Genomic DNA, 72,089 nt, shown 5'->3' on the forward strand with positions numbered 1-72,089 from the left:
GTAAATTTTCACCCAATTAGGAAGGATCGTTCAAGGTAGATGAAGTACTTAAAGGGAACATGTACATGTTAGCTAGCATCAATAAAATTCCACACAGACGGGCCATAAATGGAAAATATTTGAAGAAATATTGGCCGTCGTTATAATAGGAAAGCGATAAAGGACCCAAGGCTTAGAATGGCCTTTAGGCATACAAAACTCGCACAATGAGAAAAAATGTTTGTTCTTTATTATCATAATCACATCATGTTACAAGGAATAAAGAATAAACAAATAAAAAATGTGTGTATTTATACATAAGTACACTATTTACAAAGGCTACATATGAGCTTCCACGTTGACAAAGCCAAGTCCAGATCTGCAGAAAGGGTCTGGTGACATGTGAAGACTGTTTCAAACTCAAGCATAGCTTGAAGCTTAGCATTTAAAACGGTTCGCGCCTCATCCAGAACCTTGGTAGCAACCTCTAGCTTGGGTTCTGCTGGACCGTCTTTAACTTCAGCCTTCGCTAAGTCTTTTTCAGCCACTGTGAGTTGGCACCTCAAGTCCGCCACCATAACCCGTAATACCCGAAGGTGATCAATGCGGGGGGTAATCTCCTGGACCCGATCAGTAGCAGTAGTCGTCTAGGTCTTGGCGGCTAAATATTCGTCCCCCACTACCCAGTTGTTCTTCAAATATTCAAATAGAAGGGGGAGTTCTTTGCGATACTAGCTGATAATGCCATAACATGCCAGGACTTGAGCTCGCAAGAGCACCAACTCAGACATGGAGATCGCCTTCGCCACAGCCTCAAGAGCCTAGTTCATTTCCTTAAAATTTTGTTCATGGATGGGGAAAGGATCGTGGCTGAGTTGGAACTGGACAACCCTCCAAGCATCAAATATAATGTCCATTTTAGGGACGCGAATGTGGGAGAAGAGGGCGTCTGTGGGTACCGCTTCCAGTACAGCCAGCTAAAGAAGATAAAATAACATTAGCAAAAGACCAAGACAAAACTAGTAGGAATGGAAAGAAAAAGAAAACAAGACTATACTTGAATTGGGTCCACGAGTGCTTTGTCTTTGTTCGTGAAAGAGGGAAGAGTGCGCGCAGACCACGCTGCCAAGCACAGAGCTTTCTCCACATGGTCCATCAGAGTGGAAAAACTAGCTTAACCCTATACTGAGCCACCTTGAGCAGAGACCAAAGCGGTCAAAGCATTACTCACAGACTTCGTCTGTAACCCCTCAGAGCTCCTACCCTCTTAGATATTTGATAAGTAGGAGGGAAGGATCAGACTAAATAGGGAGACCATCGGGGGGTACTACTACAGAAATGAGTATATATGACGGGCCTTATTGGACGGTTATAATTATAAGTGTCTAATAAATTAAAATATTAGACGATTCTAAAAATAACCGTCCAATATATTTGATATATTAGACAGTTATTTTTAAAACCGTCCAATATATGTTTGAATTTTTCAGTTCCCTCTTTTTTTAAGACTTTATTGGACGGTTATTATGAACAACCGTCCAATAAAGTGTGCTAAATATAGACGGTTAGCATTTTAACTAGCCAATATGATGAATATTGGACGGTTAAAATGTTAACTGTCTAATATGTTTCTTATATCAGTCCGCCTGGTCCTCTCTTCTGCATAATATCAGATCTGGTTCTCTTGTTCCGTCTCGGCTCTCTCCCTTTTTGTCTCCTCTCCTCTCATTTCAGCCATTAATCTCTTCCAAGCTCTCTCTTGCTCTTTCACTACTCTCTTCTCCTGCTCTACCACTGAAGACTTGTCTCCCACCACTGAAGATCTTATCTCTCCTCGTGCTCTGCTCTGTCATGCGTAAGTGGTCTCATTTTCTCCTCTCATTTCTTCTAAATCTCTTGCTCTCTAAAATGATTTAACTTGATTTTTGTATTTTATTATTGCATGGATTACTGATTCTTGATTAGGCTTTTGTTTTGTTAGATTAGATTATATTGATTTTGGATGTTATTGGTGTCGCACGCAAGTTGTTTGGTAAAATGCTTCATAGAAAAAAATGAGCTTTGGCAAGAACCCACATAAAATTTAAGTTATGGATCACTTGAAAATGCATGTTAGACTAATAATATATGATTAGAAGAGAGTAATATTTAGTTTTTATTTTTATCCAAATTTATTGTCTATTTTTTATGTATTTTTTGTTTGAACAATATTTAACTAGTTTGAGTGAAAAAATTTTATCGTTTAGTTCTTTGATTGATGATTGAGTAGTATATGAAATTTCATAGTGATTGGAATTATATATGAGTACTTTTAGCTTACTCGAAATTGTTACTTATGTGTAATTTGTAGTTTTAAATGACATGTGATATTGTTGTTTTTGATGATGATGATAATGTGATTAGAATGAGGGCAAAATGCCTAGGAAAATTATTTTTATGCCGTTATGCTACCGAATTTTTGTTTGAAATTAATAATTTGGTATTTTAAGGGCCTTTTTGTTTAAACTTTCAAAAAAAATTAAAAGGCAATTTTTTATACAAGAAAATTTTTTTAATTATTTGTTTTGAATAGGGGTAGAAAATTTCAATTAAATCAGTTTTTATAAATTAATGAAATATAATTTTTATAATAGTTGGGCCTATATATTAATGTTAATATTGAAATATATACATATATATATTACTTATTATTATAAGTAAAAATGATTTTTTATTATAACTAACATAAAATAATTCTTAATTTTTTATAAATTATAAATAAAAGAATTCACTTGTTGGCAAGTTTTCACATATGATAAAATACTTATAATTAATTTAATATAATTGTAAGTATTATCTTAAATTTAATTATCTTAGAGAGGATGATGTGTGTGTGTGTGTGTGTGTGTGTGTGTGTGTGAAAGCATGTGGCTCATGATTGATAGAGTTAGTAATTAATATATTTATTAAACTAACTCTTTCAATATGATTGAGTCACTAATATGATTTTTCTCAACAATTCTTATTAGATTGAGAGAGATTATGGACAAGAAATGGATGTCTGTGAATAGAGTCACAAAAGAATATGTCGTTGGGGTGAAGGAGTTTATTAAATTCGCACTAGAGCATGAGGTAGACCATAATAGTATTGTATGCCCTTGTGTGAAATGTGGGCTCTTGAAGCGGGTTAGTGTGAGCGAGTTTGAAGATCATTTAGTGTGTTTTGGATTAGATCATACTTATACATGTTAGCATAAGCATGGTGAATCGAGGGATACGACTGATAGAAGCCGTGAGTGTAGCAATACGTACATGTCACATCATTTCAAAACAAGTATAGATGAGGATGATCGTGTTAAAGAGATGACTAATGCTATTGAAAAGGAATTCTGTGATTGTCCAGAAATACTAGAGAGGTTGAGAAATGATACAGGGACACCTTTATACACCAATTGTATAGAATTCTCAAAATTGATCGCTGTGCTGAGATTGTTCAATTTGAAAGCAAGAGGCGAGTTGACTGATACAATCTTCATAGAATTTGTTTTACTTATTCATGAAATGTTACCGAAGGGCAACAAGCTTCCAACCCGAACATAAGATGTAAAACAAGTATTGCGATCTGTGGGCATGAGTTATGTGAAGACACATGCTTGCCCTAATGATTGCGCTTTGTTTCGAAATGAATATGCATCATTAATTGAGTGTCCTAAATGTAATGCATCACGTTATAAGGATAATGGAAAGAGTCCAGAGAAGGTGGTATGGTACTTTTCTATTGTGCCTAGGTTTAAACGCTTGTATAGCAGTGTAGTAGATTCAAAAAATTTGACATGGCATGCAAACGAGAGAATTAAGGATGGTATGCTAAGGCATCCTGCTGACTCTACATAATGGGAAAAGGTTGATCAAGATTACCCAGACTTTACAAAAGATTCTAGAAACCTATGCCTCGCACTAACTATCGATGGAATGAATCCACATGGCATGCAAAGCAGTACCCATAGTACATGGCCAGTGATGTTAATCATTTATAATCTACCTCCATAGCTATGCATGAAGTGCAAGTATTTGATGATGTCCTTGTTAATTTCTGGGCCAAAACAACCAGGAAATGATATAGACATATACTTGGCTCCTTTAATTGAAGATTTGAAGCTATTGTGGGGGACAGGGGTTGACGTGTATGATGCATACAGGAAGAAAACATTTAATTTGAAAGTCATGTTGTTTGGCACAATCAATGACTTTCCAGCATACGGTAATTTGTCTGGGTATAGTATCAAAGGAAAACTTGAATGTCCTATTTGTGAAGATAGCACATAGTCGATGAGATTAGAACATGGTATGAAAAATGTTTACATGGGACATCGTAGATGGTTGCCTTAACAGTATTATTATCAAAGATTAAAAAAATCTTTTAATGTAATCCAGAAGAAGGTGGGCCTCCTCCATTTTTATCCAGTGATCATTTGTTTAAAAAGGTTAAGGATTTGGAGGTTGAATTTGGAAAACTTTTTGCAAGGCATATTAGCACAAGTGGGTGAAAGAAAAGATCTGTTTTCTTATATTTACTGTATTGGATGACCTTGGATGTGCGGCATTTTCTTGAAATAATGCACATTGAAAAAAATGTGTGTGAAAGTATTATTGGTACGTTACTACAAATTCCAGGAAAGACTAAAGATGGCATAAAAGCGAGGCTAGACATGGTTTCTATGGGTATAAGGGAAGACTTGGCACCGGAGGATAATGGAAGTCATACATATCTTCATCCAGCAGCTCACACATCATCCAAAAAAGAAAAAAGGTCATTATGTGAGTTTCTTGGTGCAATTAAAGTTCCAGAGGATTACTCTTCCAATGTGAAGAATCTTGTGTCCATGAAAGACTTGAAGTTGACAGGTTTAAATTTCATGACTGTCATGTCTTGATGGAAAATTTTCTTCTAATGGCCATACATTCTATTTTACCTAATCGGGTGCGTAATGAGATAATGAAATTGTGTCTCTTTTTCAAGTCAATTTGTTGCAAAGTGATCAACCCTCACAAATTGCCAAGGTTACAAGGCCGAATTATAAGGACATTATGTGAACTTGAAATGTATTTCCCGCCTTCATTTTTTAACTTAATGGTTTACCTTACTATTCACTTAGTTAAGGAGGTAGAAATGTGTGGCCTGGCTTATTTGACATGGATGTATCCGATTGAACATAACATAAAGGTACTAAAAGGGTATGTAAAAAATTGAAGTAGACCTGAAGGTTGCATTGTTGAAAGGTACATTAGTGAAGAGGCTGTTGAATTTTGTCAAGAGTATTTGAGAGATGGCAAATATGTTGGGATCCCAGTAGATAGACACATGGGAAGAGAAGATGGGGAAGGAATGAAGGGAGTCAAATTAGTCACTATCTCAGAAACACATTAGGAGTAAGCACACCTATATGTGTTACACAACTCTAAAGATGTTGACGAGTACACAGATAAGCACAAGTCCGACATTAGGAAGGATAATCCTGGAAGAACTGAAACTTGGTATGAGAAGGAACATAATAAGCACTTCACAGGTTAGTTAAAAAAGCATGTTTCTGACAAGTACAATTTCAATCATAATTCTGTTTCTAAAAGAGTAAAATGGTTGACTAGAGGTCCAAATATATAAGTTGTCTCTTATAACAGCTATGTAATCAATGGATACACATTCTACATCAAAGAGATGGATGATCAGAGCACAATGCAGAACAGTGGTGTAACTCTTATAGCTAAAGCGATGCATATTTTCAGTGTAAAAGACAAAAATCCTATATATGCATCAATGTCATATTTCAGAGTGATTGAAAACATATGGGAGTTGGACTATGTTAAGTTTAAAGTTCTAATCTTTGGTTGTAATTGGGTTGATTATAAAAGTGGCCTTCAAATTGATGCGTCATTTGGGTTCATACAGGTGAATCTTACAAGGCATGGAAATAAAGATGAGCCTTTTATTTTGGCATCGCAGGCTAAATAAGTGTTCTATATTCCTGATCCTACAAAAAAAATTGGTCCATTGTTTTATTATCAAACAAAACAATTGGAGAAATGATTGATGTTGTTGAGGATGATCCATTTGAGGGGACTGTACTTAAAAGCAATCTCATCGAAGATTGTGCCAACTATATAAGACATGATCACAATGAAGGTATTTGGATCTCAAAAAGGGGTAAAAGAATGAAAGAGAAGATTACAAAATTAAATCGAGCTATCAAGGTAGAAAAAGTTCAAAAGAAAATGAGGAAAAGAAAAAGATTAACTTAATCTTGTGGTGATCAATTTTTTAAATTACTATTTATGTTTTATTTGTGCCTTGTGTATTTTAATTTACTTAATTACTATTTGTGTTTTATTTGTGCCTTGTGCATTTTAATTTTCTTAATTATTATTTCTATTTTATCTTTTAACTATTTCATTACAAGTAAATGGCTCCCAAAATACCACCTAGGAGACCTGGTGATCCCACTCCGACCAATAACCTATTCGATAATCCTCCCAGTGCCACTAGTTCACCCCCTGACTCGCCAACTGACCCACTTCTTGACCTGCAAACAAGTGATCATCCCTCTACATCCACTAGTCAGCCCATGGCTAAAAATGCTCAAGAAACTGTGGCTACATTAATTAGAAAAGGCTTGGTATTGATGGGTGAGGTTAATCAAAGACGGTTGGCTGGACAGAAATATTCTCTTCAATGGAATTCGAAGGGTCAACCAATTAGGACTAACAAGCATAAATTCTCCAACTACATTAGGGTTGTGATCAGAGGGCATTTAGGATTATCAATTAATAGTTGGCATGATGTCGATTCAGCTTCCATGGATTTCATATAGGAACAATTTGAGGTAATATATCTTAAATTTGTAATATTAATTGATTTATTATATTATCATGTCAATTTTCTAACGTATATCTTATATTTGCTAATTGAGTAGTCGGCCTTTGAGATTGACGCCAGTCGAAGGCATTTTGTCATGGAAGTAGCATGTAAGGCACATCGTGCCTTCCGATATTTTGTAGGATCAAAATATATTACTCATGTCGGTGGCCATATTAGTCCTACAGTCCCTGAGTTGATAAGACCCATTGTCAAATAAGAGCATTGGGATGCTTTTGTTGCTAGGCGCCTTGACAAATCATTCCTGGTAAGGATCATAATATTTTGTATAATAATTTTATATGAATTAATCACTAAAATCATGGTACTTTTTATTTTGTTAGGAACTGAGCCAGAAGAATAAAGATTTAAGGGCAAAAAATCTTTTTCCCTTCCTAAAAAGACGCTTAGGGTATTCAGGGATCAAGCAACAAGTGGTATGTTTTGAATTTAGTAATTGATATGCAATATGTGATGTCACTAATGTATTTTAATGCATAGATTGATGAAGAGGGCACACCAGAGAGCTCTATATCACGGGCCAGACTCTTTATATTAGGTCAAACTGATAAAGATGGCAACTATGTGGGTGAACATGTTAGAGAACTTGTTGAAAAAGTTGTAAGTATTTTCATTCTCAACTTTGAATAACTTACTAATAATTGCTGTTTTAATAACTTGTGTTTTTCAAATTATGATGAATAGAGTGTCATCTCAGAAGAAGTTTCTAAAGGTGAACTTCCCCAGGATGAAGATGTTTTAGAAAAGGCATTAAAAAATCGTGATCACTCGAGTCGTGTTAGAGGTGTTGGCATGGGGGTCTCAAGGAAACAAATAGTGGGGAAAAAAAGACTCCAAAAGATGTGCCTTCTTCAGCTGAATTTAATGCTCTAAAATAACAAATAGAAGCGCAACAAAAAATGATTAAGGCACTGTTTAGAGCTAATGATTTTGGGACGTCGCCCTTTGAGCACATAAGTCCCAGCAAGATAGATAGTTGCACTGTGGCCTAGCCATATAGTCAAATTCCCAAGGTATATATTATTTTTATTCCTTAACTTTAGTTGACCATTATTTTATTAACTTATACTTATTTTTATTTATGGCAAGTATAATTGCTTTTTTATGGCAAATAGCCCTGGTAGACACAAAGTGGCAAGAGGCCGTGTGTTTAATATCCCTGAAAAAAATACCATACACAATGCGCCGATGCCTGCAGACTATTTGCGAGGGTTGATTCTTGAACCTATTGATGCCAACTACCTGTTACCCATTCCAACCTTAGATGCATTTACTGTTGGAAAAGCAAGTGGCAACTTTATTGCATGGCCCAAGGTTTGGTTCTATGTAGAAGATGAAGCACAAAATTGACAGGTATGCTAGTTACCTTTTTATCTATATGTCACATATTGGTCTCTAACTATATAATTGGTATGCAGTCTAAGGGGAAGGGCATCACTAGACAATCAGGCCAATTATCCAAGGTTGAGACAGCCGTGCCAAACCATTTGCCAAAAACCCACTAGAGTGTACTTGAGGCATATGCAAAGTTGTTTGCTGATTCTACAGTGCTTATCAGCTTTGACAAAGCATGTACGGTAGAGAACAACACGATGTGATTAGGGTTGAAATGGTTAATAAAGTCCTCAAGCGAGTTTCAATTAGCCAAAATGTGGTTCATTTTATATGAGGTACATATTGTTTATATGACTTTTTATTATATTTTAAACTTAATATAATATAATAATTTGTTTATCTTTTCGATTTAGGTACCTATATGAAAATTTTATCATCCCTGGTGATCTTGCATCAAAATTTGTCTTTGTCTATCCTCATGATATCTCTGCTCATCGCAACATCACTACTGAGGTACGATATAGCTAAGCTTAAACATTAGCAAAGTACTTTAAGGCAAAAAAACCTTACTGCGGGGACGTTATTTCTGGTACCTTATGTACAAGGGTGAGTTCAGTAGTATCTTGATTTATTTAATTCATCTTGTCATTTTAAGTTTCATAACATATGTTTTCAAATTGTTTTATGAGCCATTGGATGCTAATCGGCATTATGCCGACTGCTATTAAAACTATAAAGTTTTACTACTTGGATTCTGCTAGTGGGCAACCAGATAATAGGATGATGGAATTATTTAATTTGTAAGTTTATATTTTGATTAATATTTCTATATTTTTCATTTTAAATTTCTAGTTTTAACTTATTTTCTTTCTTATCAGGGCCGTGGTGCTTTATCGCACTAAAAAGAACTTGCCTGTACCATTAAGGTACAAGTCATATGATCTAGCCTACCCTAATTGGAAGATAATAAAGATATTTCTCACTACTAATTTTAACAATCAATTTTAGTTTTCTAATTAATTCAATAACATGTTTATTAGTTTTTCTATGTAGTGCCCACGACAAATAACATATAGTGAGGACTGTGGATATTGCATCATGAGATTTCTTAAAGACATCATCACTCATGGGATGACTCTAATCCCCCTTGTGGTATGTATGTTATTTACATTAAATTATATGTGATTATGAATTTTAATTTGTTGAAATAATTAACTTTCTTGTCATATTACATTATTGCAGTATTATCCTAATTCATATTGTGAAGAATTTGGGGATCGTCACTTTAACGAAGTTATTGAGAAATGGTGTGAGTACATTTTTCAGCTGCAAGGTAGAAATAAGTAAATTGTACTTTTTCATTTTAGTTTTTATAATTTAGAATAATTTTGGTTTAGTCTAGCAAACAACTTTATTTTACTTAGTGCTATGTTGAGCAATTGTATAGGTAACAAATTTTTTTATTTCAATAAAATTATTAGTTTACTAGTTTAGTTTAGTATAATTATGGATTGAATTGAATTGGATTGAACTGGTCTGTATTTGCATTATACTGTTGCAGGGGGCTGCAAGAAATGCAGCTAGCATATTAAAAAAATTGCAATATATTAGACAGTTATTTATGATAACTTCTAATATATGGACATATTGGATGGTTATTACTAGAACCATCCAATATATTAACATATTGGATGGTTCTGATAATAACCGTCCAATATGTCCATATATTGGATGGTTCTTAAAATAATCGTCCAATATATTTCTTTCCTTGACCTTAGATTGGACGAGTCTTTGAACCGTCCAATATTATATATTGGACAGTTCTAATAACCATTCAATATTTGTTTTATTAATATATGACGGTCTTATATTAGACGGTTCATAGCCGTCCAATATAGGCAAAAATAACCATCCAATATTTCCTTTTCTGTAGTAGTGGGGCCCGCAGTAGCAGCAGGGTCCTAGACCCCAAGCTCCAGCTTGTCACTTGAAGCGACAGCAGCAACTTCCCCTTGATCAAGGGCAGCCCCGACATCTTCTAAACCGCCTAGGGCTACAGCAAATAGGATAGCTCCTGAACCTTCATCACGTTTTGCCACCTCCTAAGCAACTTCAACTGGGTCTATGGGTGTAGGCTCAGGAGTGGCAGCGGCTTAGAAAGTGACTATTTAGAGATCAAGGCGCTAGGTCTCTTTCTCCCCCTGTTGAATCGGACTCACTCTGCCATTGTCGGAGTCTGCTGACAGGATCATCATCCGTTAGCGCTTATGTGTACGCCTCCCTTTTTGAGGTGTGGGGTCGATTTGGAGGGGGTAGAGGCAGGTTGGTCAAACGGCGGAGGCATCATCTTCTTTCTCCTCTTAGCCTTAAGAAAGGGAGATGAAGCCTACTTCCTCTTGTCTGGAATATCTCCTCAATCGGGACGACTAAAGGAGCTCTTCTTGGCCTCAAACTTTTTAGAGATCGGGGGAACAGAAATTTGAGAGGAAGCATCGTCTTACTCCATCCCCTGGACCATGGTCCCCACGAAAAGGGCCATTGGGGTCTCGAAAGCGGTGAGGGCATCAATGTTGCCCCTCAAAAAGGTCACCAACGTGTGGGATTGTATCCAATTATGGCCTACAAAAAACAAGACAAGTTTAGTCTAAGGAAACAAAATGAGAAGGATAAAACTAAGGTAGATGTGGAGGAAATAGTTACTGATGTGGCTCTTTATTATACGCCTAAAGCACTAGGGCCACCATTTATTGAAGTGGAGGTAGGCATCTCTATCTACAAGTTCCACCTTGCACTACCTCTGGGTGGTAAGTGGAACGGCTATCTGATCGATAGCCTCTCTGTCTAGCAGCTCCACGCTAATTTGGGGGGACAGGCCCCGAGGGATGCACTGGCTCAGTCCAAACTGACCCGCTATTAGTTAAGGATGATAAGACTCCAAGTATACTCTGAGAGACTTAGAGGAAGAGCTAGTTTACAGTAGCCACATCTTCTGAGGAGTGGTGGCTGAAAGGAAGACTTCATCCCTCAGAAGGTTGGGGGCTTGTTCTTCTTCTCCACCATATACTTGTACCAGGTAGGAAGGTGACAGTTGGGGATGTTAAAAGCTTTTAAGGTCCTCCCCAATGACCAACTTTATTAACAAAAGAACTTGAAGAAGTTCTTCAACTCCACTAGCGGATGACCACCCAAGAGACAAGTGAAGGGGTGGTTGGCACGGGAATCATCCGGGAAGAGCTCCCACAGAAGGTTGGGAAAGTAGGCCGTTGTTCACAACTTTAAAAACCAGACAGGCCCACTAAAGTTGCTGAAGGGCTTCTTGATCAGTGACTCCCTCATGCCGTCATAGAGACAGCATAGAAATATAGTCCCCAGGGCTATTTGGTTACCACAAAGTAAGGACTAGGCGATCCTTAAATTTAGCTGCACAAGCTTCCCTCCCCCCGAGGCCAAGATCCATTGGCTTAGTAGGATCCAGATGAAGACTAGGTGCTCTATAATAGTGATGGGCTTGGAGGCTAGCTTCTCAGAGAAGAGCTCCATAATCTTTGTATAGGAGTCCATGCCCCTGATCTTGTTCTCTAAATCAGTAGGAAGGGTAGTGTAGATGTCGTGCTTCTCGAGGATTGCGTAGAAGTTCTCTTCCTCGATAATGGGAAGCCCTAGGAACATGAAGACATCCCATAGTGTGAGGGACATCAGGTTGAGCTCGAAGATAAAGGCATTGCAGCCCAGAGCCCAGAAGCTAAGCAAGGCCGTGAAAAGGTCCACAATAACGTCAACATCAGCCAGAGATAACTAAATCAGGTCATATAGACCCATCTCTTTCCACTGAGGTATATGATCTGACTTCAAACGCCTCACCCAGTTGACCTAAGCATGAGAGGAACGGGGTCAGTTCCTGAGCTTTCTGCAGGGTGACTTGGGGAAGGGTGAGGTCATTTGGGCTAAGACCAGATTGCGAAGATAGGTCAGTGGCCATAGATTCAGTTGTGTGGGGGCATTGACATCATACAGGTTAGGAGAAATTGTCAGGTACACGACGTTGCTTTTGTTGGAGATTTGGAAATTCTAAGGTGAAGTGCTGGACAAAAAGGAAGCATAGTTAGAGCACTTTTTAATAAAATAAAAGGGCTAAAACACGAGGAGAGAGAAACTTACTAGAAAGCCACTGATTTGTGTAATGATGAACCCTCCTGAAAAGAAATGAATGATTATTAGAATAGGAAGCTAGTCTAAAGGAAAAAAGAGTTTTTCAAACCATGAAATACATACCATTATGAGCCCGCCTAGTTGGTTTACCGGGTTTTGGATAGTCGCTATAGAATCTGATAGACTACCAGTGAAAATAGAAGAGGGTGCTGTGATAGAAGAAACAGCAGAAGTAGACGAAGCCATTTGAGAGTTAGGGTGGGAGAAATTTTAGCAAATTAAAGACTTGAAGTTTAAGAAATGGCAAACAAAGCAAGAGAAGTGACCAGAACCTGGAAACAAGTTTATATAGGTAGAGGGAGCTCAGAAATAAAGCGACATTTTGATTTTTTCAAACGTGCCACGTGGCTTATGTTACCAGCCATTGGCACACAGGGGGCATTGTTTAGGCTAAATATGAAACGTCACTTAAATAGATCACGAGGCTAGTTGGGTTGAGTAATTGAAGTGTCAGACCCAATATAAACCAAAGAGGCCAGCCCCGAAGCTCAATAAAGTCCACAATAAATAAACATGCTGAAATCCCTTTAGCTTCAAATATCAGACTGTTGGCACGAGGACACGATCCTAAGTAATGCCAAAATATGTGCCCGAGTAGTTCAGTGAAATGAGCTAGTTATCAAAATAGAGAGACCGTGCCATAAGTTCCGTGGAATTCTTGATTCCTCGATAGAACGTGCTAAGTCTCAATGGAAAAGCTTCTGCTATTCGACACTATAAATAGAAAAAAGAAAAATAGAGAAAGCTAGTCAATACTCGATCAAGACTCGCATATTTTACATTCATTAGCCCTTTTTAATTTCTTAGTTTTAGTCTGTAATTTTTACACTTCAATCAAATTACACACTTGTTCTACCAAAGCCTTTTATCTTTTTACATTCGAGCGAACTGTAGTAAGGAAACTCGGGACCCTTTTCATTATCTATTGAGACTTAACATCTCTGACACGCCTAGTATTTGTTGTTCAACCACAAACAAATATTAAAATAACTCTCCCTTAATTCTAAACTTAATTGTGCGTTCATGAAGATCCAAAATAATGGTTCAGTATGTGGGCATAATTTATCTAGTGCATTATATGGGTAACTCATGTTGAAAGTGAATTATAATTACTACTAATACTAATGAATTATTCAATGCATTATATTACTTGGGGGCACTAAACTAACTATAAGAACATGGGAAGTACAGTGACTTACAATAGCACTAGCCATTGCTCTTGCAGGTAAACTCTTTAGATAGCTAAGCTTTATTTTAATAAAGATGCAACAATAATTCACCAAAAATTAAACAGAGATACATCAAAAAGCTTTTAGTCCCGGACATATGGATAAGAGTTTACTTCAAATATAAGGTATTGATTTCTCATATGCTTCTTCACCTTTTCTATTGATAAGAAAAGTTAAGTTAGACCATTTATTTTCCACTATTTCTTCCAACTCTACGAAATGGTTAGCCACATCTATACTTGTGTCAGAATTAGGAGAATGACAACTTTCACTATGCCATCGGCTATAATTTATCCCATCTTATGTCTTCTCATGTAGTATCCAATACTTATAATCCTAATCAATTTCAAATTCTACTAAGTGATCTTCAAGTTTTTGCAAAGAAGCATGCCTCACAAAATCACACTTCAAATAAGGAAAAATAATTCTTCCTAGATCTTTGTCATGCTCTCATGCCAACATAATAAATTCTTGAACCCCATCCCAATATTCTTAAGATATGCACCAAGAAGACATTCATCTCTTGTCCATAATATCAATCTAGTGTTAATCATTTAGAAAGAAAATGTGATCAATGACTCAATGCTAATTAGAATAGTTAAAGCAAGAAAAAATTAATGCTTGAGTCACTTGCTATCACATATTATCTTTGTCTAATTGTAAGTCAACACTAATACATTAAACATAATTTTAATCATGTCTCATTGCACTTGAAAAAATTTTAGCAGTATAATAACTTAAAATCATCATATCCTAAGTCTTATGGCTTCTCTTTATACTATTTGAGGGAAAAAAAACTCTAAGCCTATGCATAATCAATATTTAAAAACAAATTGACAACATAACAACATAAAAATGAATTTTCCAAAGCATAATAATGCATTATTTTCTATAACAAGTATATAGTAATATCACGGGACCATATTTAGAGAATAAAATCAAAAATAGCAACCCAATGTTGTAATAATTTGAGGCAAATAGAAAAAACATCATCTTAATTCAAAAACCAAAAACAAATTACTCAAAGGACAAACGAATATCCAAAAAAAATTAAAAAAACTCCATAATATAGAGCAGTTAGTTCTATCAAATATACCAACACTGTCAGAGCATATACAATGTGAACAGCAAGTAAATTCAACATATAAATAAAGAAAAATTAATAAAACCAAGGTTCAAATTATTAAATATATCATTTTTTAATAGAGAAACAAATAAGCACAACAATAGAGAAAGATAATCGCATAAACACTATATATATTAAATCAATAAAAATGATAATGGAGGGAGATTAGGGATAAAAATCACCAACCTAACACTCAAAAATTGAAGAGAAGACACAAACCAACGAACAATGAAATGCCACCAACGACAAAACCCAAGAAAAACCATGAAAATACCCATAACAGAGGACAATGATGGCAAAGGATGGCTCTTTGACGGCAGCTAATGACTGGGTTTGGCTAGGAATCAATTTCCAAGAGCAATGGGGGTTGTTTTGTGGGGATTGGGAGAGGTTCACAGGAGGACGAGAGAGTTTGATGTTTTTTGAAACGTAATTGATGGAAATCATATTTAATTCAATCTATAATTTATTTTATAAGATTTGATTTTGTATCTAGAGTTTAGTTAATTTGAGTTAGCATTTAGATATTATTTATTTAGAATAAAATAAGATATCTAAGTAAATCTAGATTGTCTTTATTATCTTTTAAACATTATCAAATGAAATAAGATATCTAAGTAAATCTAGATTTAGCATTTAGATATCTTATCATATTCTATTAATTTTAGGTAAATTTGCATTATTATTTTATTAATTTTAGAGCTCTATAAATAGAGCTAGGGTTCCCTTTGTAAATAGTTTTCGCATTTGAATAAGAATTATACATTTTTTCTTCCTCATCCCTTCTCCCTTCTCTCTCTTCCCCTCTCTCTTTCCTATTTCACATTAATTTGGTACAAAAGCTTGGTTCCACCTTTCTTCCTTATGTTGCTTTTCTAGTTGAGATCCATAAAGTAACCCAAACCTTCCCCAAAACCATAAATCATCATATAAAATATTTAAAAAGTAATTTTCAATCCATACATTCATAATTCTACGTGGGATATTATCATGAATGCCCATACAAGGAGTTTTGAAAGATTTTCTAAAAATTCCTAATAATCAATGTTGTCCTTCACATGATGTAGTCCATCGCTACCTTACTTATTGGAAAGGATTTCTAGATTGACACATTTGGATGAAATTTAATCCTGCCCATTCCTTCTGACCAATTTGTGCGTCAATTTTAACTCATTAGAAAAGGTGTTCTTCAATGTTGTACATGCCAAATTGCTAAGGCAAAAAAAATACAAAGTGGTATATACGCTTACCAATTTCTTAGGCACCTAAAAGGATATTAGTATGGACTTTGTATTAGGTTTGTCTAAGATAGTCTGAGGCCATGATTTGGTTCTAGTTGTCATCAACCGATTCACCAAAATGGCTCACTTTGTACCATGCAGCAAGAGCACCGATGCCTCCTGTGAACACCGTATTTTGTCCGGGCATTTTTTTTAAATTTAATAATAAATAATTAAAAAATATAAAAAATACAAAAGTGAAATTTAATCCCTTTTTAGGATTATATTTTCAAAAAAAAATCTTGTTAAATTTTTTAAAAAATTTCTCTCAAATTATCCCAACCATTCAAAGATTTGGGAATCAATTTTTTGAGACTCAACTATTTTTAAATTTCTCTCCTTAAATCTTTTGTTTTCCATTTAAAAATATATATTTTAAAATTAGACTTTTCTTTCTCTCCCTCAATCTAATTAAAAAAAAAGGGGGTATTAAAGAATGGCTAAAAAAAAGAAATAGATTCATGCAGCACCAAAACACACGTACACACACACTTTCGGCCATGCAGCAGAAAAAGAGACACGAAACAGCAGTAAAGAAACATGCATGACACACGCAGAAACACAGAAAGTAGAAGGAATACACACACACAAAAAAAGCAGAGACGACGTATGCAGAAAATGCACAGAAAGAAAGTAGGAACAGCACGCATGAAGCACAGACCATAGAGAAAAGCACAGAAACGCAGAAGAAAATTCAGACACATGCACAAGGCAGAGCAGAGCGAGAAAGCACGTAAACTCTCACCTTACACGCAAGCTCTTCCTAGTTTCTGCTTTAAAAGAGATGAAGGACTGAAAGAAGGGAGGATAGAGCAAAAGAGACGGAGACGAGAAGGAGAGAGAGCGGAGACGGAAATGAAGAGAGAGCGAGTCCGAGAGGAGACAGAAAAGGAAGCAAAAATAGAGCATCGGGATGGAAAAAACGCAGCAAAATAGAGACAAAGATTAGAAGCTGAAAGAGAGGCTAAGAGAGGAAGAGATTGAGACGAAGAGAGAGGAAAACTGAAGGAAGGAGAGAAAAGGAAGAGAAGAAAAAACAAAGAAGAGAGAGACCAGATTTTTGTTGGGAGGAGGAGAAAAAAATGGAAGAAAAAAATAGAGCACAAAAACGAGAGGAAGAAGAGGAAAAAAACTAGAGCTTAGAGAGACGAGAAACACAGCAAAAAAAGAGCACCGAGACAGACGAGAAAAGAAGAAACACCGACGGAGAGAGCACCAAGGAGGGAAGCTTGAATGGATTCGAGAGGGAGAGAAAAACAGAGCACCGAAAAAGAGCTCGAGACGAAGAGAAGAGGAGAAACCAAGAGAGGGAAGCCTGAACAGAGGAAGAAACACGAGAAGTAGAGACGGAGAAGGAGAGAGGAGGAGCAGCTGAAAAAGGAACAGACGCAAGAACGAACAAGAGAGAGAACTGAGAAGAGTTTGGAGCAAGATTCAAGGATAACGGTGCAGTCATAGAACTGATATTCTCTGGAGCGTTTACCGTAGGAAAGCTTAAAGGTATGGTTTTTCTCCCAGTGTAATGCTTGAACATAATTCTTAATAATGCCCGGTAAGCCAACTTGTATTGCTCTCCCTTCCTTTTGTTTGCTGAAAATTCAAGACTGAATGCCTCTTCATGTATCACCTTAAGATCTTATGTGAACGTGGGAAGTTTAGAAATGTGTTGATGTGCATTAATATCAAGTACTGTCTTGAGATTCTTCACTTCAGTTTTACTGCTGAAATACAGTTTGTTGATTTTTTTTTATCTACATTTGCATAGTACTTGATATTTTGCTCAGATATTCCTTTTCCTGTTTAGTTTAATCCCTAGAATTGTCATGATTTTGGAGCCCATTTACACGATTAAATATACTGGCTTTTAGTTTTTCTCTATTAGTTCGCTACAGCTTATAGCTTAATTGGTGAATTTTTTTCTTCCTATATAGAGGCATTCTTGAGCTAAATTTTTATATTCATATTTCTCTACATGTGCAATTTGATATATAAAACTTTAAATTATCATTCTTAAAATTCATTTATAAAGTGAAATACAATAATTTTTAGATGATAGATAGCAAAAGAGGGATATTTTTAAATAATCAATATCATAAGAGAAATTTAAAATCTCTATAGGCACTTAAAATGATCATACCGTGTAAATCAATAAGATTTCGCAGGTAGGAAGATCCAATTTGTATATATTAAAATGATCATCATTAAAATTCTCTTTTATAATCAATAAAATATGTAAGTTTCGTGAGAGATTTCAAGAATCTTCGTAGAGACTTAAATTAATCACATCATCGTGTGAGATAATAAGTCCTCGCAGATATAGTGATTCTCAATTTTTATAATAAATAAATGATTTTTGCAAATAATCATATAACACAATTTAGAAAATTAATTAATCAAATTAATGAATTTAAATTGTAATTATATTCACCAATTATATCTTTTAGTCATGTGAGATTTTTGAATCTCCGTAGACCTCTAAGATAATCATATTATCGTATAAGTCAATAAGACTCTGCAGATATAACGATTAAGTTTTTAAAATATATATATATAAATTATATATTATATTAATTAAATTAAAGACGTGTTTAAATTTAATTCCTTTATCGTGTGAGATTTTAGAATCTCCGTAGATATTTAGGATAATCATATTACCGTATAAGTCAATAAGGCTTTTGCAGGTATGATGATTAAAATTCTTTAAAAACATATATCTACATGCTAAAAAATTATTATTAACACTTAAAATGTACATAAGAATATAAATAAATAAATTAAATTGCTAAACTCTTTTATCGTGTGAGATTTCAGAATCTCCACAGATATTTAGAGCAATTGCATTACCGCATGAATCAATAAGGTTCTGCAGGTACTGTGATTAAAATTCCCAATCATAAAACATAAAGAAAAATAATTTTAAACCCTTTCCTTTCTTTATTAAAAATTCAAAAATGAAGAAAATAATTAAAATTAAATTACCTTTTGCAATTTAAAACACACATATCAAAATTTCAGAAATTGTTTTATTTGTAAAATGGTGAATTATTTATAATTAATTTCTCTTTAAAAAAATATTTTGACCAACAAACTTTTAAGCCCGAACTACGTGGACTTTGATCCCCATCACAAGGTACGTAGGCCTCAGAGTCAGATTCTGAGTCAAGTCCGTTCTCCCTCGTAAATAAATAAACATTTCTCACATAATTTTTATCATTTTTATCAAACACATGAATACAAAAGGGATAATTAAAATAATTATAAAACCATATTAAAAGAGCACAATAAACTTCAGGTAACCATTCTGACGAACGGGTGTTGTGGGGTGCCTAACACCTTCCCCACACTCAACCGACTCCCGAACCTGTTCTCTGATTTTGCAGACCACCCTTATCCTTCATTAATCGGTTTCCCGAGATTTTCCTCAAAATCTTGGTGGCGACTTCTCATTCGATCCGGTTCCCGCCGTGAAGGCCGGGACCTCCGCTCGTGCACCGTCCGCGTCACATTTTTCTGGGTGCGACACCTCCTATCTTGCTATTATATTTTTCTAGGAGATTATCCATCTTCATCGGCTACCCAGTTCTATTGTATCGGATAGAGATGTCAAATTTGTTAGTTATTTCTGGAAGACCCTTTAGAAGCTCTTCGATACCCAATTAAAGTTGTCCTCTGCCTTTTAAATTCAAGTCACTAATCATAATTTAGGTAACTTGCTTAAGAGTTTAGTCAGCGATAAAGGAGGAACTTAGGATTTGGTAGTGTTGGTTATAGAGTTTGCCTATAATAATTAGGTCAATCTGTCTATTAGTAAGAGTCCATTTTAAAATGTTCGAGGGTATAACCCCAAACAACCTATTAACCTCTTAATTATCCCTCTTATGACTTGTACATCTGAATCATCCAAAGCTTTTGCCCATCGCCTTCACAACCTTCATGTTGAGATTAGGCATAAGTTAGCAATTAGTAATTATGCATATAAATTAGCCACCAACACACACCACTGTTTCTAAGAATTTGATATGGGAGACTATAACATCCTAAAAATTATCCCCTTAATTAATTAAGCTAATGAAAGAAAAATTTATAAATTTAAATATAAATGAATTTGAGAATAGTTAGAGATTGTATTGGGTTTGGTTTTAGCTTTTAGACTGGGTTCGAAATTGAATTAGGTCTATCGAAGTCAAATTGTAGAGAAAAATCAATTTTTTAGCATATTGTGCATTATGCTGCAACATAAATATTTACACTGCAGCATAATTTCTAGAATCAATTTTCTTTAAAAATGTGAAAACATCCGAAACAGAGAGAAATGAGCCAGGAACAGAGGGAGGGTGATGGAGAGTTTCTCTGTTGGGGCATCAACTTTTGGGCATTTTGGAGATGATTGGAGCTTGATTTCATATAGTTATTCCTTCCTTATCCCTTCTTCTTCTCTCTATACATTTTAGAAGTAAAATTTGATGTTGGGAGATGATGATTTTTAGACCTAAAGATATGAGTCCGAACCCATTAGTCTAAATAGGACTAATAAGAGTTGTTTGAGTTATCTAAGCCTAGATATAATAGTTTTATGCATCCATGAGAGTAGGCTCTCAATTATTGATGATTTTCTTCATTTAAATTCCATTAGTAATGAAAGTTAGGATTGTTGGAGGCCATTATTGGTAATAAATGAGTTTAATAAAGTTAGTTGGAGCTAATAGGAGTTAATAAATCTAATGTGATGATTAAGCTCATGAGTTGAGAATTTTGGGCGATTAAAGTGTTGAAATTTAAGAGTTGGAAGTGAGTAAGTTGTGAAATTAATGATGATTTTGCCCAACACCTTCCAGGATGACTTTGACCACAAATTGCACACACAGATGAGCGTGCAGTGCTCACACAAGATGTAACGGCAATAGTAGTTTGACTCAACTACTGTGAAGCTCTAGAATCTTTAGCCTCACTAAACCTCCTGCCCCAGCCAATTACTCCTTGAGACTGTAATCCTTTACTGAACATCCTCATGTCTGAAGATCTAGAACTACTGGCACCAAAATTTCCTCTCTTGAATATTTCTCTAGTCAAGCCTCATAAAGTGGAAAACCTTCCATAATTATCTCTTCTCTTCTCAACATCTTCCTCCCAATCCCATTTCACAACTATACGAAGTCAGTTACAGGTTTCCTCATATATAACCTCCCTTAGTAAGGCTATATGCCTTCTATACTCAGGATGCATCATCTCAATCAACCTCTTAGCTCTCTATTTACCATCATCCTTCTCATGCAGGTAAGTCACAAACTTGGAAAGTTGGTTGAACTTTCTCATAAATGACTCCTCATCCATATCTCCCTGCTAAAATGCAAAGAATTCTGCTTCTTTTTCATCTCTGAACGCCGTTGGAAAGTCATAATCAAATAACCTCTCTTTGAATTGCTCCTAGCTGAGACGAATACCACCAGAGGGTCTTACTAAGTAGGACTAATGTTTGGCATCCTCAATCAGTTACATCGTGGCTAACACCACTTTCTACTCAGAGGAACACTGAGTAACCTCAAAAATGATCTCCATCTTCTCTATCTAATTCTCAACATCCCCTTCTCTCATGCTACCATTGAAAGTCGATGGATTCAACTACAAAAAAAGTCCTCTAAACTTAGTCCATGGGAATCTCCTAATCTTTCCTACTGGTCGTTGGCCTACTTCTTGAAGCACGAAAGGTCACTAGCATACCCAATTATATCTCAGGTTCTACTCTCTCTTCAACTTCAAGCCTTGCCTTTTGCTCTGGCCTCGGCTCCTCGTGATCCCTATTACGGTTCAGGGCATCACAAGTTGCTAGACTTCACTAAATATCTAGCATCACTTCTAACATTCGTAATATAATAGAGTCATTACCCTGAGGTTATTCTAGTGGCACTTCTGGATCTTGCACATCTTGTCTATTTTGAGCCCATATACATCGTGGAATTCTAGCACATCCTCTCATAGCTACTATTGAATAACTATAATTTTATGTACCTTTCTCCCTTTTTTTAGAGTAAAAGTAGAAAAAGTTAGTAAACAGGTATTAGAGGCCAAAAAAGAGTAATGAATGTAATAAAAGTTACCACTAATGTGATGCAATGCACAAAGAGACCAAAACCAAAGAAGACTAATACCAAATTATAAAGTCCCAACTCAATCCGGACTTTACCATTCCCAATCACACATATAACCATACAATCACAAATCAATATCAGAGTAATAGCCCTTTATTTATTTTCAAATCACGAGATCCAGACTTCTTAAAATATATAATCAAATAAGAGGGCTAGCGGAAGCATAACACAACCATGCAACTAAAAGAGACACAAAAGCTCAACCCTCAAAAAGGGCCATGCACCACAGCATGTGGTATAGAGCGACATGCTTTGTTTTTGGCTGTGTTATGAACCACGGTGGGCACATTGTATGCCACGGCACATATAACAATAATTTTTGTAAGTTCTATTGTCATATGATAGCTCAAAAGATGAACTTCTGCCACATGCCACTTCTACATCCAAAGTCCGATTGGAGTGATTCAAGTGCCCACACAAAGCTTACAATATATACTAGCTAATGGAATAAGTGTGGACTCAATCTAATGATCCAATCTAAAATTGGACAACTGAGTACAAAAAGTCACTTTTTCTTTCAAAACTTTTACCCTAAGTGCTTAATTCTCATTTCTTATTCCATTAGACCGCTCCGGGCCTTAAACCAAGTCCAAGAAAACCACATACTCCTGATTGACACCTCATATCACATATATCACATCAATTGCCTATTTTGGCCTCTCATTACCACATTACGCAATTATGAACTATGAGGAATGCACATACAACACATATTCACATATATACAATTAAATTTGTTCCACTTTCAATCTTCTAACTCTTACATATAGGGCTCCACCTCACCATATGGTCAGAATCATAAATGTACTTGACTCTTCCAAATGGGGCTCTGCCTCACCATTTGTGTCAAGTTCTCATATATATACATAATTCACATTCAACACATAATAATCACATCAATTCACATATAAATGAGTGGAACAAGTTACATATAACATGCATTTGTTTGAATGGCATCTAGGCCTACCCATGTACCATCTACTGGGGCACTCTCGGTTAGATGCAACATCATATACATATATACAAGCAAGTTTCACATCACAATTCAACACATAGTCATTTATGCATCTTAGTTGGCAACTCTACTATTACAACTCACTATACATTCATTTACACAAATGGTAGTCATACCACTACCAAGTCAAGCTACTCTCTCCTACTCTATATAAGGCTAGAAAGTTTTGATGATCTAGAGCATAGAGCTTGACTCCACCATGACGAACCTAGGAAACCACCCATACAAAGAATGACCTGGTATAAGCAGTGGTATGATGGGCCCTATTCCTTGTGACTAGATGGCTTGGTCCGGGTGTAAAGTTTACTCTACAAGGGGGAACTAAGAATGCATTGCATGAGCATAACGAGATTGATGAAAATGAATTCCTGTATATGCATATGTTATTACTTTTATCATTACTTATGCTACTTTATCACTTGTTTATGATTTTGGTTACTAATTGGTAATTGGGGTTATCTCTAAGTTAATGGGACGTATGTCTCACTTTGTTACTTTTGAACATAGGTGAAGAGAGCTTAAGAAGGTCAAGAAAGGAAGCAAGGAAAGAGTAGCCTCGATATGTAGTGGTATGACTACCTTTGAGTTAGAATGAATGTATAAAATTATTTATTGAGTTAAGTTGCCAACTAAGATGCATAATTATATGTGAATATGAGAAAGTGAGTTATGATGTAAATCTTGCTTGTATATATATATATATATATATGATATTGCATTGTGTCGAGAGTGCCCTAGTAGAAGGTATGTGGGTAAGCCTAAATGCGAGACAAGAAAATGTATGATATTGTAACTTATTCCACTAGTGTATTTATGTGTTAATTGTGATTGATTATGTTAATTGAATGTGTATTGTGTTGTGAAATGAGAACTTGACAGAAATGGTAAAAACTTGACATAAATGGTGAGGCGAAGCCCCATTTGAAAGAGTCAAGTACATTTGTGATTCCCAACCATATGGTAGGGCAGAGCCCCATATGTAAAAGTTGCAGAGTTGAAAGTAGAATAAGTCTAGTTGTATATGTGATTATGTGTATATATGTGTTTTCCTCACATAAGACCATAATTATGTAATATGGCATTGAAAGGTCAAAATGGCCTAATGATGTCATACATGTGAATTATTGTACTAATTAGGTATATGTAATTCTTTTGGACTTAGTTCAAAGCTCGAAGTAGTTTTATGGGACAAGAAATGTGAATTAAGCACTTAGGGTGTTAGTTTTTGAAAGAAAAAGTGACTTTTTGCACCTCAACTGTTCAATTTTAAATCATACCATCAAATCAAATCCAAACTTATTCCATTAGCTGGTATATGTGGTAAGCTTTGTGTGGGCGCTTGAATTACTTCAATTAGACATCGAATGTGAAAATGGCACATGCTGGAAGTTCATTAATTTTGCTGTCAAAATGACAATAGAATTTTGAATAGGCACATCACAACACATGGCACAATCAAAAACAGAGCATGTGATTCTGTGCCACATGCCATGGTACATGTGTTGCACGCCGCAACACATGACTCTTTTTCAAAGTTAAAAAGTTATGGCTTTTTGAATCATTTGATTATATTTACACTTCCATTAGCTCTCTTATTTGAATATATATCTTAAGAAGTTAGGATCTCACGATTTGAAAATAAATAAAAAAACTATTACTCTAATTTTGATTTGTTAATTGTGTGATGTGAAATAATAAAACTCGGATTGAGACATGACATTATAGTTCAGATCTGAAGACTTTACATTTGCTATTTTATTCACTGCTTCAAAAATTACATTTCAGAGTGCTTATTTTTAAGTCACGAGAGTGCTTTTTTCATCCTAAATAAGAAGGACAACTAAATTCTTCCTATAAAGATCCTATGGAAGCCCTTCATTACAAAAGCGATCTCGTAGGCTATTTATTTTTTAAAAAAATTTGAATTTATTTACATTTCCTCCTAGAACTCATTGTTAAAAAAACAAAAACCAATCCAACAACATCAAAAATCAATCCAGCAGTAATTTAACAATATTACAAAGCTTGTCATACATGTATTCAACCAAAGAACCAATTCAACAAACTTACATCATTTCTCAAACTTATCTACTCTAATAAATTAAACTTTTAATTTTTTTCTAACACTAAGAGTTATTACCTCTCACAAATAGCCAATTACATATAATACATCTTTTAAAGCACATATGAAGGGGAGGTAACACAACATAATAAATCATTGGAACTAAGAAGAACCCAAATTTGAGACAAACCAAAAAATTCTAACAAATCTACTTACTGAATATCATGTTATAAAGTTTACTGTGTTGTACAAGACATAGAAACATGCTTAAATCTTGCAGCATCAAGAGCTGCTTGCAAAACAACCCTACATCAGCTCTAGCTTGGCCCTTTTCTATAAGCAAAAAGTAAAAAATTAGAAATTAAAAATAATAAATGAAGCTACCGCTAAAATAATAATAATAATAATGAAGCTACTAGATAATACTGAAGGCGAACAGCGAAACCATGCCATTTTTTTATCCTAGTAATAACGTGATGAAAATCTTCTCTCTTTCTATAACAATGACAGCCCATGTTACTGCAATTAATTTCATTAAAATCAAAGTCATGAACAATTTAACTTTTAATAACCTAAAATTGGCTACGATCTAGTACTCTTAATTAAATGAATGGTAATCAAGAAAAGTCTCTTCCTTCAAGAAGAGTTCAAATTATGCAGAATAGCTAATAGCCTTCTACTTTACTTATTAAAGTTAGTCCACAAATTTCAGATTTGATCCCGGAAAATCTTAGACACCATTATACCGTCAAGCCATGGCTAATGCTCAGATTAAAATCTCAAACACTGTTACATCTAGATGTTAACAAGGTCAACTATGTTCACTGATAAGCAAGCCAAGTAAAATCTAAACATATTTCAAACATACCATTCTATGTGAGAACTATTGGAAACAGCTTCATCGGTTTTCCACTTTACTGGTACTAATGTCCATTTGAGCCATATTTTAAAGGGGAAAATTGACTAGGATCGAGGAACAAATTAAAGGAAACTTTTTGATAATCAAGTCATTCCCCAGAAACCATATTTTAAAAGCCAATGCTACCTAAAGTTGATTTAATGTACTATTTGGAAGTTCTATATCTAGAAGACTCAAGTTTCAATAGTCCAACATTGAGCTGCATTCTCTTGTGTATCCCCCACCTTTGGTGACCTGCAATAGAATATTTATGTAAATTTGATGTATTTCACAAGTGAATAGATGGCAAAGATAAGGTTATATAAACCTACCCACAAGGGCAAAATGAATTTCTTTACAAATCTAACACTTTCAGCATGACCTATAAAAGAAAAACCAAAAGATAATCTTCAAATAAAGCTGAACCATCACTAAAAAAAGGTTGGCCAACGATTACGAAGGAAAGAGAACATGATATTTACACACACACACACACATTTTAAAACAATACACAAGGGATATATTAGGAGATAAGCACCATCAAAGGCATAAAACTTACGGACTTAAAAAGCCGATTGAAGCTAGGATCATCTATTCCATCTTTAAGGGGGACATTAATGGCATAAGACTTGCCCTCTTTTTCTCCTATTTCCTTCAATGCAGAAAAATCAGCTTATATCATTTCAATCTATAGAGTAGCAAGTATGATTCAAAGAATGAATAAAACGCAAATAGAAATCAATAATAAGATCTAACCAGTATTGACATTTAAAACAAGACCACCAAAAGTCTAATAAAAGAAAAGAAAAGAACATGTCTGCATACTTGTTAAAACTAACGGTCATCACCCTGCCATAACGAACTTTACGATTTAAACTAATTGAAAAGTCCATAAGAAGTATGGTTTAACCTCAAGTTCATAATAACTAGGCACTGTTCCATGCTCCATGTGCTCTTCACTTTCTAGTGAAATACTGTGGGTTCATGTTGCTCTACAAATCAACAAATAAAAATAATAAGAAGAACACTATTTTGAACATGCAATGGTTTATATATACAAGTTATGATCATATATTAATCAATATACATGACAAATTGACAATCGGGCATGGCCAAGGTATAAGAGAATCCCAACACAAAAAAATTGCCTATGGTTACATCCACATAGATCTGACAAAATTCAAATAAGTTGTCAAATGTAGGGAAATCTTCTCCAAGATTAGCTGGCAGAGATGAAAACAATACAGAGGAACTTTAATTAAGCATGAAATTGGAGTTATACAGAATAAAACTTCACTTTTTGTGCATTGACCGATGTTCCTTCTCCCTCTTTGAATTATATTTCTCTTTCTGATGTAAAGAAAATGTGCATGGCAAGAAACTTACAATATTTCTTGCTTAAAAAATAATTAAATTTTTAAAGCCATATGAACAAGAGTTATTTACAGAGAAAGATAGGTATAAACTTTACTAATTCATTCGAGAACAAAATATATAAGTAAATAAATTAACCAGAATAAAATTATTGGTGTGATGATGACCCCATCTAGTATGAAAGATTCAAACAGGTGCAAGTATATCAAGTAAAAACTCTATAGGTAAACAATTATGGGTCCAATTCTTCACCAAAAGGCCAAATGCCTACTCACAACAGCTTATTTCCTCAAAATCTGAAGCAGAGAACGTACTCAACTAAGTGCAAGTAGGGGTGTTCATGGAGCCCGGTTGCCCGACACGCCCACCCAAACCCGATAAAATTTTGCCCAGCCCGGCCCAAAAAAAATAGCCCAACATGATTTGGGCATTTTTGGGCTGGGCTGATATTCGGGCAGGGCTGGGCAATGGGCAAGGTATGCTGCACTGCCCGTTTAGCCCAGCTCGAAATGTGCTCATATATTTTTTTTTTGAATCCAAATTATGGATCTGCTATCTGCTTGAGTCCATCCGCCCAGCGTCCACAGCCCAACTCCAGCATTTCAATCAGCATTGCAGTGCAGACTCAGAGTCAGGCAGTCAGCGATAGCGTCCCTCCCAACTCTTATTCTCTAATCTCTAACCCTAGCCGTCTCTCTACTCTCCACTCCAGAGTCCGAACTCCAGAGTCCCGGCGGCGTCTCAGGCTCAGCAATCAGTAATAGTATCATTGGATCAGCGACTCAGCGTCCCACAAGGCAGAAGCACAGACCAATACTGCCACACAGCTCAATCTTCAACCTTCATTCTCTAATCTCGTCTCTCGTCGTGTCGTTCTCCCCTCACACTGCCACACCTTTGCTTGCTGTCGTTCTCCCCTCGGCCCTCACACAATCTTTATGGTTGCCGTCATTCTCCTCTTTCCCCTCTCCCTGTTTGAGTATTTCTCATAGTCACTCTCTTCGACCATTCGCCATCAGTCTCCACCGGCAGTCTGGCACGATATCGTCCGTTCAGTGTTCGTCAACTCCAGCTGTGCGTGTTGATAGATTGCATGTTCTTCGACTTTATCTGTCCTGTTCACCTGTTTTGCTGTTCACTCATCTCTGTCTCCAGTCTCCACTCTTAAATCTTATTCAGTTCGCGTCTGCCCAGTGCCCAGGTTTTCAATTTACTCTTCTTCATTTTTTTAGTGCAATAATCCTTCAATAGCAATTACAAAATACATATGTACCTAGAAAAGTACTTCACTGGAAACATAATGACATACGAACCTGATAAATCGAGGATGATATGCTCTATAGTTTCCCCAGTACTAGAACTCACCTCATATTGAATATACCTCATGATCCTATTTCATAGTTTTTAAATTCATAAAAAAGGGTCAATTACTTGGATCGTCATGATATATATATATAGAGAGAGAGAGAGAGAAGAAATATTACATGCCTGTGTTTGATGTAGGAAGAGTTTGCAAAGTAGATAGGAGAACCCAGTTGAATAATGAGAACACTTGGGATTAAGGTGGAACTTGGATAATGCTCAACGTCTCTGTATAAAGTCGAGTCTGGTATCTTCCAAGCCTGCATGATTTTTCCATATTAGTCTTTGATTTGATTTGTTTCTGTCTGAAAAAAAAAAAAGCTTTGTTGATGAAAATAATGATATGAGATTGTGAGGGCAATTATGAGTTGAGTTCTGGCTTTATTGTTATAGATTATATTATAATGTATTAATGTTACATATATAATACATTACACACACTTTATCTGATTTGCTATTGATTTGATAAATGAATTTTATCCCAATTACTGTATAAGAAGAAAGTTGTTGAAAATGGCAAATTTATTGTTTCCTAATCTATAATCATTGCTTTTACATGACTGTTCTACATCTCTATTATGTGTATTTCTTTGTGATTTTTATATCATTGAATAACAAGCTTGATTTTGTATTTTATAAAATTTGTGGTTCTGTAATTTTGTTATGCTAGCATCGAGGATCAAGCTTCAGTTGCATCACCTTTTGAAACATCTCAAACACCAACCCCTACTGGACCTTCCCATTCACCAACCCCTACTGGACCTACACAAACCCCAACCCATACTCCTCCTACACAAACAGTAGCCCCTCCCCCTCTGCCTCCCCCTCCCCCTCAATCTGTCCCTCCACCTGCACCTCCTTCTCTTCCCCCTCGTGCTCCTCCCACCCAAACTCCCACAGAACATGTCACACAAGTAACAGATGCTGAGAGAAGGGGTCGAATAAGGAAAGAAAAGGAACCTAAACATACATCGGAGGTGTGGGATTACTTTATTAGGTTGCCTATAGAAGAAACTAATGGGGAGCATAGAGCAGCATGTAAGTTTTGCCACACGACTTATGCTTCTGATCCATCACGCCATGGGTCACATTCTTTGTTGAGGCACATCCCAAAGTGTCCAAAGAACCCTCACAAGGCCACCAAAGATAAGAAATAAGGAATGATAAATCTGTTATCAGGTAGGACAAGTGGGCAAGGAAAATCTTTAGTCACTCACTTATATGATGAGAAGAGGTGTAGAAGAGCTCTTGCTGAATTTATCATTTATGATGAGCAGTCATTCAGAATTGTTGAGAAGCCTGCATTTAAGAAGTTGTTGAATGAGTTTGAACCTCGCTTTCCAATCCCTTCAAGAACAACAATTGCAAGAGATGTGTGGCAGCTATATCTTGGTGAAGTAAAAGTGCTAAAGAAGATCTTAAAGCAATGTTCTGAGCGTGTTTGTCTCATGACAGATTGTTAGACGTCAAACCAAAATTTCAATTATTTATGTTTGACGGCACATTTTATTGATAATGAATAGAAGCTTCATAAGAGGATCCTAAGTTTTGTTATGATTGAAAATCATAAAGGTGAGACTATAGGGAAGACCATTAAGCAATGCTTGTTGGATTAGGGTATTGATAAGGTGTTTAGCATAACTATAGATAATGCTTCATCTAATGACACGGCTTTGGGATATCTTAAAAGGAGGTTGAGAAGTTGGAAGGGCTTGATTTGTGGAGGAGACTATCTACAATTAAGATGTTGTGCACATGTTCTTAATTTGGTGGTCAATAAAGGCATCAAACACATGAAAGATAGTTTTGAAGCCATTCGAAGTGCTGTGAGATATGTTCGGTCTTCTCCTTCACGATTTCTAAAATTTAAAAATTGGGTTGAATCTGAAAAAATAGAAACCAAGAGCCTTGTCTGCCTTGATGTTAGCACTCGATGGAATTTAACATATTTGATGTTGGAAACTACAATGAAGTTTCAAAAGGTGTTTGAGAGGATGCGTGATGAAGATGATGACTATATTGCATTCTTTAGCTCTAGGCAAGAGGGAAGTGTTTTCTCTAGCCCTATTATTGATGATTGGAAAAATGCTAAAGTCTTCATCAAATTCTTGAAGGTCTTTTATGACATAACTTTGAAATTTTCAAGCTCCCTTATTGTAACATCAAATGATTGTTTCCACCAAATTGCTCGTGTTCAGCAAATGTTGCAGAAGCATATTGGAAACAATGGTAATACTTTTTTGGGAGATATGAGCTTTAAGATGCATCTAAAGTTTGATAAGTATTGGGGTCATGCAGATAATATGAATCCATTGTTGATTGTGGCTGTGATCTTGGATCCTCGATACAAATTAGTTTATGTAAATCACATGTTTGAACTCCTTTTCAGTAACCCTGAGGAATGTGCATTGATGATGGAGAAGGTCAAAACTTGTTTGTATCGACTGTTTGACGAGTATTCTGTTGGAGTTCCTACTGAATTAGGGCCTACCCATACAAATAATGCATCTACAAGATCATTGCCCTCTCTTGATGATGATGATGATGATGACGACATTGAGGATCCAGGGGCAATGTGGTTAGAGTCTTTGAAGCAAAGAACTTCAATAGATCCACAAAGTGAGCTAGATAGATATCTTGCAACTGATTCTAGAGCTGAAATCACATCATCTGATTCTGAGTTTGACATACTATCATGGTGGAAAGCCAATTCTGAAAAATATAAAATTCTCTCCCACATGGCACGAGATGTATTGGCTATGCCAATTTCTACAGTGGCTTCTGAGTCTGCATTTAGTACTGGTAGACGTGTAGTTGATCAATATAGGAGCTCTTTATCTCCTAAAATGACAGAAGCATTGATTTGTGGGCAAAATTGGCTGCAAAGTGGGCAATCTCTCTCTGAGTTAGTTGATAAGCTCCATGAGTTTGATAACTTTAATGAGACAAAAAATATTATTCAGCTTACAAGTAACATATTTTTTTTTCTAAAGTTTACACATGCACACATACACCCTTTATTTTAGTTTTTATATTAATATAATTTTTTTTTGGTCTTTAGATGCAACACTTGGAGGGGAGAATGCGGCTGCTAGTGTTGATTGAAGTGTTTCTTTACAGGTATATCTTGACCCTTTATTAACTCTTTGAAAAATTAAATAAGTTTGTAAATTTGGTTAAGTTGGATGAAGTGGACACTAGTGATAGGTCCCTTATGCTTTGCTATTTACCAAAGTTATGCTTCGGCTACTGTAAATTTCATTTCTTTTGACTGCTTTTATTTAGAGGAGGCCAAATCTGATGCATTTCAGAGCAAATGTTGGCTTGCATGTGAGTTTCCTTTTACTCCATTCAAGATTCACCATGCATTTGCCTTGAATAAGGATTTTAATATGTTTAGTTATGACATATTTTTCCTCTTCCTTCATGCAGGTTGAGAGTTGGGAAGAAGTCTTTTGTGAATTGGAGTCTACTCTTTCAAATTGTTGTTTCTCATATGATGCTCCAAGTTTTTGTGAATTTTGTTGTTTTCAATAATCATAGCTGTTATTTTGGATTCAATTATAGATAATTTGATATTGTGACTGTTACCGTTATTGTGAATTTATGGTTTTTGACTTTATAGATGCTATTTTGAGTTGATACATAAGACTATTATTGATTTGTGAAAGTTTTATTTTAAAATGATAAAAGAATTGTAATTTAATGAGCAGGGCAATTATTTAATGGGCTGGGCAAAGCTGCCCAACCAACCCTGCCCAGCCCAAACTAATAGGGCATTTTATGGGCAGAGTTGGGTTTCGAGCTGCATTTTACAACCCATTCATTCTTTGGGCTGGACATCAGGCAGGCTCCTGCCCAGTCCTACCCTGCCCATGTGCACCCCTAAGTGTAAGTACCCAATTACAAAATTAATATAAAAGTGTCCTCAAACTTCCCTTTATTTTGCTCCAATATATCAAATGGAAAAAGGTAAACACATGTCTACCTACCCTCTCAACTGTTTGGCACCATCCTTGTGCCATTATTTTATTAAAGATATGTAAAATATCATGCCGATTCTCAAAATCTTGATATATTGATTTTTTTTATTAAAAAATAAAGAAATAAATTAAATGGATACACCAGAAGAAAAGTGAGCTGCGAGTGTTGATAGTGGAGGAAAAAGAAGAGCACAAGGTTTTTGTACTCACGGCTTGACAAACTATAAATCAAGGGGAACTAATCGGCAACAACGTTCGGGTATGCAAACTTAAGGGGAAATAGAAAGAAGACAGTGCAAGATGGACGTCACGATCAGACGACGGCGGAGGGGATGTGACTCGCAGACTTCCAACAGTGATAGCACGGACTCGGCGATGGCGGAAAGCTCTAGATATGGGTTGTTCGACTTTGATGAGAGCGACTCAGTGACAAAGACGGGCTCCAGATCTAGATGACAACACGGACGACGGCTCAGACAGCTACACAATCGGCGGATGGCAAAGATCGCAACTCGCACAGAGAAGGTGGCGCTGGAGGGAGAAGAGGAGAGGAGAGACCTCGCAGGAGTTACTAATGGGGGTAGAGGGTTTTGCGGAAACCTGAAGGTTAGAAAATGAGGATAGATGGTGCAAATTGTGAAGTTCTATCAAAGACAATAAAGATAATTGAATTAAAAAATTTTTTAAAAATTTTAATTATCAATTTAGGAGAACAGCTAAGTTTACAGAAATTTTAAAAAGGTTGAATATTTATTAAAATGTTAAAATTTTAAAAATTAATATTTGTTTTGATTTCATAGAGGCTCTATCCTTCATTGATTGTAACTTTGACCATAATCATTCTCTCTCAGCAATCATTAAAAATATCAAAAATCTTATCATAAAAATTAAAAGATTATTTTTGATCATGTCTACAGAGAAGTTAATCATTGCATAGATTTTCTAGCCCATAAGGTTTTAAGTGAGCATTTTTATATTACTTTATTTAACAATCATCTCATGAATTGTAAAAACATTATGGCTTCTAACATGACCTGAACTTAGTTTTTTTACACTGTTTTTACTGTGGTCTTGCAGTAAAAAAAGGGCAAAAGGGCAAAAATGCCTTGGAATTTTTATTCTAGGGGCGCCTAGCATCTTAAACTTTTTTTATGAGTAATGTCACCTCGAAAGTTTCAAAAAATGGTACAATGTTGCCTTGACGTTAAATCTAATGAATGTTGATTGTTAAATTCAAAGTTTGACCAAGGAATTTATATGTGGCTTTTTAATTTTGATTTTTCCTTGCTAATTCATCACTCTATGTGGATTAGTGTGTGGTATATGTAAAACATATAGAATCTGTAGGGTCCAAGTAAGGGAGTTGTATTCAAGCCATTTGGTCTGAGCTAGAGTTCGAAGAAGAGAGAACACGAGAAGGTTTGAGGGTTCAAGTCAAGCCATCTGGTGCGAGCTAAGGTTTGAGTCAAGGTTGGAAGAGGGTTTAATTCAAGCCATATAACTCTAAGGTGCACTAGTCAAGTGTTGAAGAGGGTTTGAATCTAGTTTCTTGCTCTAAGGGTTCGAGTTGAGGTTTGAAAAGCTACGTATGTCAACAATCGAATCTTTAAGGCTTCATCAAATAGTAGTCATAATAAATCATCGGCTTTTACATGTAAGTAATCTAACCATCTCAATGATTTTGCCTTTCATTTGCATAGTGTAAGTTCATTTAACCTCGTCTCTGTGTTTTTTCCTCTTAGTACTAAACAATATGAGATGGCCTCTAATGGGAATAATGGGGGTACTAATTAGAATGCAATAAACAGATATTTTGACACAATTAGTAGGAGACAAAAAGAGTGATATGAGCTGAAAGAACAACTTTAAGGTGGGTATAGATCAATAGCTGAAAGCATCTTAGCTTATAATGGTAGAAGGAGTAAGGAGAATCAGAAAGGAGGTAAGGGGTTGTGATAATGAGAAGGTTATGGAAGTTGGTGAGTGTTCTCAAGTTAAAGAAAAGGTGGGTGAAGTTCAAGTGTTGGATGAGAATAAAGATGTGGAAGCCGTGGAAGTTGAAGATGTCTCTATTAATTGGGATAAAGGAGGAATTTTTAATTATCATGATGACTATGCTTTTGAGGGGAAGGAGATGAATGTTGTTGACAATGTTGAAGGGAGGGTTAAGGTTAAAGATTTATTTAATAGTATTGATAGGGATGAGAAATTTATGGGTTGTGAGGGTACTACAATGCATGATAATGGTGCAAATGATAGAGTGTCCTCTGAAGAAGATAGTGGGGATAAGGATTTTATTGGTGGAGAAGAGAGTGAGGGGTCAAATGAGGATACAAATTCAAATAGTGGGTATGAAGATGAGGAGTTGGGCCTTGAGATGGGCTTAAATGATGATAATAGGCCATTGGAGGAAGAAAGGAGACCTGTAGATGATTATGGATCACAGTCTAAGCACTTTTTCATGGTAGGGAAAACCTTTAAAGATAAGGACGAGATTATTGAGGCTATAAATAGATATGCAATTAGAGAAGGGGTGCATTTGAATCTTAAAAAAAGTGAGCCTTTTAAAGTAAAGGCCATATGTCAAGAGGGTTACCCATTTGTCTTATATGTGGTAAAAGATGGAGAAGACCCAAGAATGAAGGTGAAGACACTATGTTTTAAGCATATGTGCAATAGGGTTTATAAGAACCTAAGGGCTTCAACCAAGTGGTTAGCTTCCTCTTTCAAGAATAAGGTGCAAGAGAGACTACAATACAAGATATCAGACATGAAGAAGGATGTAGAGGATGACTTGAAACTTCATGTGAGCTTAAATAAGTGCAAGCTTGTTAAGAGGATAATCATTCAAGAAATGGAAGAAAGTTACAAGGATAAGTTCAATGATGTAGAAGCGTATTGTAATAAGGTGAGATCTTCAAACTCAGGTTCTAATCTGAGTAGAAGTGAGTAAAGAAGCTCTAAAGAATGGCAAAAGGGTGTTCAACAGATTCTACATGTGCTTGAATGCATCTAAGATAAGATGTTATTTTCAATGGTTGTTTATGTTTTGAAGTAGTTATTTATCAAATCTAATTAGTATTTATGTTTTTGTTTATAAGGTTGGTTGGAAGGTAAGGTGTAGACCTATTATTAGGCTTGATGGCACATTTCATCATGCAATTGCCTAAATCAATAGGAAAGTTAGCCTCAATAGGAAAGTCAATACTCAATGGTACCAGGTTCAGCCTCAACTTCACTATGTAGAAGGAGGTTGGAGGATCGAACCTGGAAAGGCTCCCCTAAGGGGAATAACTCGTAAACTACTATGAAGAAAGTCAATCGTGGTGCAATGATGGATTGCCGACCCAGTACTTAAGGCCTAGCATTTAAAAAGCTAGGGGGTACTGTTACAAATATTGTGTAGGTACTAGAGATTACTTAGAAGCACCTTCACACTCCAGTTCATTAGAGGTGACTAGAGAGGAGCTTGAAATGGTGGTATCCACTATGAGGAAATAGACTAGAGATGAGATTGAAGCTTCATTTAAAGCCTTCTTGAAAGCTCAAATTTTAAAAATGAAGGAAGATAATGATCATGATGAGCCTAGACAGGAGACAACTACCAAACCAGCTCATACATAATCTCCTCAATTTCAAAGCACGAAAGGGAGTAATAGTCTTATACGTGTATCATAGAGTCCTTCAACTCAACATATCAATGATCCATATGAGATATATCTAGAGGACCCTAATAGAAGTTTGGTCACTCTTGGTAGAGTTCACAACTGGGGCCAACCATCCACCACAAGCAAATCCAAAATGATCAAGTGAGAGTAGCGGTTGAAAAATCAAAAGTACCAGATATGCTTGTCCCATTTCCTATTGTTGAGGTCAAGATTGTGTATGAAGCTATAGACGGTCTTATCTGTGGCCCAAGAGACTCATGACTATGGTGTAAGCTAAGATATTCTATTCCTTGAATTTTATTAACTATTTCTTCCTAACATTTTCCTAACATTTTTTTTATTAACTATCCCTTTTCAACTTATCCTGCCTAAACTTCCATAGCCCTTATTGCAACCACAGCTAAGTTTTTTCTATTGAATACTCTTATTGGTCTATATTGCATCATTCAATAAGAAATGTTTAATAATGGCTCTAGAGGTTATGGGTAAGGAGAACATGCCTATGAACTTTGAAAAGGAAGATTTGCTTTAGCTTATTTCGAAGAACTAGCTTACCACAGCACACATTCAGTTATTTATGATGTAATTATGTCTTTCAAGAATATAATTAACTCATCCAATTTAGTTAACTAACAAGATTGTGTTATTGTAAGTACCTCCATGATTTGCTCATCTCATCAGGCGAAAGTGCTATGTTTGGATTCCTTTGCCCACATCACATCATGAAAAAAGGGAATATTATGGCAATAAGAGCCTAGTATTTCTAAGAAATAATTTGTGAAGTCAAGAAGAATTACTTCATGGCTCCATATGTAATAGCACGGCCCCCAGCCCCTCACATTGGTGAATATGGTGCTGGCACGTGTCCCCTCACGAGCCCACAATAACTTTTTCCATGGTAGTATATGGGTTATTGCTCACCCCACCAAAGAGACTCAATGGTACCAGGGTTGGCCACAACTTCACTAAGGTAGGAAAGGTTAGGGGCTCGATCCCTGGTAAGGTTTCAAAAGACCTCTTTAGTAGGGTGAGGAATAACTCATGTACCATCTTGGAAAAAGCTGGGCCCGCTGCATGAGTGGTTAAAGCTCCAGTCCAAAAGACCCTCGGTGGGGTGGGGTGAGGGCTATTACACCATACATGTACTCGTGAGGATCAATTTGTAATTAATAATTTTTTTCAACTTGGATTTGCTTTAACTCATACCCTATTTTTAGAGGGACCACTGGCAGTTGTTGGTTTTTTTCAATGATGACTAACTCCATCCCCTTCTTTATGCTCACTTTATTACAAACCTAGGAAGGAATTGAAGAAGATGATAGACTTATATGCGTACTTTTGCAAAACTATTTAATTTAATTTTTATGTGGATGTATTAGTTACTAACTTTGTGATTTTAATCATAGGGTAATGAAAACATACTAAATAATGGTCCTAAGAAAGCACCCACATGAGCTTAAGGATCCTACATGGATCGAATCAAAGGTGAGTTAACCTAAATATTTATGAATTTATTCAATTATTAGGATTTATTACCAATAGCTTATGTGTTCTTATACAAAGATGTAGATAACTAATGAAAACTAGTTTGTGGAGCTTTTATGTGATAAGGAACATGCTCATCATCATCACATTGGGCATGTCAGAATTTACTGATGAGGTAAATATACTTTTTTATAAAAGAGGTAAATATGCTTTTGAAATGCTTAATTATTTTATTATTATTTGAGTTAGTTAATGTTTTAATGACAACTTTACATTTCATATATTTGACATTGCAGATCCATTTTTTAAGAAAGAAATTGATGACATCTGCGCATATTGAGCACAATATTTTTTGGATTGTGAGGTTTAGGTAGTTTTAGGAAGCTGTCTAGTCTTTTCATAGCTTTATTTAATTTTTATAGAATTAAGATTGTTATTATGTGATTGAACTGTTCTGGCTAGTTGGAATTATTTTGTACTATAAATGAGTTGCATTTTTCATGTTATAGGAAGAAGAAATATGTAGAAATCAATGTAATATAAAAATAATAATAATCCGTACATCATCAGTTATGGTTGGATATATAATATATGATGTTGTTTAATTTTATGGCTTAATGGATGATTAAACATTAAAATTGATGCACGGGAAAGGTGGAAGAATTTCTTGAATGTAAAATATGAAGGGTTATGTTGAATCAAAAATTGTTTAGATATATTTTAAAATTATTTTATTTGATTAAGACATGCATGGAATTTTTTAAGGAAATTATGAAATGTGATTTTGAGAAGGATTGAGGTTTTAAAAGGTTCATGCGAGTTTGATATTAAAAATAAAAAATTTTTCTTGACAACAATTATTTTTTCACATGTTTGAAATTGATTTCAAGAGGACTATATGCAAAACACTAGTACTAATGGCAATTTTGTTAGTTTGTAGCATGCTATGATTTATAACTAGCTAGTTTGATTTTTGTAAGCATGATTCCCATGTCTATTATTTGTGGGTCTTGTACTTACATCTATTTAGTGGCTTTGACTTGTGTCTGGTTAGTTACTCTTATGTATTATGTAACCACATCTATTTCATAGCAAGCCATGTTTGGTTAGTCACTTTTGTAAACTACGTGTCCACGTCTATTTTGTGAATTCGAACCGCGTTTTATTAGTTATTCTCGTAGATTGTGTATCCATGCCTGTTTTGTGTCTTCGAGCCATATTACATTTAACATCAATCATGGTCATAATTGGTGTCGAATATATACTTTTAACATCGGTTATGACCATAGATGTTAAATGTATTACTTTCAAAAGCAGTTATGACTATAACCAATATAGATAGTCCTACTTTCAACATATGTTATTTTTGAATTTTTTTAATATCTTTCTACATCAATATTGTAACCGTTGTAGAAATTTACTTACTACAATGGTTATACAACTGATATAGAAAGTGCTTGACTTTCTACAAGCACTTTCTATGTCGCTTGTAATAATATCGCTTTCTTAACCACTTTTTATGTTAAGGTTTTAATCAATTCTTATTGTTTGATTGGTGGATGGATTGTTGATTGATTTCTTGGATTAAGTTGGTCAAAAATTGACTAGTAATTTTTTTTTAGGTCAAAAAGTTGAACGGAAAATTGTGTGTAGAGATTTGTAAAAAATAATGTTATTAAAATAAATATAATACTTTTTAATTACTTACTGTTGTTATTGCTAGCAACGGTAACTTGATATCACCTATTAACTAATCAAAGCGGTTGGTTAAAATAATACTTTTGTTTTTTATATGAGTGAGAAATAATGTTAGTCTTTTAAAATTTATTTCTAATTTAGAATACTTAATCAATATTTATTTTTTATAAATGTTCATTTTTAATTTTTAAAGTCATTTTCTATAATTTTTTTAATTAATTAATAATTAAATTAACAAATATTTATCAAAATAATAACATTTTCTTTGTTTTCACTGAAAAATGCCATTGCACTATAGTCCACATTAACCTCAACAGCAAAAGTAAAACATTTACATCAAATCAATTTTCAAGTCCAATTCTTGGGTAGGTTTACCGGTTTGCATATTGTGGCTTTTTAAGACTTTAACCAAAGTATTTTCAAGTAAAAAAAAAAACATAAAATCTATTTATGTGTGTTTAAAATAGGAAGAATTATTTTAAATTTCACTAAATATGATTAATTATTTTTAAATTCATTGAGAAGGGTATAAGAATAATTAATTACTTGAGTGGGGCTTGTATATGAAATAAAGAAAATTAATTTTTAATTTTTTAACTTTTAATTAATTTGTAACTTAATTCTTTAATTATAACTTACTACGACTCAATTTCTGAACTTTTGATTCATTTATGATTTAGTCTCTTGACTTTTAACTCGTCTATGACTTAATCTTTTAACTTTTATTAGTTCTCTTTTTTCATGTTAATTTAAATCTCAAATCAACAAAAGAGAGTGTTTAAGAGTAAGATATGATTTTTTTTAATCCCTCTTATTTAATAATGATAATTTTTAAAAAATTGAAAAGTAAGGACAAAATTATAAGTAAATTAAAAATTAAATAATTAAATTTTAACGAATAATGATTAAGAGACTGAATTAATAAATTATATAGATAAAGACTTGAGTTAAAAGTCAGAGAATTAGAACATTTATTTTCCCCTGTGAAATAATACTTGAGTGGTCACGCGTTTCATCGCTTGCCTAATAAGCTAGGCCAACTGAGATCTGGGTTGTTGGGGAGATCGTCGGACGATGGCTTCGTTGATTAGGGCTAACCCCATTCCCTTCACTGTATAGGAATTCGTCCCTATGCGTCTCCGTCTCTCTCTTGCGGTAATCAAACACAAAGTAAGTTTCCTACTGTGGGTTCTGAAATTGCACTTGTGACGGCGTCCCAACGGAGAAATCTGAGAAGAACAGGCTTTCGAGGTTCACTGTCTCTTGTAAGTGCTCTTGAACGAAGCAACAGCGGCAGGAATAGCAGCAATGGGAAGAAAGGAGGCGCATTGAATTCCAATTACGTGGTGCCGCTGGACAAGTCGTTTCCTTTCTGGAACTCATCTATAACTCGTCCTCTGGCGGAGATTCTCTGCGACCTCAATAAACGAATCCCCGATAATATCATCAAACCTCATGTTGATGGCGATCCCTCGGCTGCCACCCTCATTCCCTGGTACTGTGTTATTCTGATATGTTTTTGTATATAGTCAATTTATTTTCCTCCAAGAAGTATTTTTTAACAAACAGCCAGAAAGTGACCATCTTATGCAACCCAAAAGGCTTTGTGTAGAAGATAGATAGTTAAAATAAATGCTGGGTAGATAGGAAATATATTCCCAAAACAAAAACGAAATCCAGAGGGAATGGGAAAACTAAACTACAACCTATAATAACTCATGTACCCATCTTCTTGAAACCGTGAATGGTATGAGAAAACAAAAGGGACGTACAGGGAATGGGAATCTAGAAGACTCATCTTGCTCAACAGCTTGATCGAGTTCGAGAGTGGAGGACGACACCGTGGGCATGGGAGAGTTAAGAACGATGGATATTTCTGGAACTCCAGATTTCTGCAATTGGAGATTTCTTCCTTAGCCACAGCCCACAAGGACAAGAATACTGCAACTCGATTTGGTGTATACTGTATATGGTCCATTTCAGCCATGAGATTTATTCTTTTTGACCTCTCGCTTTCCCCATATATAAAAGTCAATTTGTCATCTCTGCAATGCATGAAACAACCTCTGCCTTCATCGTGGTCGATGATTAGAGAAGAATAGGGCAGAGCAAAAGTTTGGAATTTTTTGACTTACATGACGTATACAGTATGAGGAAAGGAGAAGGAAAAAGTTCTGGTTTTTTTTTTAAATTTACTTTAATTACTTTAATGTTTAGTCCAAAAGGTCAGATTCATCCTCCTTGAACGGCTCTTTAAGGCCACCGTTTTATTAATTGTTCTGGTCAGGAATCAATACTCCAGCATTGACGAAATCCAACAAAAGCAATCTTGACAAGCGTTGCCACTCACTTGCGCGGACTTTGCTCTTCCCATGGAGCCCAACATCCCAATCTTAGTACCTCCTCGTGTCATTACATAATTTCTCCTACTTAAATCAGGTTAAATTTCTTGGGTTAACAGCGTTTCTCTCCTTTGTAAATTACCCAAAAAGAGAAGTCAGATATCTAGTTAGAGTGTATAAAAACTTCCTAAACTGATAAAGGAAGTGCATATTGTCGGAACTAGTTTTGATGTTCATCATATAGATGAACACTAAGAGCTTGTTGCCTTGAAATCATTCAGATCTAATTTTCACATTCTAAATTTATAATTTTTCAATAAGTGTTTTTTAAATAAAAAATTATTTTTTAAAAAAACTAATAGTTAAGAGATTATCTTTATTTTATATTATATACAACAACAACAAACAACAACAACAAGCCTTTATTCCACTAGGTGGGGTCGGCTACATGGATTGCAAGACGCCATTGTACTCTATCATTTATCAAGCTTTTAGAAATATTATTAATTAAGAGATCGCGTTCAACAACTTTTAAGAGTGTTCTCTTAGGCCTTCCTCTACCTCTCTTAATCGGACTCAAAGTTATATGTTCCACTCTTCTCTCTGGTGCCTCCCTTGGTCTTCTTTGTACATGCCCAAACTATGTCAACCGATTTTCTATCATTTTTTCCTCAATAGGTGCCACCTTTACTTTTTCGCGTACGTGCTCATTTCGAATTTTATCTTCACATGTATGTCCGCATATCTATCGTAACATTCTCATCTCTGCTACTCCAACTTTATACTCTTGGTGTCCCGTTAGAGCCCAACATTCACTACTATATAACATTACCGGTCTGATAGCAGTGCAATAAAACTTTCCTTCAAGTTTATTAGGCACCTTACGGTCGCAAATAACTCCTTTAGCTTTTCTCCAATTAAACCACTCAGCTTGAATTCTATGTGAAATATCTCCACTGATTTCACCATCATTTTGAATAATGGCTCCTAAATATCTAAACTTTTTTACTTGAGGTATAATTTGATCTCCCAATTTCACTTCCAAATTATTGTCGAATAGTCCTTTACTAAATTTACAATATAAATATTCCGTCTTACTTCTACTTAGACGAAAACCTTTCGACTCCAATGTCCTCCTCCATAACTCAAGTTTGCAATTAACCTCTTCTCTTGTCTCTGCTATAAGAACTATATCATCCGCGAAGAGCATATATTTTGAAATTTCCCCTTGAATATGTTCCGTCAAAATATTTAAGATCAAGTTGAACAAATAAGGACTCAGAGATGATCCCTGATGTTGTCCAATCTTTATAGAAAAATTCTTCGTTTGACCACTAGGTGTTCTTATACTAGTTTTTACCTCTTCATACATATCTTGCATGGCTTTAGTATAAGCAATCCGTACTCCTTTTCTTTCCAACGCTTTCCAAAGCACTTCTCTTGGTATGCGGTTATAAGTTTTTTTCAAATCAATAAAAACCATGTGTAGATCTTTATCTTTATAACGATACTTTTCCATTAATCCCCTTAGTAGATAAATCGCCTCTGTAGTTGATCTACCTGGCATAAAATCAAACTGATTCTCAGAAATACTTGTCTCCAATTTCAACCTTTGCTCAATTACTTTCTCCCACAATTTCATTATGTGGCTCATGAGTTTAATTCCTCTATAGTTAGTACAATTCTGAATATCTCTTTTATTTTTATAAATAGGAATTAATGTACTTTTTCTCCACTCATCAGGCATTCTCTTGGACCATAAAATCACATTAAATAACTTAGTTAACCATCTCATCCCTTCTTCACCTAAACATTTCCACGCTTCGATAGATATACAATCAGGTCCGTTGGCTCTACCATTTGCCATTTTCTTAAGAGCTTCCTTTACCTTCTTATCACGTATTATTCGATAGAATGACAAATTTTATTCTCCTTTACTAGTTACTAAATCCTCCAAGTTATTAGATGAACCCTCTCCATCATTAAAAAGTTTAGAAAAGTAAGTCTCCCATCTATTTTTAATTTCATCATCTGTAACTAAAATTCTTCCTTCTTCATCCTTAATACACCTTACATGTTCTAGATCTCTTGATTTTCTTTTCCTACTCTTGGCAATCTTATAAATATTTTGCTCTCCTTTCTTCGTCTCAAGACTCTTATAAAATTCTTCAAAAGCTTTAGAACGAGCTTCACACACAGCTCTTTTAGTTTCCTTCTTAGCCATACGATACCTCTCACAATTTTTCTCATTGTTACACAAATGTATGACTTTAAAACAATTCTTCTTACACTTAATTTTGTCCTATACACTATTATTCCACCACCAAGACTCCTTATCTCTCAGACCAGAACCTTTTGATTCTCCCAAAACTACTTAACTCTTTATTTTATATTATACATTGATTAAAATAATTTTTTTAGAAAAAACTAAGAGTAAAAAACTATAAATTTGAATCATTCAAATTAAATATAAATAATCCAAAAATGATGAGCTCTCACCTCTCAGTGCTCATCTCTCACATGTCTCAACACCATATTGCCATGACTGTTGAAGAAAACATTTTTTTTTTCAAACAACACCACAGGACCACAAAACAATGACCATGTTTTAATACCAAAATGTAACGCCATTAGTTAAAAACATTTTTTCTTAAATCATTAACATAAAAAAAAACCTTTCAAAATAATAAAATTGGAATTTCAAAGATACAAACAAATGGGTTTGAGACAATCAAAGCCCAACTTATCATCATATAATAAGTCAAATGATGTAACAAATTATTTGAAAAATATTTTGATAGTATACTAGGCTCCGTGTACACTTCAACTACTATTTAATTTAAATTATCAATATGGAATCAAATTAAATATAGATGTTTTCTTAAAGCATTGAAACACCCTTATTTTTATAAACCAAAAAATATCATATATTAATAGTGAAAACTTGCCAATTAGAAACTAGAATTATAATAAAACAACTAAGGCTTCAAGCCTACAACCATTTTCTATAAATTTAAAAAAACATAAAAGAGACTTTAATAAAAAGAACATGGCTCAGCTTATAATCAAATAAAATAAATTTTTAAAATAATTTTAGAGGACCCAAAATACCATAATTTATTAAATTTTCAAAAATCAATAAAATAATAACTTAAATACACACTCCTAGGTCATGGCAATAAATAAAGTTATGGCTCAATTTTCTAACGCCTTCCCTTGTGACAAATGAAATCTAACATTTCAACAACAAATGAAAATTTTAAATATACCAACAAACTAATTTAAAATCTCATTTCGCAACATATGTTTACATAAATAATATCTTTCATAAAGTCAGTTCACAAATGAGATCACAAAAGGAAATACTGTTTTTACAAATCAAAAGTATATAAAAAATAATTATTTAATAGGTGATGACATTCCTAACCCTCCTTTATGCCTCTCATTCACCTTATCCCGCTAACAGAAGTTTTGCTTGGTGATGCACCCTGCCAAAAAAGCATTACCTACAAAACTAAACTCATCTCTTTAAAAAGAAGGTACTCAATATCCCACAATTCCAAATCAAGGGAAGGGGACCTTGATAAGAAATGACAACTATAGGATTCTTGGCCCAAAATAACAATAAGGTCTCCAATACACCTATAACAAACATAACATCCTTTTACTCTCTATAAATGCATCACATTCCAAAACAATTCCAAACACACAAACACGTGCAAAAAGTTTAAATCATATTATTTTTAGTTTCTAAAGCAACCGAGCATTCTTGACAAAATTAAACCATTATAAAAAATGATTTCCATAGTATAGTTATCACTTAACAAAAGCGAGGATACTTAAAAGAAATAAAGTAATTACATAATTTCATATATTACACAAGTATGATAGACAATCCAAAACATAGATTTCTAGTGCATAATCAATCAAACAAGTTCTTAGTGGGTACAGCATTTGCAGAACAATTTACATATATAATGGTATAAAATAATAGTTTTGTAGTATGAAAAGAATAACTAGTGTTACCTTTTAAAAAAAGCTAAAACTACAACTCCCTAACCTTTTCACAACACCAACTCAAATACTACGCTTCAAAGATTAATGATAATAAATAATAATTTATTAATAAGTCTTAATAATTTATTTTATTTAAAAAATTAACTTTGACATTTCCCATTTCATCTCTAAAAATATCTAAACTATTTTATCCTTTAACTTAAATTAATTTCTATAAATTTTTGTCTCTTTTTAACCTCTATAATTTTAAAATTAAACTTCTTATATCAAATTTCCCCAAAAAACTCAGAATTTGCCTCTAAGATTTATTCTTTAATTTCCCAATTTCGTATATTTAAGTTAGATCCTTATATTCAGTTTATTTATAAATAGATTTAACCTCAAGAGAAATTTTCTAACCCATTATATCATAAATAAATATTTATCGGAAATCTCTCACAACATTAAACTACTCTAGAGTCCTAAAAATCAATGATTTGGGCAAAACTAATCCCTATAAACTCTTAATCTATCATAGTTTTCTCTTTTAACAAACCAAAAGTCAGTTGGGAGCATACCTAAAAAATAAAAATCTATCTACCTCTAGATTTTTTTTTCTCCTCATTAGACTCCAAAAATATCAAAAATATAAAAGAAAGTTAGATCACTTTTTTTGTGGGAATCTCATTCACTGGATCAACCTCTCTCAATTCGATGTACATCGCTCCGCCGCTATTGGAAGAAGTAGATGCACGCTCAGCTACTCACGCACAGCAACCCACAAGCCAATTGTGGGCTGATGCCCATGTTGGCTTAAAAATATTATTTCATTATCTTTGTAAAACTTCGTTACTTTACCTATTTTAATTACTTTTTTTTGTTTTGCATATTAATTTTTTTTTCTTTTAAAAATTATTTATTTTATATATTTAATTATTTTATTTCTTTTTGGACTCTAAAAATTATAAGATTGAGCTGAGTTTATAAATTTCGTTGAAATAAATTATTTTTAAAAAATAGTATATTAAATTGAAACACTATTTTAAATATCTTTATTTAATCTTACATAACCTTCCAAATTTTCTCTTTTTCTAAAAATTATGGCATGAAATTTATCCCTTTTTTGGTAAATTCTCTTTAGTCAAATAATTACATGGTAAATTATGATTACTATGAAATAATCTTATCTCGATCTTATGAAAATAAGAAATTCAAGATATTACATAAAAAGTGCTTGACTTTCTAAATCGTTTGTGACAATATCTCCTTTTTAATAGCTGTAAAAATTAATTTCTAACTACTATTAAATGCCTTTCCTAGGCCAATATTAAAGTTTTAATAAGTCAGATTATTTGATTGATAGATGGATTGTTAACTGATTTCTTCGTTTATGTTGGTCAAAAGTTGGCTAGTAAATTGTGTAGGGATTTGTAAAAAATCATAATTTTAATTTATTTTATATTAAAATATAATATAATATTATTAAAACAAATGTAATACTTTTAATTACTTACTGGTATTGTTGCTAGTTAGCAATGGTAACATGATGTCACTTAATAACTAATCAAAGTAGCTAGTTAAAATAATATTTTAATTTTTTATATAGATAAAAAATAACCTTATTGTTTTGAAATTTATTTGTAATTCAAAATTTTAAATCAATATTAATTTTTATAGGTGTTTATTTATAATTTTTAAAGTCATTTTTAATAATTTTTAATCAATTAATAATCAAATTAACAAATATTTATCAAAATAATAACATTGCTTTGTTTTTAATAAAAGATACCATTACACAATAGTACTTCTCCAGTCCCTTGACAAGTCATTTCTACCAACTTATTAATATCAATATAAAAAAAAGTACAAGAAATAAAATTGTGTGAAATTTTAAATATGTTCATATATAATAAATCCAAAAAGTAATACCATTTTACTTTTTTTATCTTGTAAAAGGGTAATTTTAAAAATATCTTTGAGAAAACATAACTTTTGGTTCATATACTTTGCTTGTGTTTTATTATAAATCCTTGCACCTTTTTTTTTTCAGTGTTTAAGTTCCCTAGACTTTTATTTTCTAGGATTTTGGTCCCTCCAAGGTGCCTATATTTTGTTCATTTAGGAACCTAGAACACCAAAAAATGAAAATATAGGGACCCAGAATATTGAAAAAAAGTGCAAGGACCTATAGCAAAGCATGAGCAAAGTGTAGGGATCAAAAGTTATGTTTTCCTAATATCTTTCAAATATTACTTAAAAAGTCATATTATAACTTATAAATAGAACTAAATACACCTTCTAAAATGAAGAGGTGGGAATCAGGCTGAGCCGGCTTGTCAGGGCCTTACCCTTATGAATCGGACTTTAAAGGCTCAAGCCTTAAAATTCAGTTTCCTAAAATTGAACATATTTTGAGACCCATCCCTTATTTGAAGCTCAAATCGGGCCCTTAAGCCCTCTTTCTCAAAAAAAAAAAACTTCAACATTTTAATTTAAATAGAATATTCTAAAATTCAACATGAAACAAATCAAAGTCTAATATAAAATTCAACAAAGATTTAAAATTTTAAATTTAAGATGAAGATTAAAATATTCATCAATGTAAATCTAAATCCTCCCCATCATTATTTAAAAATAAAATATTAGATCCCTCAAATGTAGATCTACTTGTTAAAGATGGAGGTGGGATGTAATGTCAATTATCTTTGCAACTTCTTCTTCATCACCTACAATAAATATTAACCATTGTGTCATTATCAATCAAATGTATGTATGTGTGTGTAAGATAATTGAGCTTATCAGGGTTTGAAGGGTCGCCTGAGCCTGAGCCCTTTTTCATAAGGCTTATCAAGGTCAGGACTCTCAAACCCGGTTATTTCAAAAAAAATTAATTTTTAAAACCCAAATCTTTATTTTAATAGGGCCTCCAAGCTTGACTCTTTAAGCTCAGCCTTATTCTAAACTCTACTAAAATGTGCCTCATATATGGGATAGAAGAGAGTAGGGGTGTTGACGAGACGAGACGGACTTGTCCCGTGTCTCGTTGTGTTCTAAAAGTTGATTCATCTCGTTAAGAATCGAGACAAAATCAGGATGTTTCGTCGTCCTGATAAATCAAACAATGTTAAAGAAAGATCTAAATAATAACATCCATTAAAATTTTAGATCATATAATTTATTAAGTTTAAAATTAAAACATATAAATACATAAATCACAACAATTTAAAATCAATCGTTGAATTATATTAATTACAATTACACATTATGATAACAATTACAAGTGATCTTTAAGTTATAAGAGCAACAACAATAGGCAAGCCAAACACAACATTAAATCATTGTTCTTCTACTTTAGTTGAGATGTGTTAAGCTAATTATTCTTTTGAAAATAAAACAAGAAATATAATATAAATAAAAGTTATTAAATAGATAGATATAATAATAAATTGTATTAATATAATTCACATGTTTAATATATATTTTTAAAATAAAAAATAATATATAATTTTCTAGACTGGACGGGACATTCTGATGGCAATCTTGTGTCCCTTTTTGTCTCCAACTCCTTTTCTGTCTCATCTTATAAGTCCCTTTTAATTGTTTTCGAGTCGAAACGAGACCCATTTTAATATAATTAAGACGATATTAGGTCAATTAAAATGAGTATAAGCTAAATGAATATGCATTAACATCAACCGTAAAAGTAAAACATTTACATCGAATTAATTTCCAAATCCAATTCTTGGGTAGGTTTACCATTCAGGTTGGCCTTAATATACTGAGGCCTTTTAAGAATTTAACCAAAGTATTTTCAGGTCCAAAAAAAAAAAGTGTTTTTATGTGTGTGAGTGTGTGTACATATAATAAAATACTTGAGTCGTCAAGCGTTTCATCGCTTGCCTAATACGCTAGGCACAATTGAGATCTGGGTGGTTGGGGGGATCATCGGCCGATGGCTTCGTCGATTAGGCCTAGTCCCATCCCCTTCACTGGCATAGGAATTCGTTCCTGTGCTTGTCCGTCTTTGTCTTGCGGTAATCAAATACAAAGTAAGTTTCCTGCTGTGGGTTCTGAAATTGTGCTTGTGACGGCGGCCCGACAGAGAAATCTGAGAAGAACAGGCTTTCCAGGTTCACTGTCTCTTGTTAGTGCTCTTGAACGAAGTAACAGCGGCAGTAATAGCAGCGATGGGAAGAAAGGAGGCGTATCGAATTCCAATTACGTGGTGCCGCTGGACAAGTCGTTTCCTTTCTCGAACTCATCTATAACTCGTCCTCTGGCAGAGATTCTCCGTGACCTTAATAAAAGAATCCCCGATAATATCGTCAAACCTCATGTCGATGGCGATCCCTCGGCTGCCACCCTCATTCCCTGGTACTGTGTTATTCTGATATGTTTTTGTATATAGTCAATTTATTTTCCTCCAATAAGTACTTTTAACAGACAGCCAGAAAGTGACCATCTTATGCAACCTAAAAAGGCTTTGTGTAGAAGATAGATAGTTAAAATAAATGCTAGGTAGATGGGGAATATATTCCCGAAACAAAAAACGAAATCTAGTGATAGTGAGAGTGAAAAATTCGATTACTCCCTATATGACGCATCAAGATAAAAGCCTGGTTTCTTTCACAGCAGCTTGCATGTACTGACACATTTTAACACTTAAATAACCATAGAGAAGGAAAGCTCAACCACTGATCTCTGATGATCTGGTAATTTTTGGTTGGTAGGTATCATGCCAACAGGATGCTGAGCTTCTACGCCCCAGGTGCATGGGATTATCCTTTCTTTTAATTCATGATTGAACACTTTTGATACTTATGCTCTTAACCCAAAAAAAAAAAAAAAAAAAAATCTGTTGTTGAATGATAAGGGCTCCAAAGCCATTTTTTCCAGTTGAAATCAGCATTTTTATTTTTGACAATGCCTCTACAGAGTATAATTTTTTTTTTAAAAAAAAAATCATATAACACGTTTAGTGGAAATGCAGTAGGCCTGAATTTGGCGCTACATTTTCTATTTCTGGCAATCTGGCTTGATAGTCCTTTACAAGCGTAGTCTACTTGAATGAAAATATGAGGCTTTTTATTTGAACTAAGTGGCGCTTCCTATTTTTGGTAGGTTGTCAAGGTCTTTGCGGTTTAAATCTGTCTCTTCATGTTTCTATCTTAACTTGACATTTCGTATCTTGCTTTGAGATATGTCTGTAATTGTTAATGTGTTATCGGAGCCTGTTAATTGAACCTGAAGTTTTCTGATATTTCTTATGTTGAAACTCTTTTGCAGGATGGTGTGGAGAAATACGTGATGTTATATTTTCTGACAATGGAAGTGTGACTGTGGTGTACCGTGTTACTGTAAGAGGATCTGATGGGGAGGTGAGCTTTCACTCTTTTCAGTGTACTCTTTTATTTATTTTGGATTTTCACTTGAGGGCATGCCACAATGTACGCCCTTCAACATTGCCCATTTGAGCATTATTTTCCTTCTCTCAATCAGTAGCAATCCACCCACTTTAGGCTTGATTTATGTGCTTTGTCTTTCATGGTTACCATGAGCAGGATCCTTCTAGGAAGGGATGGGACTCTAAACAGGGTTGAATTAGATGATTGAGTTTGAGTTGAGGAGCATTGGATCCAATCATTTACTTCTACAAATAAAGTTATGCCATTATTTGTAGGTTGAACTTATCAATTTGTCTCAAAACCTTATTGTGTATGTTTGGGAGTCTGTTTGGGGAGTCCTGAAATTGATTTTTCCCAACTCCATCAAATTCCTCATAAAGACTCCCAAACACCTTGATAGTCTCTCAAATTATAGAATAATGTGATAACTTAATACAAATGTCAGATTACAATACACAGAATTTTATGATTAGAGGTCTGGTGAGGGTTGTAAAGGCTGAAGAAATAATCTTGAGTAATTACTTAGTCTTAAAACTGTAATGATATCAGAATCATTTGATGGGATGGTTGACCTGTTTTTGGCATTGACAAAAAATTATAATAGTAAGAATTGCATTTTTTTGGTTAATAATCATAGAAATTTCTTTTCCTGATTTGAGTGATTTATGTTTTTTTTTAATTTGATTGGATGTTTGAACTGCACAGATTCATTCAATTTATTATGTTTTTCATAATACCCAAGTTTTTGCATGCACAGAAGTTTTGAAGGGATGGTTAACCTGTTTTCTGCATTGACTGAAAAGAATATAATTGTGGAAATAATTTATCTTAATTTGGGTTATTTATTTATTTTTGCATAGATTCATTAGATTGCTTAACTGTGCCATAATACCCCCTCAGTTTTTTTTTTAATAATTTTTTTTCTTGTACTTCGGCTTTGTTACTTGTATCCCCCGGTTGATTCTGTATAACAAAGTCTAACATAAAGTAAGTTTTTATAAAAATATGAAGTTGGTGGTTAATAATAAGATTCATATCATTATTGGCCTGTTATAAGACAATACATATAGTAGTAGAGTTGTTTCTTGAATAGAATGTCAGAACTGAATTTATGTTTCTAAGCAAATGCAATATTTTCATATTTCATGCTAAATGCCTATGTTACCATTACCAGTCTTCTTTCCTGAAACTACCATTCTTCTCTTGAAGCCAGGTATTGCTTCCATATCCATTTCTGCTTCAATTCAATCAAGGGATTGAAAATCACAAGCGTCTTTAAGAATTTTGAGTTCGCTATGCTGATTACTCTTCTGAATTTTTGTTCTGATGATATCTTATATGATTTGGTTGGATTGTTTTATGAGCCTTGGATTGTGCACAATCTAAAGTGCAAGTCACATTTCAAATTTTCAATAATAATGACAATATCTCACTCCCTTCACAAATATCTGAACATGAGATGGTCAGTGATTGAAAACAAAACTGATTATATAAAGAGAAAAATCTAATGCCACACCTGACCTAATTAACCTGTGGTTCTAAGAAAATGCAAGAGCATTGCAAAAATGTAAAGTATACACAACCTATGATGATGTTCGCTGTATAACTCTTCATTCGAAATTCATACATATTACTTTTTAAAGAGAATGAGGATGTTAGTGAGGCAATAATTTTGGAATTGCGGATAATGACAGGATTACTTGGATATGAGATGATTACAGCCCCCCCTTTTTTTTTCCTTAAAAAAAAAAAGATTTGCTTGTTACGCTTGCTTTCTTCGTCTCCTTGAGGTTACATGTAGCCCAAATTGGCATTTATTTAAATATGATGTAAAATTTTTATATGGAAAATTTTTGGATGTGATTATGTAGGTATTTGCTATGAGATTCTTCAAATAAACTTTGTGAAAAGCTATTTTGAAAGAGTCTGTAATGTATCTGAGCTATTAAAGAACTTCATGGCAAATACCTGAAGAGTTGTATATTCTCTCCCTTGCTGTTTGGAGTGGGCTCTATATCATATTTGATATCGGAAACTAAAATGACCCTAACATTTAGCTTGGTATTTATTTGCTTAATCAAGCTAAAAAGCTATTTAACAAATTAATCCAGCAATTGTTGTCACAAGTGTTAAATTACTATCCCCACCTATTTTGTTGATTGAGTTCTGAAACAAAGGTTGACTTTGGCTCAATCATTTAGAAAAGGGAGAATCTCTTAGGGCCCTTAAAACACAAATTTGCACTGCAGGCCTAGTAGAATCTGAAAATGCACTGTAGGGTCGATAGCTTTTCTTGCAAATTTTGTTGTAGGCGAAAATACATATTTGCCCTTGTCTCAATAGAATGTTCATGTATACACAAGACGATGTCCAGGAATTCTCAACACAATGTTCATGAATGCATAACACACATCTGATAGACATTAACTTGAAGTATGTTATTTTAATGGAAGTATGTTATTCATTATGGACTTTATGTTGCACAAATGTTTCAGGTTTACATATGTTCATTGTGTTGAGAATTGATGGACATTGTATTATTCTTCTTTTGCTTGTTTGAACATTTCACTTCAAGTTAAATAATGTCCATTATGTGTGTTGTGCATTTATGAATATTGTGTTGAAAATTTGTAGGCATCATGTTGTGCATATATGAACATGCCCTTGAGACAAGGGTAATTGTGTCTTTTCGTCCACAACAAAATTTGCAAGAAGGGCCTTCAGGCCTATAGTGCGTTTTCAGATTTTATTGGGCCTGAAGTGCAATTTTTTGTCTCTTAGAGGCCCTAAGTGAGATTCTCCTTTTAGAAAAGACTTGGGTGAGCCTGACCATTGAGGTACCGTGAATTGATCACTGCCGTGGTTCATTTAACGCATAACCAGAAGTCATACATTATTTGAATCTTTCCAACGATGCTTTTATGTCTTTTGATGGACTTGGAAGGTTGGGATGGGTTAATCTTTTTCCCGTTAATATCAAGATAATCTGATTATGTTTAGATAAAAAAAAATGTAATTTTAAGTTTATATGCTTTTAATTTCCATTTTAAAATTAATTAAACAAATGTTATTATGTTGATGTATTTAGATTATTGTGCATTAGTGTGTGTGCGTGTGTTTAGAACAGTTGGCGTGTGCTATGCTCAGCAGAAACGGAGAAAGCAAAGTTGGATCTTTTCTTGGATTAAGGTGCAAAAATATTTGAAAAATTTTTCTCCACGAACTATGGGCATCCTTAGTGCATGAGGGTCCATTCACTTTATAAAAAAAGTCCCCAATCTGTTAAGTTCTATCATTAGAACTTAATGGTCAACATTAGGCTATTTTAATAAATTGGGGAAGGTTGGCTCTTATTTATAAAGTTAATGTATAGCCATGCATCATTATTGACTTGAGGATACTAGAAATTTATGGAGAAAAATTTTTGAAATATTTTTGTACCTTAACTCTTTTTTTCTTTTGGTCTGGGAGTAAAATGTGATTGACATGCAGTTTATTTATATATGTGAACAGGCACATCGTGAGTCAACAGGGACAGTATCCCCTACTGACGGCCATATTGGAGATCCAGTAGCAGCCGCTGAGGAGATAGCTTTCTGCAAAGCTTGTGCTCGATTTGGTCTAGGCTTGTATCTTTATCATGAAGATTAAACTAAATGACCGGACAATTTACCTTGGCGAGATTTGCTTGTTTGAAATGTTGAAATATTAGGGTTTCTGCTAAAGTTATGTAAATGACTACATGTAAGTAGAAAGCATAGGAGTCATGCAGCAGATACTCATCACTTCCATATGGTTACTGGGATCTAGAAGCCACTTTTGTTTTGTGGAGACCTGATGTTTACATAGAACCGACTTCCGTTGTTGCTTAAGCACAATGTTTTGTCCTCCTTAGTCCTCTGTTTGGATGGGGGGAAAAAAAAAATAGGGAATAAAAAAATCCAGTGGGGAAAATTTGAAAAAATAGTGAAAATATGTTATTTTTTTCGAAATTTCTCCTTTTAGTATCTTTTTTTCCTTTTATTTTTACTTTACTATTCATCCAAATGAAGCCCAAGTTTCGGGTGGCTTTTCTTTCATATGGAAAGAAAATTACCACTAGAAAATAAATGCTGCAAGAAATGAAGTTTATTCTGAACTGGTTGTTGGATAAGGTTTAAAAAAAAAAAAATTAAGCACGCCAAGTTTACAAACATAATATATAAATAGTCTACCTGTTCTTGCACAAACTATAATTCACATGAGAAAAACGCGTACACGATTTTTTTGTTTTTAAATATGGTAAGTATTTTGCAGGAGCAACTTGTATTTTTGCATTAAAATTGTTACTTGAGGCACTTTTTCTAATTTTAACCCTGCTGCTATGTAGTTAGATAACAAGGTGGCTCGAGATTAGATTGTTAATAGTTTCTTTTATTTGGGAAATGACCCTATTTAGAGTATTTTTGACAAACAAGAGGATTCTTTGTAAGTGAAATATTTTGTTTTTAAGAGTATGATTTGTTTTATGATTTGTTTTGGGTTAATGGATAAATTTACCTAAAGTTTTTCTTATTAAATATAATTAGTATCCTTAACTTTTTGATTGACATAATATTATCCTAAAAGTTTAAAAAAATGGTGCATTGTCATTAATAATGTTTTACCAACGTTGACGGTTAGTTAAACAATTTTGAGGGTTCAAGAGAAATTTTCCCCTGGAAGTTTGTTTTAAGAAATATTTGATATCTTAAACTTTTAATTGGAATAATTTTTCTCCATATAATGTATGAGTTGTAATTGATGCCTTAAGGAAAATCCCATTGAGTGGCAAGTAGAATCATTTGTAGACAACTAAAATATGCAACTGGATATATAAGGTCTGGAGTGGCCTCCTCGCCACGATCACGAAAATTTAGTCCAAGTTGCTATGATTTATCTCTTCCGCCTTGGGCTAGACAATGTTGCCGATGAGTAGGTTTGAGTAAGTCTTTATTTTCTCACTGTTAAGCTTGCACAAGCCCAAACCCGCTTATGGATGTAAAGATACTGAACTTTCTTTAAAGAGATCATAGGACATTGGGTAAATGTGACATTAGAAAGGACTCAGGAGCCCTTACAGGCATAGTAAGGGATTGGGTGATTGCAAGACATTTTCTTTGGAGAATGTACTATAGCTGCAAGTGCCTATTGAAAACTTGTGTTCATATCTGGAAAATCTCAAAATGTTTCTTTTAGGACTGAATATAAGTCAAATAGTTAGGTTAACCCAAGATAAATTATCTTGTATCTGCCTCTCCCTTGAACTTAACTCATTTCATCAAACTCTTTTTGTTGGGCTCTGTTAGTGTCAGGTGCTATTTTATTGGATTGGCAAAAGACTTTGAAAAATTTAAAAACACTCAATTCATTCCTTTCTTCAGTTCCAACCTATTGAACAGTCCTCATTAAACAAGTACCCCTTAAGGCTAAGGGGATGGGCAATTCAAAAGCACCAAGCCATCCCTCCAACTTGCTCCCTAACCTTTTGTATCTCCAAGTGGAACATAATGAAGTTCTTCATGTTCTTGAAAAGGATAATATTTAAAATTTGTTTTTTAAAAAAAATAGAAAGATAATACCGGAGTGGCTGTGTTCTTGTTTGTATAGGTGCTGTTAATCTATTAGGTGTAGGGAACTTACTACTCTCTCATGGAGGTATGCTAATATAAGAGAACTACATCTAAAGTTGTTGCATAAGGAAGGGCTTATATCAAAGTCTAGGTGCTGGTTGGTGTGTTGAGTTTGATTAAAGTTAGAGAACCTTGCATGTTTGTCTTGCTTCCCCTTTTATGGACGAAAAGTGATAGTTTTTTTGTGGTTCCATGCTTTTTGATGCTATTAGCAGCAATTATTTTTAAAGTTTCTCCACTTTAACCTTTTTTTAAGAAGTAATGTATAAGTGATTAAGTCTTCTTATAACTTCCTTCTTTCTAAAAACTTGAAGTGGACTTGGACTAAAAATTTTATGTTAGTCCAAACTTTTTAATTTTCCAATTTCTAGAAGCTTAAGGTGGGTTTAGACAAATATGATATTTTAATCCAAATACTAACAAAAATAATATTATATTAAAAAATATAATATAAATAGTTATATAAATATAAATTATCTTATCATATTAATAATCGAAAATAAAAATGAAATATATTTGTTTTTGCAATTGATTCTCAAGGAGTTGTTTTCCAAGATTTTTGAACTGTGAGGATAATTTGAGAGAGGAATTTATTCAAAGATTTAAGCAAAAGTTAACTCCTTTCAAAAATAATTTTGAAAAAGGATTAATTTCTTACTATTCTTTCTTTTTGGTTGAAAAATAATTCTTAAAAAAAATTAAATTTATATACTTTTTGAAAAATAATTCTTAAAAAGAATTAAATTTCGTTTTTATATTTATTTTTTAAAAATAATTTTTAACGAAAGAAATAAATTTCATTCTTACGCTTTTCTTTTTTATTTTATTTTTATGTTAATATAAAAGGAAACAAAGACATTCAAATGCAAAGGCTATTAAAAGAACATACATCAGCATTTGTATTTTTAATTTATTTGTAAATGTACTGATATGGTGTTCACAGGTACACAAAACAATATGTAATAAATCTCATTGGAGAAATTTAAACAAGGCAAGATTTTGTGAGAAAATAAATGGCATTGGCGATGAGGTGTGACGGAGATGCATTATGTAATAATTTAATGTAAATTGCGGGACGTTCACAGGAAACAATTTGTAAGATGAGGTGTCACAAAATCTGTATGCCTCCGCAGTGTTTCTTTCTCCGTTCATTGCACCAAACTGGATGAAGGACAAGTTCCAAGCGGCATGCTTCTCAAATTCTGGGTCACAAAACTGGGTGAGGCAATAAATATATAATTAATTAATCACAAAATAAATTAATAGCTGTGAAAAGTAAACCAGTAAAAGGGAGATAAAGAAATAGATTGGAGACTAATAGACCAAGAGCGGATATTATCCATGGAAGTCACGAAGACACGAATGGAGGATGGAAAGGCGAAAGCTTTGGGTTGCAGAATGCAGAGCCGAGCACGAACCATGGCATAAAGTCAAGAATGGAGAATAGGTGATTAACTGAGTTTCAGTGCTGCGTGAGGCATGGACTGTGGAATCTAGAGGAAATGAAAGTGGGAGGCCGAAGAGGATTTTTTTTTTTTTTTAAAGCAATAAAAGCAACCAAGATCAGGGCCGTTAAGTTGTTGAAGAACCGCTCCACTTCACAGTTTGATTCTGGTTCCAATCCAACCCTTGTTTGAGGCGACTTAACCCGACTCAAATGTCCAAATGGCTCAAGCCTGCAAATTAGCCTTGAAGACTCACCGATCCACAGTCAAACCGTTCGATCCGATTCGGTCCTTTAATCATTTTTAATTGGATCTTAATTTTACCTGTCTATGAGTCACTCTAAGTTTATCGTTTCAAAGCTTGGGGATTGTATATGGTGATATCGGTACGTCACCACTTTATGTGTATGCCAGTACTTTCACTCAAGGTGTAACGTTCTATTTTTTTTTTTTTCATGATTTGTTAATCTAATGAATAATAATTATGTAAATTTAAATATAATTGGGTTTGATAATTGTTAGAGATGACTAGTGAACCTATTGAGTTTGGCTTTAATCTTTGGATTAGATTTGAAAGTGAATTGAGTCAATCAAACTCAAATTGTAGCAAAAAAAAAAAATTAGATTTCGACCCACTTTGTATTATGTTGCAATATAAAAATTTACATTATAGCATAATTTTCAAAACTAGCTTTTTTAAAAAAATGTGAAAACAGTTCAAACCGAAGGTAGACAGCAAAAAATAGAGAGGGTGCAACAAAATGAGTATTTTCTCTACTAGAACATCAACTTTTCGGTATTTTGGACATGATTAAAGCTTAATTTCACTTATGTATGCTTTCCTTATCTCTTTCTCTTCTCTCTACACGTTTTGGAAGTGAGATTTGAGATTTGGAGATGGGGTTTTTTGGACTTAGGGCTATGAGTTCGAACTCGTTGATCTAAATGTAACTAATGAAAGTTGTTTAAGTATTTTACATATGGTTTAGAAGTTTTTATAAGGTTGTGAGCTTGGGTCATCTATTTTAGATGAACTCTAGACCTTCAAAGTGTGATTTTGGATTGTTGGTTATTATATTAGTAATTATTTAAGTTATGAAAGCTAAATAAAGTTAATGGGAGTTAATAAACCTAATGGTTATGCTTAAATGCAAGACATTGAAATTTTGGGTAATTAAAGTGTTGATTAATGGAAGTTGAAATAGTATTTATGATGATATCAATTATGATTGTTATGATTAATTGTAAATTAATTATCTTGTGCACCATTCAAGCTTTGGTATAACTTGTGAAGTACTTTTATTGAGGGGTAAAACTTTGACCTTTTAAAGATTTGAGATAATAGGAAAAAAATTTAATTTGTGCATCTGTTTGTTAAATAGTTATAACTATTTATAATTGAATAGAATATATGAGTATGTTTTTGAGTATAATAAGGAATGAAAATTGTAACGTAGAGTTAATATTTTAAAGATTCTGTTGTGAAAAAAATTTGATTGTGAAATTATTTCTTAAGTTTTGTTTAAGCATGATTGAAGAAAACATGGATTAAGAAAGTAATGAAATTGTGATGGGAATGTAGAAAAGTATGGAAGTAAAAAGTATGATACGTGTATGTCATGTAGAGAACTTGAATAATTGCATATATTACGTGTTAGTCATAATTTCATTACATGATCATATGAGGCAGGGGTTTGCCTATAAAGGGAGGAATAGACATTGGAAATTCATGTGGCAAGGTCATCATTTGAATCTTGATGGCTTGCCTCTTTATTTTATTATCTCACTTATTCTTTGAGGGATTGTCCCACTTGCTTATTAAGGGACTCGTATCTAACTAGTCTCTACTAATTTGTGAGGAGGTTAGATTAAGGGTATGACACCCTATGGTCCTTAGTGTTGGGGAAAATCATGACTCACAAATAAGTGTAGTAGTAGCTTTGACTAGGCAACTTCTCATAAGTGGAAGGCTTGGATAGTCTAATAATAAGGACGAATTTACACTAAATAGTGTCTAGTTTGGTAATACCCTCTCTGAAATTTCCATTCAACGTTCAACCACACTAATTGAAAGATTTAAGATTTTGAGATCCCAATTTAAAATGTTTGAAAACCATTTTTAAAATGCTCAAGTTATAAAGTATTGTACAACATATAAAATTATGCGTGTGAAAACCTCAATGAAAATATATTCTAAACAACATATTTTATGCAAAATAGGACCATATGATGCAGCATGTGTCACAAAGGCACATCATGTTGACACATATGCTGTAGTGCACATACCAGATTTTGCTGTCAGAATAGCAATTCTGATGCAAACTTCTAATGTGCTTCGTTTCCACACTCGATGTTTGATTGGGGTGATTCAAGCGCCCACATGAAGCTTATTTTAAAATCTAACTAATGACATTAGTTTCATTCAAATCCGATATCCCATTTAAAAATTGAACACCAAAGTACAATTTGATTAATTTAAGTCAAAATCTTTTGCTTGATCATCACAATTTAAAATCATAAGTTATTAGCTATTTCTAAGGCATTGACCACGTCCAATAAGACAATGAGCACCTGATTGACCACACACACACCCCCCCCAACACACACATACACAAGTACAGTATATGATTTTCCCACTTCACACACACTTAGGAAAAACTGTATCATCTCATATAAATTCACACTATTGGCCAAACTTTTGTCATTTATCTCATGTCAATTCTATCTACAAGCACATATATTCAATTCCTAGCCCGAGATATCACAATCATATCGAACACACGTTTATATACTAGATAGGGCTAGGATTTAAAAGTCATATATATATATATATATAGATTCCCAAAATTATACACATGCACAAATTCTTATGACAACTTATATACAATTTCATAACTTATATAATATAAATTCATTACACTAACTTCTTACAATGGGCAACTAGAAAGAGATATCCTCCAATCTCAGCCTGTATCTTTCTCTTTGGCACCACTATTGTCAAAACCTATAAAAATATAAATAATTACAGGTGAAATAACAATCTTAGTAACCAAAATAGTTTATTAAATGCTTATTAACACAAATAACCACATATAAGTAAAGAAAACCAAAATACAGTTTATAAATAGAAAAATTAAGCATAACTTTCCTTTTTTCTAAATACTTTCACACATCCACAAATATTAGCATAATCATCTAACCATCAAACCTCTAAAACTCTCTGACTTAAAACCATATGCTCTAATGGATCAATCGTATATTAACCTGAGCACACTTTTAATGGTAGAAACACTTGGCTAAAGGTATTTTATTCCACTTTCAGACTACGGCTTCCCCCTTCATACACATACATATGATAGGAGGGTCGTTGACATCTAACCACATCCTTACGAGTATTAGGGAGTTTCTAGATTGGTCTAATGTCCTATGGTAACAATCCTAATATAATATTGCATAGGATGTCCTATGGTACCAGCTCGACTATATGGATTTATTCACTCATATATGCACACATACACACCTACATACACCTAGGGTGAACTCCTACCAACTATAATCATGCTTTTAACATGCATAAATCTCCATTCTTCCCCATGTTACACTATATATACATATCCATTTTGTTCAAAACCATAAGTTAATCAACAAGCATTTCAAAACCACTTTAATGCCAAAACTATGCATATTACAAAACAATGCACAAAAATCTCGCAAACATTGAAATCATAATTTACACATGTACTTCTACGCAGTTATAATAGTTAATAAATATAACAAACTATATGGTTACCTAAACTTTTTTGTTTTTAAGAAAGGTTACTTGTGGTACATTTGTTCACCCAAGTTCCTTTCACTTATTCAATGTGTTACACACAATAATCTACACACATAATAGCACCCAAAGTCAATTACCACACTGACTAACAGTACCACTTTCAACAATTAAACACATAAACACTATCAATTCCCCTACTTGAGTCCACTTTCCACTCTTTTAACCCTACATGCCCTTTATTGCAACCTTAACACACTTATTCCCAAATTTTATAACATCCTCAAATTTTAAACTGGATTAATTAAGTCTAAACTTTATTAAACTAAGTTTATTAGAGAGGTGTATGGCCAAAGAGGTCTAATGGGCATGTTTGGTTATTTTTCAACCCTAAACACATCTGAAGGAAGTCGGGTCACCCAGGAATGAAAAGAGAGAGAAAACCTAAAGGGGAAGGTTTTGTGTCACGCACCGCAGCTTGTGGACCAAGTCGCCATGGTGCATAAGTGCTGACATGCTTGGGGAGGCCCTCTTTGTGCCATACACTACAGCGTATTATGCATCTGTTGTAACGCATGGCCACTTTTCTATAGAATAAAATTGTGAAAACAGATGATGTAGAAGAAAAAAAACAAAGATATATTAAGGAGGGACAAAAATGATCTACTAGGACTTCAGGAATTTGAACGCTAGGAGTATTTTGAAGCTCATAAACATTTAAGGTAGGAATTTAAGGTAAGCTTCCTGTACTTAAACCTTCTTACCTTATTCCATTTTCTTAATATTGAAATTTAGAGTTTGATTGAGAAAGATAATTTTTGATCTATATAGGCTATGGGTCTAAAGTCATTAACTTAAATAGAGTTAATGGGAGTTGTTTAAGCTATTTAAACCAACCATTCATGGCTTTATGCATTTTTTGTTGTTGAGGAGCAATTATGGATGAAAATCCACCATTAATGAAGTGGTTGAGGACAATATGGCTCCACTAATGACCAATAAAGAGCTCAATGATGTAATGAGGGGTAAAGAATGCTAAGAAACCTTATGGGTATTTTTTACATAAGTAGAGAATGAACCTTGAGCATAAAGTAGTGGTGAGTTAGTAATGAAAATTATCTAACATTTGGATATTGATAATTTATATCGTAATTATTTGTAGAGTAATCACTTTAGCACTATTCATGCTTCTTAGAAGCTTTGGGAGTGAGTATTTAAGGGATGAAACCTTTAACCTCTTAAAGGTTTGAGGTAACTAAGAAAATTTTACCCTATGTTTTTATGTGTTAATTAGTTTGTTGATTAGTATGTGATAAATTTAAATGTGTGAACTTGGATGAAATGCAAGTATGGCATGATTTGCTTGAAAACCCACTATGAGGTGGTTAGTTAATGAAGTTCAATGATTTGAAAAGTAAAAAGTTGAATGAAATTTTTTAAGAGTTCTATGAATGTTTATGTTATGGAGAGCAATGATATGAATTTGTAATAGATGAGTTCAATGACATGTTCCTTTGGAGTTCAATGATGTGGTTGATAATGAAGTTCAATGATTTTGTGATATATAAAGTTCAATGACTATGTGTGAATGGAGTTACATGGTTGTGTGTACTATGAGAAGTTTAATGAATGTGCATATTATTGTGGAGTTCAATGAAAAGTATATTTGAGCAGTTCAACGGATAATAAGAGTTCAATGATTGAATTATGTATCTTGATTTTATTATCATGTGTGAAATGAGTACAATGATGTTATGCATGCTTGTGTAGTGAATACTTGCGTGCTATGAATTAGCACATAAATATGCATCATATGATCTTAGAGGTGAGAGTTCACCTAGAAAGAGAAGTAGACATTAAATTCACGTGGTAAGGCTCCTATCCTAGTTATTTATATATTGTCCTAATGGTTCAATGAGAGACTGTCTTACTAGTTCAACGATGGACTCAAACTTAACTAACTATCCACTTGTTCAACGTGGAAGCTAGCTTAGGGAAAATGACACCTCATAGTATGAGAAAATAGGAGAAACCATGTTCCGCAAGCAAGTTAGGAAAACCTTGGCTGGGTAACCCCTCACAAGTGTTTAGGCTAGAAAAGTCCTAGATCATAGACTATCCTAATGTATTATAACCCACAGTTTCATGTCAGAGGAATAAGGAGGATATAAGGAAAGTGTGATCATGCATGTAGTGAAAAAAGGCACATGATTGCATGTATTGTGACCTTAATGTTGATAATCGCAAGTTTAACCCGATTCCATGTGAAACTATATTAATAGATCATGTGATTAGTTCTTTTCTTATATGAAATTTTATTTACTAATCATGATCCCTTGAGCATGTACAATTATGCTTGAAAATATGGATTTTATATTCTTGAGAATGATACATGATTTGAAATTATATTGTAATTAGTCGCTTGCATTTAAATTAATTGACATGCCTTGGTTATTGAGTGGTTGTACTCACCCTACTATCTTTAATATTATAAGGAATAGCTTAAGAGGATCGGATAAAGAAAAACAATCAAAGGCATAGGATTTGATATCATATTAGTAGGCCTCTTTTATTTTGAATATTCATGTGTATATGATGATTAAAATTGCCAACTAGCATTAATCCATTTTGGATCTTACTTGCATTATGTGTTTTGTGAGTTGTGAGTGTATTTTAGGCCCTAAGGATTGTGTTTGTGAAATATGGTATCTGTAGCAGGACCAAAATACTAATATAAGTAAGAGTTAGGCATAATATATGATGTTTATGAATTATTTGATGAAATAGGTGATTTGAACTCCTTCTATTTTTGAGAATTAAGAGGTTGAGTGTTGAAAATGTGATTTATAAGAGTTATATATGTTGTGGTGCATTGCACAAGTTTAATTTAAGTTATTGTATGTGGTCTGTATGGTATCGATGGCATTTGGCTTTTGGTTTATGATTTGAACACTTAGTTTTGTGTAAAGTGATATAAAAGTGTAAGTTTTGAAAAGAGTGTCCAAATTTTGAATGAGAAATAATTTAGTTGTGAAACCAAATTCATTAGCTAGAGATTGGAAAGAGCTTTTCATAGACATCTAGTTCGCATCTATTGGAAATCAGATAGAGGAATGAGGTGGGTCAAAAGTTGCCCTGAAGCTGTCAATTTGACACCAAAATTTTGGTATCATGAAATGTGCAATGCACCGTAATGTATTGTGCCATGAGTCGCTGTGCATGGTACAAAGGCAAATAAGCCGCGACACTTGTTCAATGAGCCACGACACATGCCCTTAAAAACCACAAAATTGCATTTTTTATGATTTCTAAGCAAATGTAAGGATCCTTAAAGTGATTCCATGCTTTCGCTTAGTTATTAACTATAATTTGTCAATTACAAAATCTTTTGTAATGGTTTTAGTTTTTGAAAACTTGAGATCCTACCCTTATAATTTATTTGTGAGCTTGGTAAATTTGTTTTTACCTTAATACAATCTCTTGAATAATTGAGATTTGGAGTTAATCGTAGATTTGAGAAGTAGGATATTACAAACTTCACCTATTTTATCTTTCTAAATTTGATTAATTTGAGTCTACAACTTCAAAGCTTTATCATGAAAGCTTAAACCAATCATAAGACCAACAGAAATAGTTAAAGGCTTAAGATTTCTATCCTAGATTTGTAGGCCTTATTTATTTAAGAATTTATGTGTATAAGTTATCTTGATAATGCCAATTAGGAGATTGTATGTTTTTGCTTACTTACATTATTTGATTCTTGATCTAAGTTATGTATTTTGGGCCCTAGATTATATGTGAATTAAAGATGAAATCTAAATAGGGCCAAAATACTTTGTAAGTAAGGAGTAAGTATATTTATGAATGATAATAATTAGATATCATATTCATGATTAAGATTTCTCCTGTCATTTTTTAGATTAAGGAGTTTAGCATTGAAAATATGTTATATATGTTATTAGAGTATTGTGGTATGTTGTATAGGTTTTATTAAGTCTATTGAGTGTGATTTAGCAGTGGTTGTGAGCTTATGACATTTGGTTATAATTTAGGACACCCTAGTTATGTTTTGAAAGTATAAATGACTCAATCAGACATTGGAAGAAAAAATGGGGTACATTGAAAGTTCAATCAAAAAATCTGCTATGACAGAGATTCTAGTACAGTGTATTTTGCCAATTTTTTTTTTCTCTTTTGACTCCAATTTGATATTATCTTAACTTATATGATATTCATGCTTTTGTATATATGTTTTACTTGAATTTTAGTTTATAAAAAGATTTTATAGTATTTTAAGTTTTAAAAACTTGAGATCTCATTTATATAAATTTTATAAATTTGATAATTTATTTAGATTAATTCTATAATTATCTCAATTTTAAAATTTATTATATCTTAGTAAGGGAGGCCTTACAAAAAGTATTAAAAACAAGGATGATATTCTTGGCGTCTTGTCACTCATCATCTATGCTCTCGTCCTCATTCCCATGCTTTAGTATGTGTTAATCATCTTTTGGGCCAACAAGAAATGGAAACCGTAAGATCTCTGCTCATTGGCCCTCTTCTTTTTTTGGTTTTTCCCCCTTTATTTGTATTCTCATAGGTATATAAGTGGAATGTAAATCTTACCCCAAAAATATGGGTGAAAATATACTAAGCACTTCTCAAACGACTTATAACTTAGTCTTGTAAAAGTCTAGCCTAACCTATTTCGATAAATAGGCCTAGTTAAATAGGCTAGGCCTATTTTATCAAAGCCTAACCTACGTAGGCCTTTTTATTTAATTTATATATATTATATTATATTATACTTATATATTAAATTCATTTAATTTATACTATTATATTTTAATTTATGTTCTTCTAGTTGAATTATTGAGATTTGATGAGTTAAATAGATTTGAAATCTAGTGAAAGCTTTTTAAAGTCTTAAAGACATATTTATTAAGTTTTAAAAATACTTCAAACTCAATCAGGCTTTTGACAAACTCAAGTTTGAGTTTTGAAAAAAACAATGCATATAAGCTCAGGCCTTAAGCCTTTGTTATAGGTTTAGGCCTATTTAAACAAGGTTTAGTTTCTCTTGATCTATTCCTACCCCTATCTAAAAGCTAGTAGACATCTTAAATATCTTAATGAACATTTCATAGCATCCAATATGTGATTTTGTATCTCATACTATGAAATCCATTGAAAGCCAACGTCCCAATGCCTACACCTCATGACACTTAACTTACAATCTTGCCCTTCAAAACTCCCTGTTGATAGCTCTATTTGAAATCACCAACAACAATAATTTGACACCCAAGTAAGATGGGAAACTTTACAACACACTTAAACATAGCATTGAGCATCTTATTCTACTAAATCTCATATTACCAATTTTCGATCATATCCATTAATTTGTTCATCATTAATTGGCTATAATTCTCATAATTATCGATAGTGGAAATAAGTTAAAGTGAGATCCTTACTCTTTCTTTTTCTTTTTGGTTGGTGGAGCGTTCTATTCTTTGATATGTCGGCATGTAAACGTGATTCTGATTCCAAATCAACAGCCAGAGGACAGGGAGCTTTCAAACTACAGGCTGGAAGAACCATCCCACCAGTTTGAACGAGCCGAGAAAAGATTAAATACAAGCTAGAAAATAGTAAATTTGTTCGGATTTTGCTTTTACTTGTAACCATTATGGGAACTTCCCTGGTCATTGGAGACGGGGTTCTTACACCATCAATTTCAGGGTTCTTCAATTTCAGTTTAAATGCGTGTGTGTATGGTCTTGGAATAATTTTTTTTATAAATCTAATGCATCACGCCATTTACGTCTTATCCCATAAAAATATGTCATGTTAAATTATGAAAAATATAAATTGATTCTGTAATCGATTGATGATGATGGTTGTAAACATAAATCGGTATAACTTTATTGGATAAAGTATAGATGATACAGAGCACCAAGTTCATGTAAGAAGTTCTCCTTAGAAGCCCTTGTTTTCCGCATAAGTTTACCTCTTGGTCCTTCTTCGCAGTTTTCCCTAATATTTTTGTATACGCCCGAAATTATGTTGCTCAATATTCTGGTTGCTTTGCTGACTACTTTAACATGAACGTGTATATGCTGTTCTTTCGGCGGTGAGCGGGATCAGTAAATCCTCGGGTTAAGGTATTATTAATGTGAACAGCAAAGAGGAAGAGAAAAGGGAGGAATGGAAGAAAACTGTATAACTCCTATTTAAATATTAAAATTGAAGATCCCTAAAATTATTTATAGAACTCTAAAAATAATAAGAATAATAATAAATTTAAAAATAAATTAAATCATAATTTAAAAGATGATAATAAGATATCTAGTTAATATAATATCATATTTTATTTGAGATAATATTTAAAGATAAAATAAATTTAAAATACTAAAGAAATAACAACAATATCTAAACACTAAATCAAATCTTAATAAGTCTTAAATCAAATCTTAATGAATCTTAAATCAAATAAAATATAATTTCCATCAATTATATGTGTGAATATTTGAACTTATGAATCATTAATTCGAGATTAGATAATTGTAATAATTGGAATTTTTTATTTTCCAGGCGCTGTTGTGGGAATTTCTATTAGGATCTTAGTTGTCCTTTTCTCTGTCCAACGAATTGGGACTGATAAAGTTGGATTTTCATTCAAGTAATAAGTTCATGTTTAACTGACGCCTGAAGAACTGGAGGTTCAACTTTACAAACTCTTGTTTTATAAATATTAAGAATAAGAATAATAAAATTCTTAGTCCTTGAGTTTGTATTGGTTATTAACTTGATCTCTCAAATTTAATTTTTATTGATTTGTTTTTTTAATTTTTTTCTCCATTATTGATATGGTCCTTATGTTTAAAATATACTAAATAGATTAATGAACAATATTAAAATATACTAACATGGATAACGGAATATTGATGGCAGCTAAATAGATTAACGAACAAAAGTACAATTATTTAAGTAGGAACAAAACAGACTCAGAAATTTTTTTAAGAAAATAAAAGAACAAAACGCAAGGTAAGAGACTAAATTAATAAAATTTACACTAATTTGATGGTTTAATTCATTCTCATTTAATTATATATACATGCCTAGTCATTAAAATACTCTACATATTGGATTAATTTTGAAAATAAATTTATATTTTAAAACTTAAAGGACTAACATAATAATTTTAAAAAATAAAATGAACCATATCAATACAAATTAAACTTAAGAAACCAAATTGATAACTGAAGCAAATTTGAAAAAACTAAAAGTTTTATTATTCCTAAATATTAATATGCTCAATATTTCATTCTTTTGGCTTAGCATTTAATTTTCATGAACAACCTGAATGTTTGCCTCTAGAGGAGGCTCTGTTTGAGTTCTGTTTTATCAAGTTGCCCTGTCCATTCTCTATAGGATTCTCTAATACAAATAACATTGTCATCCTCCAAAATTCCTTTAGGGATGCAACAAATTAGATAGTCTTACGTTAGCAAAAAATAAATAAATAAATAGTCCTGATAAATTAAACTATATTGCAGAATAGCTTCACTTGCATCACATTTCTTGCATTGCTAGCTGCATACATTGGGCAGGCAGCATATCTACAAAAGTTCCCAGAAAACGTGTCCTATGCCTTCTATGATAGCATATCATGTAATTAAGTTGATGTCTTACAAAGAAAGATGCATGCTAATGGGTACCTAAATGGGATGTAAAATGGAATAACAGTAATGAAGAAATGGAAGAAACATGTGGAAGAGCAAAAACTATTGTCCGTTGGGTTACCACCATTAACACAATAATAAAGTAATTGTAACTTGCCATTTATTTGCCTTTGCTCCATTTCAGGCTTAGAATAGTATAAATATCATAAAGTTTTCATGTATTGGCATCTCAGATTGAAAGCAATAAATAAAAGTTTGTTTTCCATTTAGTTTCTGAGCCATTTTGATATCAAAGATGGTCCAAAGAGTGAAAGAGTGAGGTAGAGTTGAGGAACTATGTCGGAGAAGAGAGAAGCTCAAAGAAGGAGTCCCTGACATGCTCGAATCTTGCACTCCAGGGGTTTTTTTCCAAAAATTGAAGTCACCATCATGTTTAGGAGGTCAAAAAATGTGGAACAAAAACTTCCTTGCTGTCAAAAACTATGTCACACGCCCCCCACGCTGTCAAGATTGTCACCCTCAAACTCAAGAAACATGCTTCCATGTAATGGGAAAACCTCAAATGAAAGTGAGAACGTGAGCGAAAGCACAAGATTGAGACCTAGGAGAAAATGAGACGCCAACTCATTAAGAAATTTTTGTCAGATCATTAGCACTAGGATAACTTTGTCCGGCTACAAAATCTTTGATAGAGGTCTTTATCTGTAGAAGAATATATTAGAGAATTTGAAAAACTCATGATGAAGTGTGACATTTAGGAGAAGGAGGAGCAAACAATAGCCCGGTACCTTGTAGGCTTAAACACAGATATCAGCCGTTCAGTCCAGGTTCAGTAGTATTAGACCTTAGATGATGTAATCTGTCTAGCCATGCATGTTGAGAAACATATGCCCAAGAGATCCTCTTTCCAACCTTCTTCCTTTAAGGGTTATCCAAAAGCCCGTAAAGTAGAATTTCAGTAGACCAACCCCTCAAGCAAGCTACAATCTAGTGCTATGTGCAAACCATCACAAAATGTTGCTAAGGAATCTAGCTCTAAAGCAATTAAATGCTTTAAATGCCAAGGATTTGACCATATTACTGTGGATTGTTCTACTCAGAGGGTTGTCATTATTAGAGAAGGATAAGAATATGGAGCACCTAAAGAAGATGAGAAAGAGACTAAGTTTTATGGCACTGAATATGTACATGATGAGAAGGTCACGCCTATTAATTAGGGAGAAACATTGGATAGATTTAATAATAAATATAGATAGATTTAATCTCAATGATTTCTATTTAAATTAACATATGATCATATTTTATATTAATTATTTAATTGTATACTTTTAATGATTATTTATTAATAAAAATAAACTTATAATGAGTTGAATTTACAATTTGAATTTACATCTCCATTATAAGTTTACTTAAATTTATAAGTTTTATAAACGCTAATGAAACAAACATAGCAAGAGGAGGAAGAAAATAAAATACAACTAACCCGCACCTAGAAACGTCACTCGATGGTGTAAGAGATATCTTTCAGTAGCACTTTAAAATTGTCACCGTTACAAAGAGTCAAGAAGAGTCACCACAAAGAGGATCGTCACTTTCTCATCCCAAAAATGCAAATTAGGGTAATTAGTTCCACCTTTATTTAATCTCTAGCAAAACCACTACCAAGTTCTTCTAAGATTTTAGTTAATCATGTTTTTTTAAAATATTTTCAAGTTTTTATCTAATTTATCATGTATTTTGTCGGATCTTTAGACGAATTCCTAAAAGACTAATATCATCAACTCAAGTATCGTGATAAAAAATATCTTATTTTAGTGGGAAAAAAACAGTTAAATAACTCCTACTAATTTCCCATACTTTTAGCAAGAGACTTTCATTTTTTTTAGGAAAAAAAAAATTATAGGTTGAAGTCTTAATAGAGTAACGTCACATACTTGTAACTTGCAGCCCATTCCAATAACACAATAAAACTTATAAATTTAAGTAAACTTATAATGGGGATGTAAATTCAAATTGTAAATTCAAATCATTATA

At 33.6% G+C, this 72,089-nt stretch overlaps 2 protein-coding genes, 1 long non-coding RNA gene and 1 pseudogene across 3 annotated transcripts; all 4 read left to right on the plus strand.

The window, feature by feature from the left end:
• The first annotated feature begins 15,080 nt into the window (after positions 1–15,080).
• LOC129308936 (vicilin-like seed storage protein At2g18540) lies at positions 15,081–17,387 on the plus strand (annotated as a pseudogene).
• A 13,505-nt stretch (positions 17,388–30,892) lies between these two features.
• On the plus strand, positions 30,893–32,562 carry LOC129308937 (zinc finger BED domain-containing protein RICESLEEPER 2-like). The gene is made up of 3 exons (XM_054950296.1): positions 30,893–31,830; positions 32,358–32,433; positions 32,551–32,562. The coding sequence occupies exons 1-3, from the start codon at positions 30,893–30,895 to the stop codon at positions 32,560–32,562; spliced, it is 1,026 nt and encodes a 341-aa protein (XP_054806271.1).
• Positions 32,563–33,062: 500 nt separating this feature from the next.
• Positions 33,063–38,610, plus strand: LOC129307644 (uncharacterized). The gene is made up of 4 exons (XR_008592465.1): positions 33,063–34,562; positions 37,983–38,061; positions 38,173–38,236; positions 38,358–38,610. It is a non-coding gene; the product is annotated as an uncharacterized LOC129307644 (long non-coding RNA).
• An 11,365-nt stretch (positions 38,611–49,975) lies between these two features.
• Positions 49,976–55,494, plus strand: LOC129309129 (DNA repair RAD52-like protein 2, chloroplastic). The gene is made up of 4 exons (XM_054950526.1): positions 49,976–50,471; positions 50,828–50,865; positions 51,384–51,475; positions 55,016–55,494. Exons 1-4 carry the CDS (start codon positions 50,050–50,052, stop codon positions 55,151–55,153), a joined length of 690 nt encoding a protein of 229 aa, XP_054806501.1. The 5' UTR covers positions 49,976–50,049; the 3' UTR covers positions 55,154–55,494.
• Positions 55,495–72,089: the final 16,595 nt, after the last annotated feature.

The sequence above is a fragment of the Prosopis cineraria genome, unplaced genomic scaffold (genome assembly GCF_029017545.1).
Source record: "Prosopis cineraria cultivar Desert tree isolate PC_DT_omini unplaced genomic scaffold, ASM2901754v1 PC4, whole genome shotgun sequence".
In the NCBI taxonomy this organism is placed as follows: Eukaryota; Viridiplantae; Streptophyta; class Magnoliopsida; order Fabales; family Fabaceae; genus Prosopis; species Prosopis cineraria.

Excerpts from the sequence above, each read along its gene's own strand:
- LOC129308937 (XM_054950296.1), top strand. The coding sequence starts at position 30,893 with ATGAAGTTTCAAAAGGTGTTTGAGAGGATGCGTGATGAAGATGATGAC. Across the intron at positions 31,831-32,357 it reads AGTGGGCAATCTCTCTCTGA|GTTGAGAGTTGGGAAGAAGT; the intron begins GTTAGTTGATAA and ends TCCTTCATGCAG.
- LOC129309129 (XM_054950526.1), top strand. The coding sequence starts at position 50,050 with ATGGCTTCGTCGATTAGGCCTAGTCCCATCCCCTTCACTGGCATAGGA. Across the intron at positions 50,472-50,827 it reads GCTGCCACCCTCATTCCCTG|GTATCATGCCAACAGGATGC; the intron begins GTACTGTGTTAT and ends TTTGGTTGGTAG. Across the intron at positions 50,866-51,383 it reads GCTGAGCTTCTACGCCCCAG|GATGGTGTGGAGAAATACGT; the intron begins GTGCATGGGATT and ends ACTCTTTTGCAG.